A 72,089-nucleotide genomic window follows, 5' to 3' on the forward strand; every position below is an offset into this window, starting at 1 on the left:
TCTATGTGGGTGAGAGAGAATGTCTATCTAAGCCAATGTCAAGTAAGACCAAACTATCAGGTCCAATAAAGGAATCTCTCTCTCTCTCTCTCTCTCTCTCTCTCTCTCACACACACACACACACACACACACCAGCCAACATGTTCTTTAGTCACAGAATGTGTAACATGAGAGTAAGCTTTAACATAAACTGCTCTGAGTGATAATTAATTATCAATGTACATTCATCAGTTATAACAAGCCAACTGTTGTAGTGTTTGATGCTGTCAATAGGATGCTATACATGCGTGTATGGATGAATTATTTAAATTCTTTGGATACTTTATTCTTCACATAATATATATCACTTAAAATTATTTTGAAACCTAGTTTTGAGGTAATTTTTCTCAAAGTGATTGGTTATTGAGACATGGATTAGGTAACTTACACTGAAATATATTCAAATTTTAAAATTATCTGAATGGGGTGAGAGAGACAGAAAGAGAGGTGTTTCTGATATATGCTAGTTCATGTTTGCAATGCCCACAGCGACTGGAGCTGGGACAGGCCCATGCCATGTGCTAAGAAATCTATCTGGGTCCCCATTGGGAGAGGGTGTCAGGAAACTGAAACTGGAACCCAGCTACTCTTCCATAGGGTGCATACCTCCCAGATAGGATCTTCTCTTGTACACCAAATGGCTGCCCCTACACTTAAATCTTTACCCTTCAGCTATGCTGAACTCGTCTTGTTCAAAGAGATTTTAATTCTCTAGCTTTAGCTCAACTTAGTTCATTAGTATACCCGTGGTAAGTTGTCTGTGTGTGTGCATGTATGTGAACGGTCCTTGCTGATTGATGAAACACACTAACAGATACAACTTTGAGTGTTGAAAATTATCATAATAAACAGTAAATGATTTCCCAGGGTTATTTTTCCTCTAATCTCTTATATTATTTTCTTAAGTATTGCTTTTATGGGGAAAACCAACCAGCCAGCCAACTAATAAAAAAGCACTACCTGGATTCTTTCTAACAATCATGGCTCTCTCAACTTATCACAAACTATTTTAGATCTGCTCATACTTCTTGACTGTGCAAGGAAACTATTGCATGACTTTAAATGTGCTTAATTTTTCTAAAGCATATTATAAAGACAAATATTATTTAAAATATATTCTGTAAAGATTGCTTTTCTTTAGTATTGCATATGTAAGATTCAGACACAAATGTGCATAGCTCTGTTTTATTAACTTTCACAGTAATATGAAGTGATGCATGTTACTTATGTATTCTCTATTTGAGATGATGTAACATTTGTTTGTGAAGAGTTCTTTTATAAGCAGTGCTGCAAGGATTATGGCTGTTCATTTCTCTTGCCTCTTACACAGGAGAACTTTCCTAGTGCCTACACAGGGAAATTGAATTCCATGATTTGATCTATGTACATCTTCATCTAATTTCTAGTGGCAAATTTTTCCCAATTTGTGGTTATCTATGTTTTAACTTAAACATCGATGTTTTATTTGTGTATATCTTACTCAGCAAATGGTATTTTCATATCTTATAGTGTTCTTTACATCTGGTTATTGAGAAAATGTATCTTACTATCATATTTTCTTGGTGCATATATCTAGGTTTGTTAGAATTTTAATGCATACAATATAAAGATATACTGTGTATGCATTTATGTGTAGAATAGACAGAAAAAGTAAAACAAATGAATTGGAATAATAAATGCCAATAAAAGTGATTGTCTACCTATGATGGAGATGGAGGAGACAATTCTAAGGGTTGGTGCTTAGAATACATATACAGTTGATTCATAATAAGACATTATTCACACATACACAGTTGCATTCATATATAATGCTTTATTTCATGTTTGCTTATCCTCTAACAGTATTTATTAGCATTATTTATTAATGCAATATGTTTTGTTGTTTTCATATGGTTTAATAATCTGAAATATCTTAAATGTTGTTTTACAAAAATAATACATAATTATACAATCATTATGGCAGATCATCTCACTAGATCCTTTGTCCATTTCTAAATTCTAGAGGATTTCTTTCACAGCTTTCTTTCTACTGTAGATGTTCAAGAAGTTTGGTGACAGTGTGGCATAAGAACTCTGCTTAGTGTGTATGCCGTGTTTCCTTTATTTATTCATCAGCATATGTACACTTAGGTGGCTCACATACCTCAGTTACTGTAAATGACATGGCAATAAACATGACATATCAGTATCTCTTCGAAGGAATGAATTCAATTACTTTACATATAAACCCAGAAGTGGTATTGCTGGATCATACTGTAGATCTATTTTAGTTTTTTGAGGAACTCATACACCACTTTACAAAATGGCTGGGCACATTGCTATTCCCATCAACAGGTGCAAATACATAGAGTAGAATGCAGATTCGTAACATAGTTATAAACAGAGAACAGAATGCTAATTGAAATGTATCAGGTGCAAAATGATAAATACCGTATTATCTCACTTTTACGTGAATTTTTTTAAAGTGGATCTTCTAGAAACATAGTAGAATAGCAGGAACTGGAGGCTGGCCCCAGTGTTGCATAATGGCCATGGATAAAAATAAGTTGTTGATCCAAAGAAGGAAAACATCTCAATTCCACTGGAGGAATAACTTTTAGTGAAGAAGTTGAGGTAATATTTTTAGAATTCTGAACTGTCTCCATATCATCCTGCTCTGTTTTTGTCATGTATTTGTGTGCCATACATTCTAATTAAGTAAAGATAATTAACTTATGTTTCTGTTCTTATGGCTGAGTTATCAATGTTTAGTCAATGAAAATTTGGAATCATCACAATATGCTAAAATAATTATGCAATATAATATATCTATGTTTTCTGTATGTCTTATTAAATCATGTCATTCTTCTTTGGTTAAATTAAATCTGTATGGATGCATGCCTGGTTACTGAAAATAAATTTTTCAGAGAGCTGACCTGAATCTCTTTTAATATCAGTACAAAATCAACAAAGAAGCACAAGATGTGAAATGAAAGCATAGGAAATCCAAGTCCAAGAAAATGTCTGCATAGTGTTTGTATTTATAAACAAATATCAATAAAGCTTGAATATTAATTTAAGTGATCATTTTAGGTAGACAATATGTCTAAATTTTTCAACAGAGTACTAAAATAGGAATTGATTTTAGACAATTCTCCCAAATTACTACTGACCTTGGACTAAATACATTCAGAATTTGTCATCAATTACCTATTAAGTTGTATTCTATTGATCAATGTACAGTTGTTATTTTAATGTAAAAATATTCCCTTATACCCAGGGCTCTACAATAATATTTCTTTACTACTACATCAGGAAAATCCAATGAAATGTGTGCTTTTTCCCCCACTTTGGGTGTATATTATTTCCATATAGAAGGTAACCATGTATTCTCTTTAATAATGATCAATACATCAAATTAGTCATCTGAAACTGTATGTTAGAACAATTGCAATAGTTGTTGGTGACAATATGAATACTCAAGGTAGAAGGGGTCCCTTCGTTGTAAACCTTACATTACAGTTGAAAAGACAGGAAAGAACAGTAAAAATGTGTTCTGTGCTGTGGGGTCTCCCCTACAGATTCCTCTGTACATTGCCAGAGGGGGTGAGCCTGCTGCCCGTCATCTAGCCTCACCATGCGAGAGACACACAGATGTGACAGCGATTCCGTCTAAGAAGTTTCGGTGTATTTGGGAAGTACAAATTCTTATAAAGGTTAGCGAACAGCCTTAGGCCAGGATTTCCAGGAGAGGGGAACTAGGAGCCAACTGTCAGCAGCACCACTACAGAAACCACCTCCTATAGCCCAGAGGAGGTGAACGAAATGGCCCTTTCTTTGAAACAACGTGATCCCTGCCCTGGTTCATGTCCAGGGCTCTGTCCTTGGTCGCCATCTTGCTTGCCACGTGTAACCCAGTGACCTTGACTGTTCACCATCTTGTTGACTTAGTGACCTCTTCGTCCTTTGAGCCCCACACTGTGCCAATTTTTAATATAAAGAAATTAAACAACACACATTGACATAGCAACTGACTGAGTGTGTGAGCGAAGAATCCATTTCTGAGGTTCTGTTTGATACCGAAGTGATGAGAAGCTCCCAGACATATGCCATGTAGAGGAAAACTCTCGATTCAGAAGAACAGTACTGAATATCCTCAGAGGGGAAAATATTTGGTCAATGTGATCAGTACAGGGTTGGAGAAGCATGAAGATTAATATTGTGTAGTAACTGACATGTAGGATATTTAACTGGTAAAACAGACTCTAGGTGTGTCTGTGGGGGTGTTCCAGGAAGGAGTGAGCAGTATAATCTAGAGGGTGAATGAGAGAGCTGTCCTCATCAATCATTTCACAGTGAGGATGGGTGCATGTGAGCCAGGCTCCAGGATAAAGTTAGTAAGCATTTCAAGGTAGTTGAAGGAGTAATGCCAAAGTATTACCTCCATGTCCAGAAATCCTCTGTGCATCGGGTACCAGGCTAATGTATTTGTTCTTCATCCTTATGGTTGGTTTTATTTTCTGTAAAGAACAAAAAGTAAATTCTTGACTAAGCTGGCTGGGGTATGCTTGTGATTCCTGGGAGATGAGTATTTTGGATGAATTCTTAATTCATGTTCTTCAATTGATCACAACTTAATGACGCTGCAGACTGTATCTTTGGTCCTTAGCAGCTGAAAATCTGCTCACCTCCATGAATTTTGCTTATGTTGCTTCATACTGGGCACCATGAATTCTCACTAACTCTCTTATAATGTGAGGTGATACAAAAAAATGGATGTGTATTTACAACAGAAACCAGGTGTTTTCCCTGTATTTCGAATTCTGCACTATTTCCAGGTGCTTCGGTCAGTGTGGACTCCAAATCTTGTCTTCTCATGCCAATGAGCTTGTTTCCTTCAAGCCGTCCCACGATTGTCCTCAAGTGAGTGTTATCTGTCTCCTTTCTTTCCATAGATAAATCACTTGCAGCTAGAAACACCATTTGGTCGCAGTTTAGTGCCTTCAAATAGCCAATCTTTGTTTTTTGAAAGTTGGATATATGATCATTTGATTAATTAAATACAAATCATTCTCTCCTCAGTGCAGATGGTGGGACCACATAGCATATTTTGAATAATGCAATTCTAAAAGAAACTTATCCAAAAACATCTTGAATGTTTATTTTTTAATAAAAATAAAAAAAATAGTATTTGATTTACTGTCTCAATTTTGCCTAATTTTGTATAATGTTCTTGGAGCTGGTGTGGTCATTTGGTGACGGCACAGCAATCAGCATGTGTTCAATAGGACTAACAGCCTAAGGATGACAGGGAAGATTGAAAAAATGGCTTAGGATTTTGAGAGCTTTTTGACACTCTAAATTAGCACTTTAATGTTTAACTCTAGGCTTCCTGTTAGATCGAAAAAAAAAGTGCTAAAATGTTTTGAGCCTCAATTTTTTTTCTTGTATGTCGTTTGCCATTATGAATGGATTCAACTATTCTCTGACAAAGTGTCTTAGGATGCCAAACACACCAAGACTAGATAGGATATGTTGATAATTGCTTTTTAAATGGTGATTGTCTCTGATTGCATTCTCTGTGAATATGTGTTCTGGGTGATTAAGATGAAGTTAAATTATTGTTTTGAAAACAAAATCTATTAACTCTTCAGGAATTTTATCAGAGAGAGAGAGGATATTGCAGAAATTGATTTGTAGATTGTATAATTGTCTATAAATGTTTACGGGGTGGAAAAACGCACACTACCTTCATTTTCAGACATCGAAGACGCAACTGAAACAGTGAGATTGGTGACGGAGAAGGGTTTTTTTTTTCCTTGATAATGTCTACTGGGTCAGGATGATGGCTCAATTGACTAATTTTCCCATTGCAAGTGCCAGGATTCTATGTAGGCAGCAGTTCATGTCCTCATTATTCCAGTTTCTATCCAGCTCCCTGCTTATGGCCTGCAAAAGCAGAGGAGGATGGCCCCAAGCCTTGGAGCCCACACCCAGTACAAGGAGGTTAGGGACAAGCAAGGAACTCCTGTCTGTTGTCTTCAGATAAGCTTAGGTCTGACTGCTGCAGCAATCTGGGAAGCGAGACTGTGGATGGAAGCTTTTTCTCTCTGTCTCTCGGTAAATCAGAGTATCCAATAAAAATAAGCAAATGTACATTTTTAAATACCACCAAGATAAATGGTTTAAAGCAACACGATTTTACTTTTACAGCTCTGGGTGTCTGAAGTCTTAAATAGATCTCATTCATTGAAATTAATGTTTTCTGGATAGATTCCATTTGGAAGCTCTGGGAAAGAGCACTTATTTTTGCTTTTCCTAGGATTTGTTGACTTATACCTCTTCTACATTCAAACACAAAAATAAGATATTAAATTTATTTGCCTTGCTTTTCCAGGATATTGAGTCACCGGCCTTTCTGTTTAATTTACAAAACTCATTGGATTATATTGGGCCCAGTAAAATTTCTCAGGATAATCTCCTATAAAAATTAGCTATTTAGAGACCTCAATTTCTTTTTCAGCATAACTTCTTCCTCAGGACAACATAAAACATTCTCAGATTCCAGGATTAAGGAGTGTTCAGCTGGCCATTATTATTCTTAAAACAGGAATTTTGTATGTCAAGCACTTATATTAAGTACATCATAAATTGCAGTACTTCATGCTAAAAATGACAGCTAACCAGGTAGAGGAAAAATAAATTGACAGTGAAAGTGGGATGGAAGTATTAATTACTGGAGTATACAAAACTTACAAATCTATCTAGTAAGTCATATTACTTTATGTATGTGAATATAAACATACCTACTTACATGAAATTATATATATTTGTATATATATATATATGAATGAAGACATTTATTGATATTAGGTGGAAAAATACACTCAACAATTTTTAGGTAATTAGAATATAAATCCTTGAGATAATTTGAAACTCAGTTGTACATGAAAAACATGCACTTCAACATACAAATATACACTATTTCAAAGAAATAATCAATTTAAATATAACAATGCAAATAGACAAACATAAATAATTTTTAACCATTTTTTTCACTTAAAAGCGATCATATTTATAAAAGTTTAGCAAGCATTTTGAATGTTGCTTTTATAGAATATATTCAAATTATTTAATGCTGTTATTTTTCTGATTTTTAAATTATTTATTTATTTCAAAGAAGAAAATGATAAATAAAGAGAAAGAGAGAGGAGAGCAAAAGCTGTTCCATCTGCTGGGTCACTCTCAGATGGGCATATTAGCCATGTATGGGCCATTCTGAGGCCACAACATAGGCACATTATTAGCAGGAAGTTAGATTGGAGGCCAAGTAGCTTTGATTTGAATGGACATTTTGCTATGAGATGCTGGCATAATAAACTTAACTTACTGTATCGTAAATTTAACTGTCAGACACTTAAGAATAAGATGCTTCATCCAACTATGTTAGAAAGACTAAAAATATTCACTCATCATGTTTGCAGCCATTTTGATTTATACCACTACATAGAGCACAATTTCAAATTTCAAGGCTTAGACTTCTGGAATTAGAAGCATATATGTTTACTTTTGTGTACTGTGTGTTCCAACAGCATCATTTAAACACTAATTATGCATGGAATTACACTGCGTTTTTTGCTAAATGCAAAGGAAGACATGTTCTCATGATTCATTCCTTCTTTAGTAAACATTTCTGAAACTCTATTGCTGATGCAGCTCATCAAGTAAGCCTTCTGAGAAAAGAAATGTATGGGAGGAAAACACTAATTAGGGAACTTTTCTTTCCCAAATACACATGTGAGAATCCTGTTAACGTCAATCACAAGAAGATATCTGTCTGCCAAATACCCTCAGGTAACAATACACAACTTGCCTTGCCTTTCTGATTAGAGACTCAGCAGTTCCCTCTCCCAACATTGTTAACAAGGCACACTGTTTCCTAAATTGAAAACATTGATTTCCATCAAAAGGTATAGAAGGTAACTTCTCTATTGAAATGTATTCAATAAGATAAATTTATTTAATTTGATATCTTGAAGTACTTTCAAATTTATGTTTTTCTATGTCCTCAAATTACTTTGAATAATTTTTTTTTCAAAATTTGAACTGTTGAATTAATTTCTTATAAATACAATTTTCTTGACGCTTTACACATTTAAATGGTTATGTTAGAAAGTGGTAATTCAATTTTTATATAAATATGAACAATATGGACGACATAGGTGTTCTCAGTAAACTATAAACACTGAAATGCACTAATTCAATGCGACTTCCGAAATATTTGGATTTCAACATGTTGTGGTGGGTTACAAAGTCATTCTCAATACTACCAAGAATGTCAGTGAATGCTATTACCCAATGCTTTCAATATGGAAGAAGAGAGAACAAAGCATTAATGACATGTTGTACTGAAAATACATGTAGCTTTCAACATGCTTCAGTCTCCAGGAATGTCTGGTATTGTCATGTGTTTTCTTTTAGGAACTCCACAAGGAGTTCATGTTAAGCTTGAATAAAGGACATGTGGCCTCCTGATTAAGATGTTACACAGGGCACTTGCATCTCATAGAGTCCTGGGATTCAAATCATGGATCTGCTCACAGGTCCAGCTTCCTGTTAATGTGACCACTGGGCAGAAGGGGCGATCTGTGCTATGCCAGGAGCTCCTCCTACATTTCGCCCAGCCCAATCTGATTATAGTGAACACTTGTAAATAGCAGCTCTGTCTGTTTCTCTGTTTCCCTCCCTCAGAAAGAAGTTAACAGGAAGCAAAAGTTTAAAAAAAAAAACCCCACATTTAATATATGCAAAAATACTAATAAATATTTTGTGACATTGACAGAAAAAGAAGAGGAGCCATCTTCAGGACTCAATCCCTCAAATTACCACACAACAAATTCCAAATCTGCAGGAAAATCTTGTTCAGATCCTTCCAGCAAAGTGGAAATAAGATATTTCTTTCACCCTAGCACCTTCTCAGCTTTGCCACATCTAGAATTAGGAAATATATAATTAGATGAAAAGCTTGTAAATGTCACAAAGCAAGGGGCACAGGACAATGAAAGACTGATATTTTGGAATATCACAGATTCGTTTTTCTGTCTGTTACTACACCAACATGTATTTCATGGGATGATAGTGGATTGGAGCTACATCAGCTGCAAGACCCAGACTGTCACCAAAGGTGAGGCCTTTTGGGAAACTTACAATCGAGACAAAATAAAGATGCAAGATGAATTAGAAGCACTGGGAACAACATAAACTACAGCATGCACTAAACAGAATAAAACTGCTAGCAGCTTGACATATATCCTAATATTATCTGTGTGTTGGTTTCTGCTCACATTCCACAGTATGATGCCTAGATGTCAAAGAAAGAAAGAGAAAGAAAAGAAAAAGGAAATGAACAAAAAGAAAAGAAAAGAAAGCAACAACACAAATATGCTAAAAGGAAGAAAAATGAAAACAACTGTAAGATGACAGCCTGAAGAGGTGAAACATGTTTGAGCTAGCCTCAGATGGCATGGATGATGGCTTTTCAGATGGGGAATTTAAAACGGCTATGATTTGTGCGTTAAGGACTCCAATGGGAAATCAGAATTTGCTAGAATGGATGCCTTGTGTCAACAGACATAGCAATTCTAAGGAAGAATCAAAAGGAATTGCTAGAAATCAAAGCACTGCAACAGAAATGAAGTTTGTCTTTGATGGGTATGTTGGTAGATTTCAAACAACTGAGGAGTGAATTCATGTGTTTTAAAACAGCTCAATAAAAACTTCTAAAGTTGAAATGGAAAACAACAATAAGAGCATAATGCAGTACCAATCCACTGAGGAAATTTTAAAAGATGTAACATACATATTATTTTATTTTAACTTGAAAGGCTGAGTTAGAGAGAAAGGGAGAGACAAAAAGAGAGATCTTCCGTATGTTGATTCACTCTGGAGATGACTGCAGTGGCCAGAGCTGGGAGGACCCAAAGCCAGGAATCGGGAGTTTCTCCCAGATAACCCGAGTGGGTGTCACAAGATATCACCCACTTGGGCCATCCTTGACTGTTTTCCCAGGCACATTCACAGGGGACAGGATTTAAAGCAGAAATTTACTCCACAATGCCAGATTCCAGGCTTGTACACATAATGTTATTGCCAGAAGTTGAAGAAAGATAAAATAGAGATGAGAAAAATAGCATATGAGGAAACACTTGTGTAAATAATGAGCTAGAACTATTGAATTACCTTTGAGAAACAAAGTACAGATGGAGCAAGCTTAGAGGACACTCAACATGCACTTACAAGAGAAAGTTACGTCAAGACGTATCATATTCAAAACCGAGGAAAGCTGAAAGAAAAAGCCTTCAAGGAATCTAGGGAGAGTGGCAGGGAGAAGACATTCGCAATAATGGCACAAGGATGAGAATGAGTTATCATAGATCAGGCAAGCAAGCAAGAGTGAAGTGAAATATTTAGACTATAAACAAACTGTTCTTACAAGTCCAGTCTATGATTTCACATCTGGAGAACTTATGCTTCTAAACAGTCAAACAAAAGTAGTTAAAAATGCACTTGGAGGGAGAGCGGAGAGGGTGGAGTGAGGTGTTTCAGGCTAATGTTTGGCCTGTGGTGCCAGCATCCCTTGTGGGCCCTTCACTTCTAACCCAGCTCCCTGATAATTGTCTTGGAAAACAGGAGAGTATAATTTAAGACCTTAGTCCCTGCACCCATGTGGGAGACCTGAATAAGCTTCTGGCTCCTGGCTTCAGATCAGAGCAGCTCTGGCCATGTGGAGATCTGGGGAATGATAAATGCACATGGGTAGATGGTTAGCCCAGTGTTTGATGCCTGTATTGTAGATTGTCATCTCTGAGTTCAAACCCTGGTTTCTTATCTTGGCTTAAGCTCCTTGTTTCAGAGTTCTGCCAAAGTAGACTCTGAGAAGACACAAATGATAGCTCAGGTAATAGGCTTTCTGTTATCCACATTGATTACTGGAGTTTTTTTCCTGGTCCCTAAGGTCAGTCCGTGCCCGTCTCTCACTATTTTGGGCAGTGGTTGCATGGGAATTCTGTTTCTCCATCTCTTGCGTCTCTCTGGCTGCTAAATATATTTCTTTATCTTTTAAAGATGTCCATCTGTTAGCCATAAAGTAAGCACATTGAAAGATGGATTAAATTTATAGAAAAGAGGAAGAATAATGAACACATCTCAAGTGAAGAAAAAAAAATGCATGTTCTGGGCTGTGAATGTAGCAGTTTGACAATACCACCCAGAAATGATTGAGAATATAGCAATAAAAAGGCATTTATGTGTGAAATTAGGTGTTTTAAATTGTTTTTTTTTCTAAATTAGTAGTTTGTAAATGCTGACTAAAGATTAAGTATGTGGGAAAAATGTAGATGTCATTTTGCTTTTCTGAAAAGATGATAAGATTAAGTGAGCATATTAATAGCAAGAATGGGGAAGATGTGAAAAGAGAAAATAATGGGTATTGCTTAATGAGAAAATATATGGAGAAGCAGGGTGGGAATGATAGCAAAATTATGCATCTGTTTCTTTGTTATACTATTTCTTGAGAGAACTTCTACCTAGAAGTTATGCTGTGAATTTCAGCTTAGGCGTTTAAATGATGATATGCCTGAGACCTACTGAGATTAGATTGGTCCAGAGGGAAATTCAAGCAATGTTTATGTTGCAGTAAAGTGTTCATTAAACATGGTAATGGTGGATTTTAGAGACTATTTATTTTCTGTAAAAAGAACTGGATTTATATATTCCTTCACACACATATATATATGTGTGTGTGTGTAATTGGTTGCATTGATGTTCTAGTTTGACAATAATTACTACTTCAGTTGTGAAGGGAAATTGGTCTTTTGCGAACTATAATGACATATTTTAATCCTATAATAACAACAAACGTACACCCATTACCTATGTAATTAGTAGTAATTTAAATCCACACACTGATCTAGAAAGGCAACAGTTGAAGGACAAAATGCTTATTTTACAGGTGCTCTTGTTACTTGAAATAAATAACCAGATAATTCTAACTACTGAATTACAAATACTTTTAGGCAGTACTGCAATGCATTTTCTTCATAAGATTCACACCCAACTATTGGAAAGACTAGGCAGCTGACAACTAAATTTTATTCATTCATATCAAGATTAAAGATGGGCCCTGTTTCATATCTCAGGAAGATATAAAGTTCAACAGCTGTCTTCTATTGCCAGTGTTGCATCTCTAGATCGGTATAGTCTGATGAAGGCTGTAAAAATATTAAACTGATAACCCAACAAAAACAGCCTACTGATACATGAGCTGTTAGAGGTCAATGGTATGACTAATATCACTGAAACCTAAAGAAATTGTTACAGCAATGAGAAATAATCTTAGGGACAAAATTATTAATGAAAGATATTTTGGCACCACCTTTGACTTGTAATCTATCAACTGTATGTCTTTATTGGACTCTTGATGAATGTGACATGCTATGGAACACCACAACACTAAAATTTTGTTACAAGTGGCTTATGTACTCATTTTAGTTTGCAGATGCTAAAATATATTTTTACATCCAATTTTATGTTTTAAACTGTGAACCAAAGTAATTATTGTCGTGGAGGCTTGTACAATTACCTTAGGTAAAGCTACATTTTGCAACACCATCCTCAGATGTCCACCTGTGTGACTGTAGTGATTATCTATGGCAGCTCAGCTCAGAGCAAATCATCATTATTCTGTCTCCCACTGGAGAGAGAATCCAAGAAAATGTGAGAAAATTAATTTCTATGTTTCAATCACCATGTCTGTGTCTTATAGTTATGGCATCCCAAGTAGATGAATGCATTTCCTAACAGTGAGTAGAAAACCCAGTGGGGCGTGTTCTCAAATTTATGTATTGTGCAGGAAAAATCTAACTGCAAGGAAAATGTAGAAGAACAGTGGGGAAATCATACCCAGATTTTATCATCTATTTAGCATAATAACTACGCATAATATTTATCTCCAAGTTAATTTAGGCATTAAGTATTCCAGTTAAGGTTTTATGGCTTGTAGGAAGCTAAGGAGCTTTAGAAAAGTGAAATTAATGAAGTAGGCTGTTTTTCTCAGTCACCTTCATTTTTTTTTTGTTATATTTTTTCCCAAGAGCACTCAATAATCTATAACCCCTGAATCCTATCCAAGTTATACTGCAAATTTCTTTTCTTTGTTTTTAAGATTTATTTATTTTTTATTGGAAAGGCAGAAATACAGAGAGGAGAGGAAACAGAGGGGAAGATCTTCCGTCTGATGGTTCACTCCCCAAGTGACCTCAATGGCTGGAGCTGAGCCAATCCGAAGCCAGGATCCAGGAGCTTGTTCCAGGTCTCCCATGTGGATACAGGGTCCCAAAGCCTTGGGCCATTCTCGACTGCTTTCCCAGGCCACAAGCAAGGAGCTGGATGGGAAGTGGGACCACCAGGATTAGAACCAGTGCCTATATCGGATCCTGGTGCCTTCAAGGCAAGGACTTTAGCCGCAACATTATCGCAAAGGGCCCTATACTGCAAATTTCTAACACCAATTGTATCTAAAATTATTATTGATGACTTTTTTGAATTTAACTGATTTAAATTTTGATAATTTTAAATTCAAAGGGTGTAAAATTTTGTTGCAAAATATTTTGCTAAACTTCCTGAATCCTATGTCCATTTCATTCTCTAAAGGTTCAATACAGCTGCAAACTAGGAATAAAGTTCAAGTCTCCCACAGGGTTTGCAGTAGCCCAATTCCTTGGGCTGTTACTTCTGCCTTCCAGAGTCTGTGCTGGCTAAAAACTGAAGTTCAAACAGAGCTGAGCATTGAAGTAATTGAGATGCATATATCTTAACCCCTAGGTTAAACACTTGCTCTCGTAATAATATTTGTAATTGCATTTGTACTTGTGTATGTAACAGCAATATATGCGTGCCTTTCAAAGCAGATGCTCTTTATAATCAGAGTCACAGCTAATCACCTGAGAACCAGCTGCTTGAATTGTGTCTCAAAAGTGTTTGCTTCCTATATAAAACATGTCAGTTTTTATCTTGGTCTTTGCAGTATTTTTTTTTCTGTATAAGTAACAAAATAATCTGTATCCGTGTTATTCATAACTGCTAAATTTTGATGATCTTTCCAAAACTCTATTTGTCCAGGAATTCCTCTGAAAACTACTTCCACATGGTCTACTGTGATGTGTTTTGACACCAGAATCTTGGGATATATTCTACGTTAAAACTTCTATTTCCTGGGACCTTCCAAATCATTTGATTTCTCCTTAGCTATACTGGAGGTTTTTGTCAAGAAATTTTCATGAAAATGTATGGGAGTACAGATGCCTTAGTAATTGAATATTTTGAAGGCACATTTACTTATTTTCATTTATCAAAATAGTTTTGAATATGCAAATTAAAATGCTCCTCCAATATTTCCAGCATTAGTTGGATGCTTTTTGTTTATTTCCTTGTGAAAATTAGAAGTTTGTATCTGACTTCAGTCTTTGTGATAATATTTTACTTTTCCTCTTTATTTGCTGCAATTGTTTGAACTTAATCTTGAGGCACATATATTTCACATTCATGTTTCTAGCAGAAATGTATCATTGATGCAATGCAGTAGACTTTCTCAGTATGAAAATACGTACTTTTTTTACACTGAGTTAAAACTTTCTTAGAGATGTTAAAAAATGCTTATTGTGTTTTTGCAAGAAGTCCATGCAGTATTTCTAGCTCCTAGATTTGTAAATTCTGCTAAAATAACATTAGGTATTCAGGAACAATCTAATCCACTTCTGAAATCTTCTTGCTGCTATGATTCAGTGCTAAACTCAAAATCCAACTTATTATTTTCCTCTCTGTAGATGGCCCTGTTTGCTATTATAACGAATGCATTAAAGCAATAAAAATATGAAAATCTTCCACAAGTGCTTCTTTCAGGTAATCTCATCTTCTGATATGTATCATGGACTTCTTTCCCTTTACATTGCTGATGCAGTCATAACCAAAGCCATGAGCTTGTCATTGCATCTTTCACTCCAAAATGTTCAAGAACTGCAATTCACGTCACTGTTGCCCCAGTTTCCCCACCTTGAAGACTGCAGTGTTAGCTCCTCAATTTCTAGTCATTTTGATACCTGTTTTCCCTTTTCTGAGTGTCTGTCCAGGTTTTAGCCTTTGCCAGAGAGCTGCCTCACCTATTGCTATGTGCCTTTCCCAAGTTAGCCAACATTTCATGGTTGCACAATAAAGGGGGCAACATTTTGGCTACCTTGTTCTGTTTAATAACAATTGTGAAAGGTCACAATCAATCCGATGTTGCTGTAAAATTGGAATAAGCATCTGCCTATGATGTCTGTGTATCATACAGTCATGGTTTTGAGTACAGGCTATTCCATTTCTAGTACACCAGGGAAAGCAGCTGAGGATGGGCTAGTATTTTAGCTGGTGCATCCATGGGTGAGACCCAGAAGAAACGCTGGACCTTTAGCTTTGAACCAAGTCAGCTCTGCCCATTACAGCCGTTTGAGAAGTGAGTTAGCAGATGGAAGACATTTCTCTCCTCTCTTTGCCCACCTCACTATCAAATGCTGCCTTTCAAATGAATAAAAAAAAATCTTAAATGTGACAATTTTAACAACAGAGCATTAATTCAAGAGCGACAGCTTGGTAAATGTAGGTTGCTGTGAAATAGCACAGATCGCCCTGTTCATAGCCTATCCTGACCACAGACCCTATTCCTGAGACTACGGCCTGATAAACTTTCAGTTTGAAAATCCCTGTTTCAGTTTATCTCAAAGAAGTCAGCATACTGCACGAACATAGAGAGCTGCGGCATTCCTCGTCTAGTGAACATCAGAAAGTCTTTTCATTTTTTTCTGTGCTTTCTCATGAATCAGAATTAAGATGCACATTGTCTCATACAGAAAATAAACAAACTAAGCAACAGTCACAGAAAATATTAGCAATTTCCCTACAGAGACTCTTGCACAGCAGAGTGGGGACATGAACAAGCTCACAGGGGAGCAGGGGTCTGCTATCACAATGGCGCGAGGGAAGAGCTCAGCCCTGTTATCCTGGTGAACTTACATATCTCCACACTGGTTTGGGGTCAAGTTTCAACTGCAATGTGATTCGTGTCTTAGCAGGGTGCCCTCTGCTTTTCATACAGTGAGAATGGAACTTAAATGCATAGGTCTCATAAAAATTTTAAAAAATATATGCAAGAACAATGACAGCTTTTAACATACACAGACTCACACACACATATATGAATGAGAGAACAAATAGTGGAGTACAGTGGCAAATAAGTGGCATAAAAGAAAAGGCCAACGTGGACTCTGAGGATAATGTAGAAGCTTTGGAATTTGATTAACTCTGTACTCAATACCTGAGATTCATGAAATGAAAACACAGACAATTAAAGGCAAAATTACTATCCCTGATATCAAGGCCAACAGCATGGAAGAAACTGTTCATAGAACTGATTTTATCGTGTATTTTGGGGCGGGAGGGGGAGAACAAGAAAATATGTAATTTTCTATTTATCTACAACCTAGAAGGTTAAAATTCTTGGTAAGTAGGTAATTTAGTTTTTGAGTTCCAATACTGCCTCTCACATTACTAGACTGGTCCAGTGGAGCCATAGTGTCTCCTGTGGCTAATTACTCTGTAGATGGTGATCTCTTTTTCTGAAAACCTTGACATACAGGATAGCATCTTATTTCCATCCTTTTTTAGGCTAGTTGGATATCTTAAAGCCTTCCTAAGCAGAGCCAGTGTGGGAAGTTACATGATTAACACTTCTGAAGAAAAATTTATTTAGTGAAGTCCAGGAAAATTTTGCATTTTGGACTATGATGAATTAGCTGGTACTGCTACAATAGGGGAAAAAAAAATCAAATCCATGTAAACACATTCCATTTCTAAGGTAACCTGCTACGCACTCCAAGATCAGGAAAAAAAATTAATTTATTCATGTTTTATCTTGGGAAAGACTGACCTAAAAAGACTTTTAAGGAACTTCAGCAAGGCATTTTAATGCATGGAATGAAAGATGTGCTTTCAAAAGGCCAGGCTTATGTTCACAGGCTGACATTTACAAGTGGTTTGTATGAGTTTGAGGTTGAACAAGTAGATTTAACCTCTTCATCTTCAAAACGTTGAGAGAAGGTTAATAACATGTGACTAGTAGGGCTATTCTGAGTCATAAATGAGGAATTGCATGTTGCATATTTGGTTTTCATCAGTTGCAATGATTTTGACACAAATAGTGTGTATATATACAGACAGTCATAATGCATATGTGTGTGACTTTGTGTGTATTGTAGCAATAGACACCTTGAAAGTGAATAGTATTTCTTTATAATATAAATTTAAATAAGAATGAATATATAAAAAACAGGAAAAGTAGAATTTTTGCCTCGGAGTTACAAAATAAGAATGCCAAAATAGACATGAAATACATTTTTTGACTTCATGTTATCTTAAATTTTTGGAAAGACCTTTGAATTCAGCATTCCTTATCTTCTTCCATCGTGTTTCAAAGGAAGAATGTATGTGGGATTAAGTTACACGGTTACTTTCAACTAAATAAGCAATGTATTAAAGAAAAACATAGAGTCTAACCGAATCTTTCTGTGAAATGCATATGATATTAAGTTACTCATGCTATTAATTCAATCTTCCTCGGTTAAAAACGTGTAGTCCTTGAATGTGTTCCTGATGGAGACCATGGTCTCTTCCATTCTTGCCTAGTTGCTAAGAGCAAAGGTGTCTTTGTCCTTTCATGATTCACATCCAATGTTTCAATTTTTGCCAGGTAGGATCCAAGCTAACCTGTCATTTAATAGATCATGAAAGATCGCAGTATACATGCCATATAATGCATTTAAAAAGGCAAGCTTTCCGGGGGTAGATATAGTGTGTAAGTGCATGCGAGCATGTACTTGAAACACATATTATCTTTCTAGATTTCACCTGAACCACCTGGAAAAATATTGGCTCAGTCTTGAAGTCAGAACTTCCAAAATTATCTATGGGCAGAAACTTCTTTGAGGACAAGCATTTTTTTGTGGCATGTGGTGAATTATGACAATGTTATAATTCTGTAAAATGCATCTGAATTATGACTGTGTTATGTGTAAATGTTTCCTTTGTTATGATGTTAGAATTCCTTTATAAACGTATAAATTATTTTAAGAGTGACTCATACTAGCAACAATATTCCAGCTCAGATCTGCTGTGCTGTGGAGAAAGAATGTGAGCAGAGTGCAATTGAGTCGTTTATCTTCTTGAATAATTGTCTTTGTCTTGAGAAGTGAGACAAACAGAATCCATGGAAGGGGGAGACGCTTCCATTGATTTTTACGCAATATAACTTTCTTAACAGGGCCTTGGTGGCATGAAACCCTGTGTTGTGGGGGTGCATGACATTAAGCTTTCACAGAAGCTCTGTCGTTCTGATGGTATAAATTCTGGTGTCTCTGCAAATGGTATTCTTATAATGGATTATGGCAGAAATGAAGCTTCTTGAAGCAGTTGTCATTAGCAGATGTGACAAACAGGGATCCTGGTTAGGCAGCGCTCTGACTTAGAACACTTGAGCAGCTGCCTGAGAATACTCAGATGAGTTAGAAGCGAAGTTATTGGGGTGCATGTGTGGGAGCCAGCAACCCTGGAGTTGGACATAAGCTTTGTTTCCAGTTGACATTATAAGCATTATTACTGGTACACATTTTTTTTTCACAAAGTCTCATTTTTAAATAGAAAATATGACCATTTTTTATATTAGTAAAACAACATATAGTAAAAGAACACAGTAATTTATAACAGAGTGAGAGGCATTAAATTGCAAATTTTATTCCTTTACCAGTTTATAGGGTTTTTGTTTTTTTCCCTGTGAGCCTTATGTATATTTATAGTTCTTAAAAACATGGAAAAATTCTTTGTTCTGCAGGTTACTGAGTCAGCAGCAGCAAATACTCAAATCTTCCCGTTGCTAGAGGTGCTGTGTTTAGGTGACACACTGATTAACCTGCAGGTTGTATGCCCTTCTGAATCCAAGGCTTTGCTCCCGACATCTACAGTGGTGAGCAGATATGCCCTACTACATCTGTTCTTCTTCCTAAATATCAGTAGTCCCCCGTTTATCGCCAAAGATCTGCGTTCAGTTGCTCTCAGTCTGATCTGTGTTTATACCACAGTCATTTTCTGACAATTCTCTTCATTTTGTAATGTCATGTTAAAGGTAATTGACTTGAAGCTTACCTCAGCCTTTCACTAATAAATTGCCAGGAAGATTAGGTGAAATTATAATATAGTTTTGGGCTTTAGTATAGAGTTACTTTGTCACTGACTATAGGATAATACTCAAATGAATCATGACCATGAAACTGCTTCCACTTTTAGGTTCGGATTTTGTCCTGTATTCACGCTTGTTCTGCTGGGTTTTAACTAGCACTATTTTTGAAAGGACATCAAAAGACTTGTGAAAAATTAAATGAGTTCATTTTTTTAAAAGATTTATTTATTTTATTGGAAAGTCAGATATATAGAGAGGAGGAGAGACAGAGAGGAAGATCTTCCCTCCGATGATACACTCCCCAAGTGAGCGCAACGGCTGATGCTATGCCGATCCAAAGCCAGGATCCAGGAACCTCTTCCAGGTCTCCCACATGGATGCAGGGTCCCAAAGCCTTGGCCCGTCCTCGACTGCTTTCCCAGACCACAAGCAGGGAACTGGATGGGAAGTGGAGCTGCTGGGATTAGAAATGGCGCCCATATGGGATCCTGGCGTTCAAGGTGAGGACTTTAGCTGCTAGGCCACTTTGCCGCGCCCAAATGAACTCATTTTGATAGTTTTCAATTCATGCACAATGTTTTCATGGTTCTCATTTTCCTGGATGTTTTGGTGTGAATCTGATGATTGTGTAAACCCTTAAGAATATTTACTCGTGATGCACTTGCTGTTTTTATAGCCATCAGTGTAGACAAGAAAACTTTCTGTTCTAGTCGTGGAAAGATGAATGGAATACTGTGAAAAACATGAAACTCCTTCTCTCTTTTCTATGTAGTTATTTCACCACTTATTCTTTCACTCAGTGTACCCCTCAGATGACATCCCGCAAACTTCCATTCAGTTACATCTCTTTCCTCCAGCTCATTGTTTTCTTAGCTCTCCTTTATCCCTTGTGAATAGGGATTGCCCCTTGTACCATCTCAGAGCTTGCCCTCTGTGAGTTCCAAGATTGCACTGGATTTAAAGAGCTGACCTCCAGGTAACATTTTACAAAGAGCATTTGGTAAAGTTAATTCTGTGACACCAACCCAATGAATGAACATTGGGGTCAGATAATTTCATAACGTTCTGTCCTTAAAAAGGGGCCTGTGCACAGTAACACTGTGTCTAGGGAAGGATACACTAGTGATGTGGAAGCTGTGGGATGCAGGACAGCACAGGTGTAAAGCTTGGCTTACTTTCCAGTACTCAAACATGACTTGTGAGAGTCCTTGGGCCTCATCGAAATATATAGAGACTGGAAGGGAGGAAGGTTGATGCAGATTAACAATTCTTACTTGGGGTTCCTTCTTTTGAAGATTGTTGTCAAGTTTATATATTTTTTGATTTGAAGGCAGCAACACGTGAATATTGAGTGGAGGGAGAGAGAGAGAGAAAGAGAGAAAGCATGAGAGAGAGAGAGATCTTTCATCTACTGATTCCTAGTCTTCAAATGCTGACATCTGAGTTGGGCCACATGGAAGCAAGGAAAACAGACCCAGCTCAGATTTTCTGGATAAGGGGCAGGTCCCTGATTATTTGTACCATATTTCTGGCTCCTAGGGTGCACATTAGCAGAATGTTCAAGTTGGAAGCAAAGTCAGAATTCCCATTCAGGCAGTTCAATACAGAATACGGTAATTCACAGCATAAGCACTGTGATGAATACCAGCCCCTCATTCTACTTTACTAGTATTTTATTCAGCTTTTCTGAAAAGGTTGAGTAAATGCCAATTGAACTTTTAGGAGAGAATGCAACAGGAAGGAAATTCTGGATTATTTGATTATCTGATTATCCTAGATGATAAGATTTCTTTACCAAACTCACACTTAAAATTAGCACACACAAAAAAAAGCATATTCTGTTATATAAAAATAGATTATTCATGTACATACTGACAATACAGTATTGATGTTCATATTCTGTCCATAAATTTCATTTTTTCTTATTATATTAGATGTGATCCAAGAGTTCAGTTATAAAGATTACATTAAAACTGTCTAATTTGGGCCCAGCATGGTATCGCAGAGGCTAAGTACTTGCACAGCATGTGCTGGGAGCTCATATGGATGTGAATTTGTATTCCAGCTGCTCCAGTTCCCATCCAGCTCCCTGATTGTGGCCTAGGAATACAGTAGAGAAAGTGTTGGGAACAACACCTGTGCGGGAGACCTGGAAGAAGCTCCTGGTTCTTGCCTTCAGGTTATCTTAGCTATGGCTGTTGTAGCCACTTGGGGAGTGACCAGTGGAAATAAAAGTTAAATCTTAAAAAAAAAACTGTCTAAGTTTTTAAATTTAACATTCTCTAAGACAGATGTTTATGTTTGTATGGCGTCTTGTTTTACAAAATACTAACATTTAAATTCACTTTTTTTTCTTTTGAATTTTATAAAGCTTTATTTTCCTGCTTTTTATTTATTTAGAAGGCAGAGAGATAGAGACAAAGAGAGATAGGGGACAGAAATTTTCTATACACAATCTTGCACGATAACTTGGAACCTCATGCTTAAACTTGTAAGTTTGGTAACAAGAACCTTGAACTTGGAGGCAGAGCTTGGACTGCAACCTGACAATCTGATTAGGAAGGACAGTGTCCACAGTAGTTCCTGCAGAAAAGATCTACCCCTAGTTTAGTGATTTCTAAAAAAAAAAAAACAAAAGTTATGTATTGCGTACATGTTTATGCACATATTTGCAAAGCAGAGAAGGCAGAGTGATACAGAGAGTGGAAGTGTCAGAAAGAAAGAAGGGGAGAGAGAGACGGAGAAAAACGAGCCAGTTCTACTCAGGCTGGTCCTGGAACAGGCCAAAGCCAGCTGTCAGGAACTCCAGCCAGGTCTCCTCTGGGAATAAGAGGAACCCAAGTATCTGGGTTATTATTCGCTGCCCCCAGGCACATTAGCAAAAAGAAGAATCAAAAGCAAGGTCATTGAGACTTGAACTAGCATTGCAATATAGAATAACAGTTTCTCAAGTGTCAGGTTAAATAATCTGCCAAAATTGCTCTTCTGAATTTACTAGTTGTTTAGATGTGGGTTGGCATGCATATCCTTTAATGATATTTAAGCAATTCTAAGGTTCCCTGCAGAACGGTCCTTGCTATTAATTATTTTGATGGTTCTCGTTCAACTAACAAACATTTGTTTGGATACAAACATTAGTTTCCAAATAGGAACATAAAATGCAATTTTAGCAATTTATAATTTCTATCATTGATTATCTTTTTACAAATTTAAAAATTTATTATTGGAAAGTCAGATTTACACAGAGAAAGAGACAGAGAGAAAGATCTTCTGTCCTCTGGTTTGCCATCCAAGTGATTGCCATGACTGGCCAGAGCTAAGCCAACCAAAAGCCAGGAGCTTCTTCCAGGAGCTTCTTCCAGGTCTCCCACATGGGCGCAGCATTCCAAGGCTTTGGGTCATCCTCTACTGCCTTCCCAGGCACAAGAAGAGGGTTGGATGGGAAATAGAACAGCCAGGACATAAACTGGCACCCATATGGGATGCTTGTACATGCAAGGCAAAGACAATAGCCACTAGGCTCTGTGCCAGGCCCTATTGATTTTCAATATTATAGATAATGATAAGCAAATCACAAAGTAAGGAATTGAACGTACAGGTATGGGTCTTTGATTAATAATTGATGAAATAGTGAGTAAACATTTATATTTTTCATTATTCTCATGAGATTAATGGATTAAAATACAATTAATTTATACAAATCACTATTTTACATCTATAAAATATCTCCTAGCTACTCCTGATTAAGTCACCCTAAAACAAACAGGCACTTCTCTAGTAGCAAAATCTTATGCTCTGAAATACAGTGAACATAGATTTGGGGGAGAGCCGTGTTCAATAATGGCTGTCCTTTCTGAAACCTGCCTGCCCTCCCTGATAGATCCTATGCTGAACAAACTGTAAGAAAGATATTTAAGATATTTGCCGTAGTAAATTTTTTTTTCTTTCAGCCCCGTGACAATGTCAGAGCCTCTAATTGGCCCTACATGGCATGCTATATTCTCCCTACATAACTGTAATTACTACAAAAAACTACACACATGTGGCCCAACTGTGACCCAAGACTGTGTTTTAAATTCTTAGCTATTTTTAAAATATATTTTGGAAACATACAAAACAAAGCGATTGAATAAATGGAGTTAAATTGTTGTTGTTATTGTTGTTGAAAGGATAGTGGAATTGGATGCCCCTTTGATGGAGTAACTTAAGTGAATCTGATAAAAAGTACTGTAGCACAAAGTGCTTTTTAAAATTATTTTTTAAAAATTTTATTGTTGATGATGTTTATATAATTAGTTAGGTTGGAAATGGTCAGGGGTTAGGAGAACGTAGGTGAGACCATTTTTCCACACATTTTCTTTTCTTTTTTTCTTACTGTGACTGAGTCTTCTGTGTGTTTGAAAGTACGGGGTCTGGCTGTGCCCATCACTCACATCAGCCTATGCACATATTAGTAACTACAATTGTTGGATCGGTTCTGTCATCAACCATGTCTCCTACACAAACTAGTGTGTGCTTTACCCGAGCCCCATCCTGCCCACCACACACTTGGCCCTCATGTGAGAACCGCAGCCCAGTGGGAGAGACCACCAATAGCCCCCACCAGGCCTGCTGCCTCCAGCCCTGGTTCCTGTGCATGCCAGTATGTGCAGCAGACAAGTCCTGTCTGTCTCACATTCAATTCATTTCTTGTACTTAATGGTTGTTGACGCCGAGCTCAACTCCACAAACCCTACTGTCCAGCCCACACTCAAGCCAGTGTGTGCCAGCACCTGTTCAGTTTGGTCTGGCCCCCAGCCCTGGTTCTCATGCTCATCAGCAAGAGTTACAGCCCATCAGAGTGGTGCCCACAGTTTTCCTACTGGACCCACTCCCTGCAGCGGATCCTGCAGTGGATCTAGTCCAGCTGAGATCTCCCATGTTGGTTGGGGAATTTGACTTATGAGATTCCTGCAGCTTCCACCCTCTGCACGGCTATGTCCTAGCTCCTTCACTTACCTGCAAATATGGTGGCTTTGTCAATGAGAGTCCCTCAGAAGCCAGTCCTGGCCTATGCCATATTCCTTCAGCAGTCTTTCCTCACATACATCTCATAACCCCTCCCTGATAAATCCAGACCAGGCATTCAGATCACCCTGCTTACCTAGATGGGAATCCCGAGGCCTTTGAAGGCTCCTGCCAGCACCATCCTGCTGTCCTCCTACAAGCCTGCTCCCCCACACTCCCAGAAGTGGCTGCTCACCACAGAGTGAAGCCCCAAAGTGATTTCTTTTTTCTAGTGGTGGTGACCTCTATTTGTACTATTTCCTGTGGAGCATTTGAAGAGTAGCAAATGGAAAGAAGAAATTTGTAACAAATATATGAAATTTATTTCTTCACAATTGGAGCAAATGATGCTGGCTCAATGCCAGAAGGGAACAATTTCACAGGAAAGGGAGTGATGAGAAGAGTCACAGGGGAATTTCAGTTATCAGCACACTACCATTAAGTTCGTCGAACTGACTTTATGATCTTCCTATTTCCACTAGTTATGTATAACTGTCTGTACTGATTCTAATATTATGCAACCATTTTGATGCTAAGAGTATTGGCAATAAAAATTAGAATGATAAAGCTGCATGAAACAGCTTGAAAATTGGACTGTGCCATATTAGACTATAGCAGAGTGACACGAAATGAACAGCATCCAGAAGTTTTCAAAGAGCAAGATGGGATTAGTTGACATAACTGACCTATGGCTTCTAATTAATGTCCAACATTGCCTCAGAATTTAAAAAGATTGTCAATGCACTAATTATATTAGCATCCTGAATGTCAAAATGGGGAGTTATTACAAATTAAGGGATGCATTATTCTAAAGAAATATTTTAAATAGCTATTTTTAAAATCTCTACGAATGTTATACATGGAACCGCAACAGTGTCTCATATCTGTCTAACCCTTTAATTTTTTCGCGTCTTGTTTTTATTTCAATACACTTAAACCGGTGGTATGTTCAGTGTACTCTACATGATGGGAAAGTTTCCACAGGGAGTTTATTTTTCCTGTCTGCTGTGAACTTAAGGGATAATTAATGTACAGCTAAGTTGATAAATTTTAGCGCACAGTTTTCAAAGATTTAATAAGTTGATAGCATCACCAGGATAACAAATAGCACCAACCGTACGAAAAATTCCCTTATATATGTTCATTATCGAATTCCTCTGTTTCTAAACCCTAGAGCTGATTCACATGTTCTCAATTCCTCTGGCTCACCTCATCCAAATAGTCATACAAGCAGAATCACTTCATTCTTGCTTTTCAATTTGCTAAATTTCAACTTCAAAAGAAATCTAAATGAATATGAAAGTAGTACATGTTTATGGAGTAATTGATGACATTTTGATACATGTTACATTGTATCAATTATCAGTTAGGGCAAATATATCTCTCCTCAAACATTTGTCAATGGTTTGGGTGTTTCAGTAGCCTATTTATGTCCCTTAAAAGGTGTTTTTTTTAGTCACTGGAATCTGTGTATAGGCTACGTTAATTTGCTGTTTCATGGAAAATTAGCATACGTTGATGGGATTAGGGTTTCTGAGCTTTTGCCCTCAAAGCGGGAATACTACCTTGGACTATCTAGGTGTCCATGCAATAACCTGGGTTTTTAAAATGGAAAAAGGCAGAAGAGTTAGAAAGTTGCTAGAGTTGTATTGACAAATTTACATTGTTATGTTATCTCTTCCAATTCATGACCATCCTATACTCACACTAAACCCAGCCCTAACCCTTTTCTTAACCCTAGTGTTGCCATTGTTACTTGAGAGTTGATAATTTGAGGAAGTAAATCCCATAGACTCGAGAGAAAGATCACATCAATGATACACAGAAGAAATCTAAATTCCCAGAATTGGAAGATGGAACATTTGCAAGCTAAGTCCCTTGAACATTTATTGATAGTTCCCCCTCCCACAGGTGTTAGCTTTGTGTTTGTGAGGCTTGGGGACATTCTTTAAAGTTTAGAGATAAATCTGAGAACAAAAGTGTAGAGACACTGTGAAGGACCCTTGGAATGGAATGTGAGGTAGAGTGTTCAAAACTACATCAGAGCTGGGCTGGAGTTTTAGCAAGTTGGTGCATGAGATGCAGGTTTGAAAAAAAAAATAGCAGTTACAAATCTTAATGCCACCTACTACTGCGGAAACTTCAGGGTAGACACATAGTCAAACAGGACTTAACTTACAGAATATTTGGAAGTGCTTTTTCCAACAGCAGGTTAATGACATTCACCTGAGAGTGTACTGGGAGACCTAAGTAGAAAGGTGAGAAAACCAACAGTAAAACAGGTTAATAGGCTTTTCCAGAGGTTCTTTAATGACATATCAAGTTAGAGTAGCAGGGAAATGAGCAAACACTACTTGTTCCTGGAATGAAGCCATGTTTAAATACATAAGTAGGAAATACTTTGATCTTGTTGTTTTCAGGCTCTTCTCTGGAGTCCAAGACATACCAAATCATCTGGAAATACACATGATGCAAGTGTGTCTCCATCTTATGTTTTGCATCTTTGCAGCACAAAGGCAGTCTGAAATTTCAGGCAGTAAAAAGTTTCTTCCAGCAGTTCTGTGGGTTGTAGTTAATTCTTTGTGTGTGTGCTAGAGAAACAAAAATGGTGAGCTTACTTTAGAAAAACACCAACAATAAACAATTTGTGTTGGTGTGTGTTGGGGGTTACTTTTCATTTTTTCTCCCAGTCTCAATGAAATTCTTTCAAAAACATGAAAATAAAATAACCCAATAAAAATGTACAAAGAACCTGACTATTTTTTCCAAAGACATAAATCTTTATCCATTGTATGAAACATTACTAGCTAATGCAAATAAAAACAAAATGAGATATCTTACATAATGTCAAAAGATAATAATTTTTATTATTTTCTCTGATAGGTATAGGAATTCTGTCTTCCACCTACCCATCTCCATCTCCATTCCATTCATCACTCTGTTTTCCCTTCATTGTTACAAGTCACAAGTCCAACAGTCTGTTACATAAGTGTGTCGATTTATTGTAGGTACACACAGGTATAAAATCCTGCATCTTATTGTCAAGGTATATTTAACAGCTTCATTGGGAATCTTCCTTTTGTTCAGGAGTAGAGATGTATACTGTATCAGTTCTTGATATGCTGGTCTCCATTATGTAGTTCATCTATGTGAACATATGTATATATATATAGTTTACATATATGCATATCTATGCTTGTGTGTGTATTTTGCATTTTGTATTTGCACAAATGTGGCCTTATATCAGAAAAAACATAGATTTTTTTTCTTTTGGGATTGGCTTATTTCATAGAGCGTAATAGTTTCCAGTTAGGACCGTTTGGGCAGAATTTCATTCTTTTTAAGGGATAAGTAGTCTTCCATGGAGTAGATGCAAAAGGACTAAGTAGTATTTCGTGGAATAGATGCTCCACAGCTTCTTTATCAATTCCTTTTTGATACCATCTAGCTTGTTTCTGTGTCTTTGATAGTGTGGAATGTGCTGGTGTAAATATAGGATTGCAGGTCACAAGATGTAGAAACAATACAATCTTTCTACACTATTTTGGGGGGATGTAAATTGATAACACCAGCTTGGAAAATAATGAACTCATATATTCAAGTGAAAAAAGTCACTGTCTTGAAGAATTGTCTACAATTCTGTGAACATCAGAACACTATTCTGAAGAACAAAGGTCTTGCAGCCTTAACAAAAACTGGGTGATCTGTGACAGCATGCATAAATCTGAAGGACATTGTGTTAAGTGAAGTTAGCTAGACCTAGAAAGACAAATATGAAGTGATCTCACCTGTATGTGCACTTTTAAGAAAATTGAATTATTAGAAATAGGGGAAAGAAAAATACGGATCAGAGAAAAAGAGAGACATTGGTGAACAAGGCAAGCCTTTGATTTTGGATACCTGAAACATTATTCCGGTCACTATGTTTAGAAAGATATATTTTGCACATGCTGAAGTTTTCTAAGAGTAGACATTAAATGTTGTTACTACATTTGCAAAGTATAGTAGCTGTGCTACATTAGGGATGAATGCATGCTAATTAGCTCTAGCTTTATTATGTCAAATTACATCAAACATTGTTATATATCAAATATAGTCAAATTTTGTCAATTATGTCATAATAAACCGGAAATGAAATAAGGAAATTGCTGAACAAAGATAAAAGAGGCAATTTCAGAAACATTTGCTTGTATTAACTACAATGCAATGATCAGGAAACACTCGAGTATCAGTAATAAGAAAGACATAAATTTAAATCAGAGGGGGTCTGTTATGACTAGATATATCTTCTGAACTCAAAGATCTTTTGAAAATCATGTTTCTTTCATGAAGCATAGTGACTATTTTCCTTGTAACATAGGAGCTGAGTAAAGCATGAAGTATCTTGGGCCTGATGCAATAGCTCAAAGGCTACCATCCTCACCTTGCACACAACGGGGTTCCATATGGTGCTGGTTCATGTCCTGGCTGATCCACTTCCCATCCAGCTCCCTAGCTGGGGCTTGGGAAAGCAGTCAAAGATAGCTCAAAAACTTGCGTAAGAGACCTAGGGAAGGCTCCTGGCTCCTGCCTTCAGATTGGCTCAGCTCCGGCCATAGGGCTCACTTGGGGAGTGAATCAGTGGATGGAAGCTCTTTCTCTCTGTCCTTCCTCCTCCTTGTATATCTCCTTTTCCAAGAAAAAAAAAAAACAGGTTTATTAAACACGAATTATTATCCTGTAAATTGTCCTTATTTCAGAAAAATTTTGTTACTTCTAATTTTTGACAATTGAAAACATCTAAACCTCATTATCCCAAATGAAGAGATTTCCATTTTCTTTTATTTGAAGAATTTATCTTAGCTACTAGTTCAGACAATGAAAAATTTGAGATTCAAGACATTCATGAGAAGCAAATAACCTAATATTGTTGAGTACTAACTTGCTGATAATTGTTTTGATATCTATTGATACACTCTGGAAACATAAGAAGCCCTTAACCATTTCTGGTCAATTTTTTCTTTCCCCCTTCTCTCTTTCCTTCTCCCTCCCCTCTTTTTCTTCTTATTTATAAAGCAAACCAAATATACTCTTTGGGAAAGCCTTAACTTCTCCATTGTGTCTTCTTGGACCCTCTTCAAGATCAGAAATATAAGCTTCTTTTATTTAAATGTTCTGCATGAAGATTTTTAAATTCCTTTGAATGTTATGAATGTGTAGACAAGAATTTTTCAACCATTTTTTTCCCTGAAGTAACCCAATACACTTTTTATAAAACACTTTTAAAATAAATACAGAATTGAAAAGTATGAGCATTTGAATTTTTACAAAGTATTTCAATTTTGTCTGCCTATCTAATGAGTGGATGTAACAAGCTGATGATTGCCAGCTGACTAGGGAAAATGTTTAAAATTAAACACCAAAAAAAAAAAAAGGACTTGAAAAGGCATAAAAATATAAGTAAGTAAAAGGGGAGGGGAGCAGTGTTACTTTATAGCAGGTCATTGGCTGCCTGTGACACTCACATCCCATATGAGTAGTGATTGTTGTCCCGGCTTCTATGCCTATGATCTAGTTCCCTACTACTTACCTTAAAAAGCCTTTAGGTGATGAGCCAAGTGTTTGGGCCACAGCATCCCATGGAGGAGACACTCTGATTTTAAAAGAAAAAATGCATCTCCTAATAAACTTATTAAAATCTTAATATAATGAACTATTCTCCTAATACAAATTTTAAAGTTTAATTGAATAATGTATAATTTTTTAAAAGCTTAAAAGTATGAAAATCAAAGAAAATATAATAATTTCAAAATCAAAATTGTGAGATGTCAAGCACAATTCAGAGTGCCGTATCAATCTGTATATGCATTGACAGAGTGACGGATTGAAAGGGAAAGAGAAAGAGATGAATTCCCATCGCTTAGTTTACTCCCCCAAGGCTACACCAGCCAGTCAGAAATATGTCAGAGCCAGGAGCCAGGAACTCCATTTTGATTTCCCAACTGGGTTCCAGAGCCTAAATCACCTTTCACTGCCTTCTCAATTCCATTAACAAGAACCTGAACCTAAAACAGAGCAGAGGAGACTCAAACATTATTGTGTCATGCCATGCTGCTGTCACAAGTCTTAGCCTCACCTGCTACACAACAATTCATGTCATCAGTCTGTATATTTCTCAATTGCTGAATGCTGTTTATCTGAGGCATTGCTTCCAGTTCCTTAAAACAGATGCAATAATCAAATCATGTACAAAGTTGGCTCTTTGGCATGCTCCATTTGTATATTTGAAATTCTTGAAGAAGGCAAAGATAAATATGGATGCACACATTTGCAGATTGACATAGCTTCTGAGACTATGCAGTGACTTAACTGCTAATGTTCTGCTTTAGAGCATTTAATCAGCAAGCATCAGTTCCAGTTATAGAACAATGTGCGTTGATAGAAACATCAGAGCATCAGTAGGAAGCATGAAAGTACATTGACTTGCTAATGAAGCAGTCAGTTTCCAACTGCCTGAATAGATACTGCAGTACTTTGTAAGAAGGAAGGGTTTCTGGTGCATCATGCAATATGGGCCACCTGAATCCACAGTGTGTGTGTAATGTATAGTATGTCTATAACTATATCCTACATAGATTATATAGCCTGTAGTCCCACTTGTTCGTGCCGTTCTTCAAATAAGTTCAGTTAGCATTGGGAGAGACAATATGCTGGACAAACACAAAATGGTCTTTTGAGAAATGCTTACTCTACGATTTGCACTCTCAAAGAACCGGATGATTCTTGTCTAGCTACATACCCTCAAATCAACTTAACACCCTACTCTTATAAGGACATCAAGATGTGTTTCAAACATCATTGCTTAAGGACTTTTCCATAAGCAAGCTAGATTTTCCTACCCCAATTATAAAGACAATTCTGAGGCAGTGAGAAACTCAGGAGGACAAGAAAGATGTGCATTTGTCAAAGGAAAACTTGTACCACATTAAGCTAAACAGACAAGGAAGACTTCGTTCAGACTATCCCAACAGTGGGCAGAGACTGAACACAACACCCTGAATCAGAGATCTGTTTCTGTTTTATTTACTTTGTTTTAGAGCAAGGGTGATTGTGGCAGCATTCAGGTTGCTGTGCTTGCCAGCTGCCTTTATCTAACATAAAAGTGAGTTTTCTTCTTCATAAGACTCAGTTTTACAGCCAGGAATACAGCGCTCACTGAGGGTTGGCTCCCACTCGTCCACAAAAACTGAGAGACAGAAATCCCATGTTGTTTGTTTATATTTTAAACAAATAAATGTTTGCAATATATTAAAAAAAAAAGATCCTGCAACTTAGAGCTGACAAGAGACATTGAAGACACACACACGCCCATATGAATTTTGAAGGTGACGCTATTATATAAAAAGAAAATGGAAATGTAACTTTTTTGATGCAAGTGTACCAGGGAACAGGGCTATCATATGCCTATGTATAATCATGGGAAAATGTGTCTAAAATTTAGCCTTACTGAGGGGAACAGGAAAGGCCTGTTGGTCAGAGTACATTTGAAATGCTAGCTATCGCCACTTTAATTGCCATCATTTCTCCATAGGATTAGGATGGCCTTTTTCTGCCCTTATGCTTTCACCATGGGAGTCCAAAGTTCCTGCTATGGTCTATACAAAAATTCCCTGCTTCTTCTCATACAATTTGTCACAAATTGTAATAGGGTTCCAGAATATCTGTGATATTGTGGCCTGCATTCTCTTAGCTCTACTTCTGTGTATGGCTCAGATCTTGCTAATATAACATAAAAACTTTCAGCACAAGTGATTTAGGAGAAAAATATATCGCAGTGGTATGGGAGTTTAGAAATCTATCCACAACTTAAACTGCACTCCAAAACAACTGGGCAGAAATTCATATAATAAACCAATGTTGTATATTTTTAATCTGCTTGATATGGTCCTGTGGATCCATTTAGGGGAAGCATAATTCTCATATCACAGCAGGAAGTATATCGAATTAGGACAGCAGACATGGATATGCCATACTGTCCAGTATTATGTTATTGTGTTACAGCATGTAACATGTACATTTTGCTACTGAGTTCAATTTGATGTTAATTTGGTAAACCAGCTTGGAAGCACTATTTTAGCACAGATTTTTCCCTTTCAAGAAATGCACACACATAAGTGCTCGCTCAGAGAGAACACACTGAATATCTCATATGTATCATGTGCCATGCTAAATGGCCTAGTATGCAATTATTTTTCTTTGTAGCTGAATTCTAATTTGTACAGAACTGGCCTTCCAAATCCAAGGCTGCCCTTCTGGGGGTTCTTTCTCTATATGGAAAATAAAATATAAAAGAAATAGTGTTCAAACTGCATATGTGCACATATTTTTCTTAAATATTTATTTATCCATTTGAAATGTAGAGTTACAGAGAAAAAGAGAGAGATTGAGAGACAGTGATATCTTCTATCCACTGATTGACATCTCGAGTGATTGTAACAGCTGGAGGGGATCAGGCCTGGCTTCTGGCTTCTGGCTTCTGGCTCCTGGCTCCTGGCTCCTGGCTCCTGGCTCCTGGCTCCTGGCTCCTGGCTTCTGGCTCCTGGCTCCTGGTTCCTGGCTTCTGACTCCTGGGTTTGAATCAGCTCATCTCCTGCCACTGCAGCCATTTGGGGAGTGAACCTCTGTAAATTTGCTCTTCCAATAAAATAAACAAATATTTAAAAAGATGAAAATAAATTGCTGTTCGTTTTATAAGAAGGAATTGTACATGCGTGGGTTGTGGAATCTGTGCAGGTCCCAGAACTAATCCCCGTGGGTACGACAGGATAGTTCTCGGTATAATTATATCTAAACACTCATAGCACTGCATAAGAACATTTTCTCCACTTCATTTCCCTCAGGTCCCTTTCCAGGAAATCTCCACCTCCCAGAGGGGCAGCTGCTGTCTCTAGGAGAGTTTTCCTTCAGAGACTCGTATTGGTTGCACTGACAAAGCTCTCCCTTATGCACCTGGGTTTTTACCTCATTGTGATATTTTTGAGATACATTCAATGTACCTGTAGTCTGAAGGGATGCAAAACAATTTGCTTGCTCATCAGCCTGTTCACACACGTCTCTGTTGTCTCTAGTTTGTAGCTATTTTAAACGAAGTTGCTAAGAATATTGCCAGAAAGTTTATGGTGAAGCCATTCCTTTCTCTGTGGATCGTAACTATAAATAAAATTGCCAAACGGTGTAGTTGCATGTTTAGCTTTGTAGGAAATTCCCCCCACAGGTTTAAACAATGTTCATGCCATCATATGCATACACTAGTCACGAATGTTTCTGTCACTCTGCAATCCACACATTTGCGTGACTCCAGTAGTTTCAAATTCAGCTGTTCCTTTTATTGATTGTAGTACTGTCATGCTGTGGTTTGATTAGTTTTTTTTTTGCCTAATAGCTAATGTTTCATCCTCAAACCTTTTCCATGCACTCACTACCTGCTGCAGCTAGAATGGAACCAAGCTGAAGCCAGCAGGCAGGCTTCAGTCAGGGTCGCCTCTGTGAGTGGCACAGACTTAAGAACTCGCACATTCACCTTCAGGATGCACAAAGGTAAGACATAGAGTTACACATGGAGCCGAGGCTTGTGCCACAGCTCTGGTATGGGATGTGGTGGTGCCAAGCAGCATCCTAACCACTGCGTCAACCACCTGCCTTTCCACAATACATGTGAAACTACTGTTTATTGACCTTTGTGGGCAATTCAATCTCGGGTTAATCTTTGAGTCTTTTTCAGTTAAGGGTTTTTTTTTCTCTCTAATGTGTTTGATTTATTAATTTTGATCATTGGGCATTTTTGAAATAGGGAATGGAGAATATAATTTTATTCAGAGTTTACTTGCTGTTGGTTTTCTTTTAAGGATGTTGAGCTTTGTCAGGGTGTCAGTGGATTGTTGATTGGTGAGCTTTGTGTTGCTGAATCCTGAGTTTAGACTTTGTGGCTTCAAGTACCTTGTTGTTACTCTGTTGATACACTAAAATGCTTTTTTCCAGGTATCTCCTGAACACTCAAGGTTTACATCACACTGTCTCATGGGGATAGCTGGGGCTATAAGAACACTTCTGAAAGTTGTGGAAATTTTGTATTGAAAGAAATTTATGCAAGTGCACACAAATTTTGAATGCATAGATTTTTAAAAAATATACAATACATATTTCCTTGAGTATTTTAATAATTTTTTAAAAAATTGCTTGAGAGGCAGAGAATGCTACAGAGAGAGAGAGCGAGCTGCTCCCCGCTGTTTCGCACCCAAGTGCCTACAAGGCTGGGATAGGCTCGGCATGTGCCAGGAAATAAAAACACAGCCCTGTTCTCCCAGGAGGGGGAAGAGAGCCAGCTGTTGCCTCTGTGCCTTGCTCGATGAACATAAACAGGAAACTGGAATCTTGAGCAGAGCTGGGTAGAAGACTAATATAAATTATGAACGAAATTCACAATGTTATGTTTATTTGGTTTTGCTCACGGATCCCTTTTAAACAGCTGCTTGTGAAGGAAGTCATTCGAAAGGGTTAGTGACAAGGAAGCTTGAAAATCGGCCAGGTCCCAAGGTCCGCACAAACCAGGCTTGTTTAAAACCTGGTTTTATAATACTTCTTTTCCACTACTTTAGTCTGTGGAAAGTGTTTCAGATTTTGTAAGAAAGATCCATCTAAGAATTAACATATTGATATGTCCAGATTAAGTAGAAACGAAGCTATTTAAAGCATAGTGAGCTTTATGGTAATTATTTCCTTAACCTTTAGGAAATATTCCTCCAAACTAGAATGCAATAAAGGTGCCCTGTAAGCACAGACTTGTGCCGCGTTCAGTTGCTTATATGGCTGCTCTTGCAGTGGGATTATCCCTTAATTACAAGTTTAGCCTTGGCACCCAGGATGAATTGGAAATCATGTCAAAACTCCAACCTGCTATTTCTCTTGTTCTTCTGCCACTCCGGGTAGTTCTAATTGGAAAATAAATTTAAAATGCCTTCATGCGGATACCTTGTTGGAATAATTGCTGTAAATGAAAACTTTACAGAAAAGATAAGTGATGCCAAGCAGCTAAGAGAAAATAAAGCAATCCATGCTATGGGATTTCAGAATTAAAATGAGATGACTTTTTTTTTTTTAAAAACATTCATTATGCTGTGGTCATAACAGCATATAATAGCAGTGGGGATTTGATAAATACCAATATTTTGAAAAATTTTCAAAAGGTACACATCAATCTTTTAACAAACCAGAATTTCATTATGAATTCTATAGCCTAATTGCAAAAATTATTTGATGTTTGCACTTTTTTATAGTCTTTCAGTGAAAACATACACTTTCTGCCAACTCCTGTCCCTGCAACGCAGCATGCCTCTTAACGTGCCACTCAGGACACTTTGACATCTGGACTAGTCATTATGGGTGCATTTGATTAGCTGAAATATAATTTCTACATAATGAGGCTGAAAGCATGAAAGTGAAAGTAAAAATTTAATGCCATACTTAAGTCCATTATTAAAATAATGAGATGATTTTTGCATAGTCTTATTATCAGAAGATTTGCCTTATGGAGTGACCTTGCATGATTGTTACTTCAAGGTGTGACTTTCTTTTAATGTAGTCATTTTTTATTGGAAAGGCAGATTTACAGAGAGGAGAGAAAGCTCTTCCATCCACTGGCTCACTCCATGAATGATGGCAACAGTCGGAGCTGAGCCCAAGGAAAGCCAGGAGCCAGGAACTTCTTTGCATCTCTCAGATGGGTGCAGGGTCCCAAGGCTTTGGGTCGCCCTCTGCTGTTTTCCCAGGCCACAAGCAGGGAGCTAGAAGGAAGTGGAGCAGCCAGGACAGGAAACCATGCCCATATGGGATCCCTAGATTCAAGCGTGGAGGATTAGCCAGTTGAACCAACACACCAGCCCCAACGTGTGACTCTCTAATGTTTTCTTTTTCTTCCTTCCTTCCTTCCTTCCTTCCTTCCTTCCTTCCTTCCTTCCTTCCTTCCTTCCTTCCTTCTTCCCTTCCTTCATTCCTTCCTTCCTTCTTCCCTCCCTCCCTCTTCTTTCTTTCTTTCTTTCTTTCTTTCTTTCTTTCTTTCTTTCTTTCTTTCTTTCTTTCTTTCTTTCTTTCTTTCTTTCCTTCCTTCCTTCCTTCCTTCCTTCCTTCCTTCCTTCCTTCCTTCTTTCTTTCTTTCTTTCTTTCTTTCTTTCTTTCTTTCTTTCTTTCTTTCTTTCTTTCTTTCTTTCTTTCTTTCTTTCTTTCTTTCTTTCTTTCTCTTTATCTCTCTCTCTCCCTCTTCCTTCCTTTCTTCCTTCTTTCATTTGTTCCTTCATTCATTCTATTTTTTAAAAGATAGAGGTGTCGTTTGCTGCTTCATCCTGCAAATACTCACAGTGTTCAGAGTATGGCTGGGTAAGAAGTTGAAAGCAAGGAATAGAACCTATAAGGCCCATCTTGGCAGCACAACCATGGAGAATAAAAAGGATTCTTACCATTCCTTTGTACAGAATAGTAGTGAGTCACAGATATCAAGCAATTTGTAAAGCTGCATTTATGTAAACTTTAGATACACAGCTGTGAAAAGCATATTCTTTGCTTCTCAGAGTTAATTTTGATGTCTTTTGAAAGAAAATCAAGTAATAGAATTTAGGTTAGTAGAGAGGTTGTAAGAACTGCAAACTAATGCAATGTTCAATTACAAAATAAAATATAAGAAAAATAATGTGAATTAAATTGAAGTACTCCAATGCTGCGATCAGTTGTCTGAAACTGAAATTATGAATCGATAAGTAAAATAAATATATAGAGAAAAACTTATATTGTGAAATAAAATATTTTCAAATGGTTTGAACGCTATAAAGTTAACCAAATCTGATCAATAATTATAAATAAGATATACTTGAAATAATGAATGTCTTTATTCTATACCCTCCAAAAATTGCAATATGGGAATTATTAAAAAAAATTTGTAATATTGTGCTGATTTTGCTAAGCAGTTGCACCAATTCCCAAACAATGTAGTTTCCAAAAAACATGACATGTGCATGGATAAAAATAATGAACCATATAGAATTTAGAATCTGGTTATACGGCATTAATCATCATTATCTGACAAAAACACAAGAAGATAGACGTGATCGTTCACATGCGCTCCTTCCTTTTGAAAAGTTTTGTTTGCTAATTTTTGGTAACTCATCTTTGGGAAAAAATCAAGTGGATCTGAGCATGAATATGCAACAGCAAATTTTGTAGCACCATTTTTTTTCTATTCTGAAGTGTTTCGTTTCAGTTTGCAGTGAAATAAATTCTAAGACTATCCACAGTTTATTTCACTTAAGTTTGTGAATTTATAATTAAATAAAACCCTTCACACAACACTGCAAAATATTTTTGGCTTCATATAGTTGTTTAGACATCTGCTGTTCTTTTTTATGAAAAATCTTATTGGAAAAATTGAAAGTTAAAACCAGTTTGCCTTTACTTCAAACTAAGCCTATCAGATTCTTTACTCAACTATGTTTTACTCGTATTTCTTAAACAGAACTTTAAAATAGATATCTATAACATAAAGGAGGCTTATTTCCCCATAGGGATTTGTTTTACTTTCACAAAGAAATATGAATTCATTTTTTTTTCTATTTTATATATTATATGCACGTTATGTATTTGTTCTATTTATACATAGAAATGTGTGGAGATAGGTTAATGCAGAGAAAAAAGAGGATGGGAAAGATGAGGAGAGAAAGAAAAAAGAGAAGAAATTGGTAAGCCAATTATCTATTATATTTATAACTTATAAATTGTATTTCATTTCAGAAATGAAATAGCATCACAGAACCCAGCATGGTGGCCTAGTGGCTAAAGTCCCTGCCTGGCATTGCATGCCCATGGGATCCCATGTGGATGCCAGTTCCAATGCCAGTGCCCCGCTTCCCATCCAGCTCCCTGCTTGTGGCCCGGGAAAGCAGTCAAGGATGGCCAAAAGCCTTGGAATCCTGCTCCTGCATGGGAGATCCGGAGGAATAACAGAGACAATTTTGGATTTTTAATTATTCTTTTAAAGTTTATTTATTTAACTTGGAAGCGTTGAGGGGAGAGAGAGAGTGAGATCTTTCATCTGCTGAATATTACAGAAATGGCCAAAATGCACGAACTGTGCTGATCCACAGCCTGGAGCCAGAAGCTTCCTCTAGGCCTTTCACATAGGCGCAGGGGCCTGAGGACTTGCACTTCCTGCTTTGCTGTTATCCCAGGATATAAGCAAGAAGATGAATAGAGAGTTGGAGCAACCGGGACTTTAACCTGCACTCATATAGAATGTTGGGACTGTAGGAAGACGATTACCATCAGACAGCCACTGGGCCTGCTCCAAGATTTATTTTTATTGGAAAGGCAGATATTCAGAGAAGGGGAGAGACAGCGAGGAAGAGCTTCAGTTGGTCGATTCATTCCCCGAGCGGCTGCAATGGCTGGAGCTGCACGAATACGAAGCCAGGCGCTTTTTATCCTCTTCTGGGGCTACCATGCCGGTGAAGGGTCCCAGGCTTTGAGCCATCCTTGACTGCTTTCCCAGGCCACAAGCAGGGTGCTGAATGGAACGTGGGGCCACTGGAATTAGAACTAGCTCCCACTTGGGATCCTGGCACTTTCAAGGCGAGGACTTTAGCTGCTAGTCTACCGTGCCCGGCCCTACTATTTTTTTTTTTAATTTAACAAGTATTGTCATTCATTAATTTCCTTCTATTTTTATTTATTTAATTGTAGATGTTAATGTAATATATATGAATGACAAAGATACAGGGGAAGCAGCACTTTTTCCAGCTGAGAAGTTTTATGTTTTAGACCTTATATGAGACATTTAATAATGAATATACGTTATGTCCATCTGCCTGTACCCGTGCTTGTGGATTTGAGCAGCAGAGTTATTTACAGGCATGCTTATCTTTTATTTTGCCATAAAATAATTACCACAAGTGGCTTAAAAATACAGGTTTATTTTATTTTATTTTATTTTACTTCACAGTTCTGTAGGTCCAGGACAAGGTGCATATCATGCATATTAATATTAGATCTTATCATATATTCCATATGTGTATTATATATATGAAATTATGCAATATTTTTCTTTTTATGCCTAGCCTATTTTTTTTATAGCATGAAGTGTTTCAAGTACATTCAAGATGTCATAAAAGATGAAGTTTTCTTTTTTATTAAGGCAACATATATATCCTGTTAAATACAGCCAGACAAACGAGATCAGTTAGCGTGTTAGGAGATATTACGGGCTGAAATGTTGGCATGCAGAATGTGTTGAAAGTATATACCCAATGAAACTATGTTGGATGTAGACTTTTTTTTTCTTTTTACTTAAAGCATGCTACCCTGATCACACTTTGTTTATTCTAATTAAAAATACTAATTTTACTTTACTCTTTCTTCCAGAATTTCATTATTGGTGGTGAGATAGGGGTGTTTCTCAAGGAAATTGAAAGGGGTCTGAGCAAGCAGTGAGCCTAGCTGGTGTTCCAAGCATCACTATTGCACATCTCCATTAACATGTGGCATTGGCTTCTAATAACGCACTCTAGGATGGTTCCCAGTTCATAGAACATTAAATAACAAGCTCCTACATTTAAAATTTTTCTTTATTCTGAATGCCATGAAGGAAGCTCAGAAAGGTTATGTTTCTTGCTCAAGCTCCTAATATAATCCATGTAGGTTAAATTTGAAGCAGAATTTTAAAATAGTTAGGCATAGTTTTCAAACACACACTGATTAGTTCATTTTTCCTACATTCTCTCAAGAGTATACCTTTTCTTTTCCTAAGTGATTCCATTGTTTCCATTAGGATTAGCTTTGGGTTGTTAGGGATTTTCAGACTTTAAAACTTAGGGATTTTCTGTCTTGGAAACTTATTGATTCAGAGAGGCACCACATTGGATTAATATTTTTCTCTACTAAATTCTGGCTGATTCATGGAATTAGTAAAACTGAGTTTTGTTTTAATGTAAACTGGTAAAAATCACAACATCCAAATTTCTTTCTTGAACTACCACTGTCTGTAATCAAAATTGCCTGTACACTAAAATATGTTAATAATGTCTACAGAATCCACTTGAAATTGCACTGGGGAAAACAACTCAAGACTATATTCTGATGAAACCCAACAGGGTTCCGTAGATTAAAGGGATGACATTTTACAGATCAAACTGTGGTATAATAGTAACATCACTGATGGTTGTTCCCCATAGACATCCTTCAGGCATATTGTAATGTTGGTCTATTAATATTTACTGCTCTGTTCGTTTTACTATATAATGAATCAATCAACATAATTTTTAATTTAGTAAATGTTTCAATAAGTCTAAATTTTCATATGTGATCTTATTGCTTAATGCATTTCAGAAATTTTTCTTTTGTCCCACACAAAACTTGCTTTAAAGCTCTCATAGTTTAGCACCATGAAAGAATAGAAAATATTGATACTTGAGTTTACCAATCTCATCATGGGGAAATTCTGCTTACTATATAAAAATGCCTGGATCTCCAAAACTTTGATTAATGAAACTTTTTTTTTAACTTATTTTGGCTTTATATTAATATATTTGTGAGTTTTCAATCTTCCATTCCTCCAGACAATGCCTCAAGCTTTAATATATTACCTAGTGTTATGTCTTCAAGTATGAAATGCTGCCACCGCCATTTGCCTGATTGTGTAGTTAAGTCTCAAATACTCACTCAAATGTAAAGAGCAGTGAGGCATGCAAAGCGATACTGTAGTAGATGATATTAAAAGCCTGACACTGGAAATTTTTCCATTTATATTCAAATATGTATATTTTTCTACTACTGCATGTCACCAAAAACAAATAAAGCAATTGCAAATAAAGTTATCTAAAAGAGGGAAACAAATTACTGGATTCTGTTTAATTTCCCACTGTCATTCTTACTCATCTCCTGTTTAATTTAATTTTACAGAGAAAACCCACCAATTTCTGTGAATCCAAGGCAAATATTTTCTCCCTAAAACATTTCTAGAAATGGTTGAAAATATCTATAAATAGCGGTATGTCAAGAGGTGCTTATCACATTTAATAGCGCAGATACTCACAACTCAGTGTTTATGTGAAGCTGTTGTATCATCTTGAAAACAAATCATGTGTTCCATGTTCCAAATCATTTTTGAAGTTTGTTACACATTTCAGGGCTTTTCTACTAGCCATACTAAAAGAAATGTGTTATATAGCTCCCAAATCATAATGCATATCAAGACAAAGATAATGAGCTTGAGTTCTAGAACACAGAATATATAGAGACACGGAGGTATCAGTTGTATCACATGTTCATGTTTTCCTAAAATAGTTAAATTATTCGACCGCTTGCTGCATCAATAAAAGTATGCCAGCAGGGATCTCCCTTGCATTATAATTTTGGAACAAATGATCCAGTTTATTATTTGTTTCCATAGAAGGAAATGTTGGACCTAAATTTTTAAATCAAATACAAATCAAATGTAATGAATTTCCACAAGTAAATGTCTAATATGTAAGATCTTAGGCTGGACTATGCCGTTTTTTTATGATCATACTGGATTGTGCTATTTCTTCATGATCAAATTGTTATTTGCAGAGTCTCCCCCAAAGATTCCTCTAGTACCCTGTTGTCAAAGGGGGTGAGCCTGCTGTCCACCAACCAGCTGCCCACTGTGTGAGAGATGCACAGACGTGGCAGGAGTTCCATCTAAGCAGTTCCAATTTATTTGGGAAATACAATTTCTTATATAGAGCAGCGAACAGCCTCAGGCCAGGAATTTGAGAAATTCCAGGAGGGAAGAAGTAGGAGCCAGTTGTCACCAGCAGGACTGCAGAAGTCACCTCCCAGAGGTCAGGGGCAAGTGAGAAAAATGGCTCTGGTCAGTCTTTCTTTGCAAAAACTTGACTGCCACTCTGGTACACACCAAGGGCTCTGCCCTTGGCCGCCATCTTGCTTCCCATAGTGACCTTAACTGTTAGCCACCGTCTCGTTGAATCAGTGACCAATTCGCCCTTGAGTCCCATAGTTATTAATGTAGTAGTTTTATAAGTCTTTGTATTTTTTTAATATTTGAAATCTACCATTGTTTTTCAAAGCAAAATTAGAATTTAACTATGGGTGCTTACACATTTCATTATATGAGCATGGGGGAGAATACTCACAAGTTTGTTTTTCAGTGAATTAGTATTTTCATCATAACATCTGCAACTTTATATTCTCCACATTGTTGTCTTTATTGAAATCAACTAACTGGCTCAACAGTTTTGCTTATGATGAAATGATTCATCATTTTTAGAATTCTGGGACTGAATTGCTAGGACTAAGGAAACGGGGTTCATATGGCTAAAATGGCTGGTGCAATGTTTACTGTTCCAGAAAGTTCTGCACCAAGGAAAATTTCAAGCTGTTAGGACAGTGCATGGCAAATCTAAGAAAGAATCCTGCCTGTGTCTCTCCTCCACACACACACATCTTACCAGACCCGTGAGGCACTTTACACCTTCCCCAAAGAGATCCTTTAAAAGGAGAATCTGCTTGCTGCTCCAATAGAATGAAGTCAGATTTCTCTGTCCCTGCACTCCCTGCAGAGGATCTTCCCACAGTCTCTCTTTATCCCAAATTATGTCACTTCTACAATGAACTCTTCTCTACTTTAACTAGTTAAAACCTCTCCCTCTTTAAAAAGCAAATTCCTAAAACCTAACAGTCATGAATATAGATGGGCTGGTAATAGATGCATAATGCAAAATAAGTTGCAAGGGATGTAGAATTGAAATGTAAGATTAGGTTGGTAATACTGAATAAGAGTTGAAAAAAACACTGTTTATTCAGCAATTAAAATAAGTAATAATTTAGAACTATAGAAATGCAAAAAAGGAAATAGCATGTATTGAGTAGAGTTTGAAATCCAAGCTTTTTTTTTTTTAAGATTTATTTATTTTTATTGCAAGTCAGATATACAGAGAGGAGAGACAGAGAGGAAGATCTTTCGTCCAATGAGTCATTCCCCAAGTGACTGCAACGGCTGGTGCTGTACCATCCAAAGCCAGGAACCTGGAAATTCCTCCAGGTGATGCGGGTGCAGGGTCCCAAGGCTTTGGGCCGTCCTTGACTGCCTTCCCAGGCCACAAGCAGGGAGCCGGATGGGAAGGGGGGCCACCAGAATTAGAACCAGTGCCCATATGGGATCCCCGCACGTACAAGGCAGGGACTTTAGCCTTGAACATTACATTTACAGAGGACTTTATGCTATTGCACTGTGCCCTATACTGCAAATTTCTAACACCAATTGTATCTAAAATTATTATTGATGATTTTGAATTTATCTCATTAAAATTTTGATAATTTTAAAATTAAATGGTGTAAAATTTTATTGCAAAATATTTTGCTAGACTTCCTGAATCCTATGTCCATTTCATTCTCTACTATTTCTACTTTGTTATGAAATAAAATGATTTCTTGATCTACTTATTTTTAAAATGCAGATTGAATACCAAAACCGTATATCTTACTTTGGTTATTAATACTTTATTTTCCATAATTTCTTAAAAAAATTTATTGATTTTTAAAAACTTGTATTCATTTTAATATTAGAAGATTAGCATCTTATTTGGTGTCACCAAATACTCATCTAGCAAAAATAATTATTCAAAAATGTGTTTTTAAATAATTTTTGAAAGAATAAGCCTAGTTTCCAGGAGTAGATGCAACAAAGAAAAGAATAGCTAATCTTAAGAGAAGCCCTCTGAAATACCTCAAATAAAAAAGAAGAAAACGGGACACTGAGAAGAATTCTTGGGATTGTTGGGTTACTAACAAAGAAACTAGCATTCTGATTTCAGAATTATTCCTAGCTTTTGAATTACAGTTTTGCAGTATTTAAAATTCTTCTTTTTCCTCTTTTGATCCTTTAAATGGTCCCCTCTATTCTCTTTGTGCTCACATGGTTTCTAACAAACAGCAGCATGTTCATGGGAATGTCAAAATGTCTGGAAAAATGGCATTGAAATTATGTTGTTATTCTGCACAAAGAAGACTTTTTAGTAATATAAGCAGTAAACATAAAGCATAAGATATAGGTATGCATCTTGGGAATTACTTTGAAACAAATAGGCTCATACTTTTTGCTTGAGCTTTTTGTGGCATATTCATATTTCTTAACTTTGGCCATCTAAAAATCAGATATCTTTCTCCTGGTCACTTCTTTTAGGAAGTCTACACATTGTTGGCAAATATGCCTTGGCTACTGTTTTCGTGCCTGTATGTGTCAGCATTCTTGGTATCTATGTATATGTGTCACTTGCCATTCTTTCATTTCCTTGAACTATACTTTTGTATCTGGCAACAGTTTGTGATAACTCTCAATCACTATTGTGTTGATATGTATTTATATGTTTCTTTTTGTTTTTCTTCTTCCTTGGCTTTTCTCATTAGATACATAAGTTATTTTGTTTCTGTCCCATGGCTATGGGATATTCTATTGTTCCCTTATTCTTTTTCTCTTTGTTTTTATTGTCATTTCCTCAAGCTCAGAATCTCTTTACACAGCGATGCGTAGAATAATAATAAGCCCATTGAAAGCATTCTTATTGTTACAGCATTTTTGTCTTTAGTTTTACTTGTATAGTCTTTATCCATCTGTTTACATATGTTGTCCATCTTTCCATTACAGCTCTTAGCATAGTAATCACTTACATTAGATTATTTCTTACAAATCCAACATCCCTACAATAACAAGATATTGATGTTTATTCTGTCTCTTCAAAATATTCAAATTTGTTGTGTGTATGTGCGAGTGTGGTTGCATAAATGTGATTCTTTCGTTCAATTTCTAACATGATAGATTGGGTAAAAGTGTTGCAAACTACTGGGCTAGCAGTTAGACTTACCAAAATTTGTTCCCCCTATGCACAAGAGAATTCAACATTGTACAGAAACCAGAGTTTGCTTCGAGCAAGATAAGAACACACTCAAGAATTAAAGCCAGTTAGAGAGCAAGAAACAGGGCATGAACAAACAGCCTAAACTAAAAATGACCCCAACAAGAAAACCATCTCCAAGAAAAACCATTCAACCAAATAAGACACCTCAACAAAGTATAAAGCCCATTTAGCAAGTTTAGGCTTTCCCGAGACACATACGGGGCTGATGTCTTCCTTAACAAATATCAGAAGCATTCTAGTAGCAGGGGTGTGACAGGAGCATGGAAGACATACATGGCAATTTTATTATAAGACTTTTCTATGAACTAAATGTCATGAATTGCATGGGCAAGGGAGGAAACAGAATGTTGCTAGGTTGGATATTTTTTATGGTTAGCCAGTTCTCACAGTTGCAGCATTGTGGAACTTGTGGTTTCCCCAAAAAGAAATGTGTGTGGCTTGCTGGTGATGGGAAATGGCCTACACAGTGCAGAAAAAGGAACCAGAGCAGATGGCCCAGGGCTGGCAGACCTCAGCTTGTGTAGAGATGCACCTGGCAGGGAGTTCTTCAGCGGCAGTTCACCTGAATCTAGCCTCAAGCCCCTCCACTGCCCCTCCATCCTGACAACAAAAGAATTCAGTTCAATTAAATATGCCATTAGAGGTGCAGGCTATCTATCTATCTATCTATCTATCTATCTATCTATCTATCTATCTTTCTATCATCTATCATCTACTTACTTACACCCATGCCAATATCTCAGGATTTTGTTAATGTCTCAGGATCTTGTCACATATCTTTGGCTTGTGACATTCATCAATCTATCCTAAATCTCTAGGCCAGATATTTAAAACAAGCTGCCTAGGGGGTGATGAATTTCCATTCTTACAGGTAGGACAGGCTGTGATACAACCCCAGGCAAGCAGGCTCCAAGAAATCAACTTCTCCTGTGGTGGATTCTTGTTAGGAAGAGCAGGCTCCTCCAAGGTATTTCAAATGGGCTACTCTCCCTTTTCTCTCATGAAAGTACAAAGAGATTGCTCACTTACTTTATCTGTGAGGGCATGAAAGAGCTTGGAAAGCTAAAACTCACTAACGTTTTTGGGTGGATCTTTATGATAGTCACCTTTTTGTTTAATTGTCAGATTTGGGCACATAGATCCTTGTAATGTGTCAGTTATCCCTTACTGATTTTTTATGTCCCAGCAAGACTCTCAGAGATATTTCTGCTGTGAGTTCTACTTTAATAAGATGTGATTCTCTGTATTCAACACTCCTTTCTTTCCAGTTCTGTGAACAGCAATTTTCATGGTGGTTGCTCTTTATATTTGATACATAAGATGAGCTGTTGATTGCCTTAGTTTCTTCATGTCTTACTGTTAGCAGAAGTGGTAATGCCTGGGTTCTTTCATAGGTTAGACCGGAACTGAAACACTCCCTGATTCATTCTAAACATCCTGTGAGTTTTTGACACTGAAATGGAAAATATTAAGTGCCACTATCATATGTAGATTTAACATTCTAGTAATCACATTATTACTAATATTCAGCAAACAATTTTGGTTCTTAAAAATCATGCTATGTCAAGGTATTTCAAAATACAGATAAATTGAACAGAACATTGGCATTTGGAAGTTGGGGAAACCTTGTGAACTGTCCCTATTGGATTGGACTTACTCATCCAGTTTTTGTTGCATTTTTAGGTTCACTGGTGGGGAACTGTATTGGAAGGGATGCAACAGGACCTGTACGGAGTGCCCATATGGGATGGTAACACTGAAGGCTGTGGCTTAACCTGTTGTGATGCAGAAATGGCTTCAAGATTGGTTTTTTGATGTCATTTTCTTGTTTCCAAGATTTTGGTGATATATTTTCAATAAAAACAAATGTTTGGTTACATGTACCACGATCACAGACTGTAAAATATAGACTAATAAGCCTTGCTAACCACAATCTTCTAGAAACCAATGTAAGTTCATATTTTCATAAGACATAAGCTCATATTTGACAACTCTCACACACAGCAGTGTTATTTTTCTGTTTGTATTCAGTGAGGATAGTCAGACAACTGATCAGCCCCTATCAATGGTTGGAGGCAGTTGCCACAGTTTTATTTTAACATTTCAACTAGTTAGTTAATAATGAGTTGGTTTGCAAAGAGCTCCACTTGAATATAGCATTGAGAGTTTAGATGTTGCTGTGAAAAGGACACATTTTTAAATATAAAACATACATGAATGATTGAGACTCTCAAGATTATGAGTGTATTACCATGTTGCAACTAAGGGGTTGAGAGTGTAAGATTAGACGTTTATGTATCACCCACATATTCAGGGTAATGAAACCTTGGCCAGAGGATCTTGAAGGACCAGTAGTGCTTTTTCAGGACATATTGATAATGTTATTTAGGATACACATGATTAGGAGTGAGCTACTGTGATAGTTCATGAATGAGACTTTGTAAATTCTTATTATGATTCTTATATTCTCATTTTTTATATACCGCATGATAAATGCCAAACTGTGAATGAAATTACTGAATAGAACATATTTCATTATTAGAAAGTCAATTCATATTAAAGTTAATCATATGCAAAAACTTTAAAAGATTTTATGAAAAATATGTCTTAGTGATTTTAGCTATTATTTTAAAATTACTTAATCTAGTAATACTTGATATTTTTGTTTATCAAGGAAATAAGACTTTATAGAAAGTAAATGAACACATCTGTGTTTAAAATTATTTATGTATCATTGTAATAGATATGAAAATGAATACAAAACACATAAATTTAATAAAGCAATATAATAACGAAGTATGATAATGCCACTAGCAGCACTGTCATTCATTTTATGTTGCCTGAAAAACCACATCTGGAGGGAACCTAGAGAAACTAAATTTGAATTTCTATTGCCTGGCTGGAAGGCATATGGTCTGCATATATAAGTTGACTGACCTAAGCAGAGAGGCCTCACACTAGGCAGAGGAAAACATAAGCCCTACAAATACATATTTAGAGTGTAATGAAATAAAAATGATGTGTGGGAAAAGCAGCCTGTCTTTAGAGAGAGTGAAAAAGCAAGGTGTCTTGATGACAAGACTTAGAAGCTGCTTAAAAGATGAACAGGGAAAGATATTTGAATTTAGATTTTTAAAAAATAAACAGAACTGAATTTGAATCATTTATAGAAGGAAAATGCTGATCATAGAAACATGATTTCCTAGATATTTTTGGTGGAAAGGATGTGCATAAAATTATTTAGTGAGATGAGGCTTCATGTACACTTATAAAGTATGTGTCCTTTTGGTTGGGGTGCTGCCTGAGAAATATATATCAGTTGAAATGCATATTGCTATAATTGCAATGTACATATATACTTGCAAATGTATATATAATTGATATATGACTGGTGAAAGAACATTTTGAGCTCCTGCGTTTTGCTGCGTTTTACTGCATCCTGTCTGATACTTCTGCCATGTCACCAAGTCTGTCCATCAGCATTTGCACATGTTAAAATGCTTTATTCCCTTGCCTCACATGATTTTGTAAAATCTGTGTAAAATGAGGACAAATATGTAATTCTTATATCCATTCAAAAGGCTGGATTCACTTATCTCTGATAGAATTACATGGAATTGAAATTCATTAGGCGTGTCTAAAATTGTTAGCTTCAAATACAATTTTTGGACTTGAATTCATCATCTATTGATTCAACAGTGAAGAAAATTCTGGATATGAAAGGCACTGTCTGTCGTCTCACAAAGATAGGGCTATCATTTCTAAGGCAGACAATGTAGTAACCAAGCTTACTGTCTCCTTTTGTGCTGTGGACTCTTGGGAAATAGGTCACCGCTTACGATATCACGTTGGTATCTGGAATTCTTCAGTATTCTGCAATTTGTGATGAACTGGAGAACTCTGAAATGCCTGGAGCTGTGGTGGATTCATTTTCTGTTGCAAGCTCACCCGGCTTCTTCAGCATTAGTGACGGTCCTCCGGGTGAGGATGACAAGGCTTTTCTGCAGTCTCCCGAGTTCACTGTGAGTTCATAGAATAAGCAGCATTTCCCAGGGCCATTCCTGTCCATCCCGTGCACTGGCTCACAGGGAATGCGTGCTTCTGTGTCTACACTGCACCAACCAAAGGGTAGATATTTCTAAACACGCTGCCATTGTAAGAATTAGAGTGGCAAGGCGTATTATATTCTAACAGCAACAATCATCAAAGCCAGACATTTCTGAAGTAATTTTTGATGATTTCTGTTCTTCATCGACTAAGCAATGGAAAAGAATATAAAGAGTATTCTTCAGAAGCATATGCCATACGATTTTTTTTTTTAGATTCATTTATTTGTATTGGAAAGGCAGAAATATAGAGAGGAGATACAGAGAGAGCTTCCATCTGCTGGTTCACTCAACAGGAGGTCCCAAAGCTGATCCCAAGCCAGGAACCAAGAGCTCCTTCCAGGTCTCCCACATGGGTGCAGGTCCCAAGGGTTTTGGCCATCCTCTATTGGTTTTTGAGTCCCATATGGGGTTCCAGCACATGCAAGACAAGAATTTAGTCACTAGGGTATTACGCTCGGCCTGTTGCAGATGATTAATATGGTTAAATACTGAAATATATGTTATTGAAAGAAGTGTTTTCAGTAAGATTTCATTCAGTCCAATTAAATGACAGTTCTTGCCAGAATATAATATTGTGTTTTTTCCTTTTATCAACTAGTAATGGCAAATAAACTGTGCACTTATATATAAGATACCTAGTTATTCAAATTAAACTGTACACTTAGTATATAAGATATGTAATTTTTCAACTCAAAACTCTAGAGTTTTCTGAAAGCTTAAATTTATTCCATTGGTTTTAAGAATCAGTTGAAGAAAAATAAGACATAAATATGATGGGGGGGACAGGCACAGTGACCTAGTGGCTAAAGTACTCACCTTGAATCCACTGGGATCCCATATGGGCACTGGTCCTAATCCCAGCAGCCCTGCTTCCCATCCAGCTCCCTGCTTGTGGTATGGGAAAGCAGTCCAGGACGGCCCAAAGCCTTGGGAGCCTACACTCCCATAAGAGACCTGGAAGAAGCTTCTGGTTCCTGGCTTCAGATTGACTCAGCTCCAGCCGTTGTGGCAGCTTAGGGAATAAAGCAACGGACCAAGGATCTTCCTCTCGGTCTCTTTCTCTCTATATCTCTCTCTGCCTTTCCAATAAAAATAAAAAAAATAATAAACTAAAAAAAATGTGATGGGCAATTCGTGTATTATTTTTCTACACACTAAAAGAAATCCCAGGGAGGATTCTTTATTTACAGTGATATGCAATATTGTTCACTTCTCTGCTATCTGCTGGCACAGATCACAAGCTAAATTTAATATAAAAAATGGCATATTATAAACAGCTTGGGATTTTCAGGCTCTGTGCAGTAGTCTGGTGGCTGAAATTCTCACTTTGCATGTGCCAGGATCCCATATAGACAACAGTTCGTGTCCCGATGACCCTGCTTCCCATCCAGCTCCCTGCTTGTGGCCTGGGAAAGCAGTTGATGATGGCCCAAAGCCTTGGGACCCTGCACCCATGTAGGATACCCGAAAGAGCTCCTGGCTTCGGATCAGCTTCGCTTGGCCATTGTGATCACTTGGAGAGTGAATCATTGGACAGGAGAGCTTTCTCTGTGTCTCTCCTCTGTATATTTGACTTTCCAAATTTAAAAAAAAAAAAAAAAACAGTTCATCGTTGTCAAGAAATTGATTTTTTTTTTTTAAAGATTTATTTTTATTATTTTTTCATTGGAAAGGCGGATGTACAGAGAGAGGAGAGAGAGAGAGGAAGATCTTCCGTCCGATGATTCACTCCCCAAGTGAGCGCAACGGGCCGATACTATGCCGATCCGAAGCCAGGAGCCTCTTCCGGGTCTCCCGCACGGGTGCAGGTTCCCAAAGCTTTTGGGCCGTCCTCCACTGCCTTCCCAGGCCACGAGCAGGGAGCTGGAAGGGAAGCGGGGCTGCCGGGATTAGAACCGGTGCCCATATGGGATCCCGGGGTTGCAAGGCGAGGACTTAACCACTTGCGCCACCGCGCCGGGCCCAAAGAAATTGATTTTTTAAAACTGCCAAGTATGACTTTGATCAGTGGGGTATTCTAAAGAAATCCATTGATTAATATTTCTTCAGATGACATCCATTTTTGTGTATATTGACTTGAATTTAGGGAAATCTATTTACTTATGTTTTTATTGGAGTGTTTTCTAGTTGATTGAATATGAATATGGTTTAAACTTCAATTATTTACCATGCTGTACACTTTTTATGTGCCGTATGAATTACGCTGTATCTTCCTGGGGCACCTTGCATTTTGGTTTCTTTTGATATTTTGAGTTTAGTGTTATTTCTGTGAGTTCTTTAGTATGTTTGTGAAATTACAGAGTAAACTTGTAGAATCTAGAGTTTTTCTGAGTAAGCTCATTTACTTTATATTTTTTACTTTTTAAAATTTTGAGATAACATTTTCAAATTTACATTATAATCAATGACTTTATGTCTAGAGATACAGGCCAACTTTTCTCTCTCTCTCTTTTTTTTTTTTGGCATTTTTTTTTTAACATAGCAGTAATTACTACATTTGTGAAGAGTTATTTTTTTCTCCCCTTCTCCAGCCCTCCAGGATTTGTTCATTTCTTTTGGCAAGGCAGATCAGATTTACAAACAGAAGGAGAGAGCAAAGGAAAATGTTCATTTCACATTTTAAATATCATGACTCACCAATATAAGCCCAAGTTAAGTAATAACCATACTTTACAGCGATCATAAAAACACAACATATTTTCTGTCTTCTAGTTTCCTAAAACCTATTGAAAACTATTATCAATGAAATAACGCTCGTGTAGTGTTGTGCTAAACCATCAGCTGTGTTTAACAAAATTTCTAAGAAGTGATGATTAACTCTTTTCTGCGCATGTGACCCTCTGGGTCTTTGCCTGTCAGCTGTGTTGTGATCCCTGCGCACTGCCAAACATTCGGCACCCCATGCTAGGCTTTCTCAGCAACTGCATTCCACCTGCTTTCCATACATTTTCATGCATAGGAAATGCTGTTCTTTAGACGCTGATTTTGTATTGAAACATGCAGAACATTAACTAAAATGTTCACATTATTTTCATTTCTACTCCTTCTCTTGAGACTGAGAGAAGGAAGCCATTTTTTTCACATTATGATCTATTACACTTGCAAATGCCATTGGAACTCTCAAGAGAAAAAGCCGGATCATTCATTCTGCTGGGTTTTTGCATGAGTCATCTCTGCCATTTCATTTTAAAAAGCAAATGTACTGACCTACTCTAATATTTCTATTTATATATAAACATAACAAAATACACTGTTAATAGGTTTTTTTTCCTTTTTACACTCACAATGATTTAAATCACACTGTCTTCAATCAAAACTCCAAGAGCTTTCACATTACAATGAAGCTGTATAATTTAGAAACTTCAGGGCCCGGCGCGGTGGCGCAAGTGGTTAAAGGTCCTCGCCTTGCACACCCCGGGATCCCATATGGGCACCGGTTCTAATCCCGGCAGCCCGCTTCCCTTCCAGCTCCCTGCCTGTGGCCTGGGAAAGCAGTCGAGGACGGCCCTAAGCTTTGGGAACCTGCACCCGCGTGGGAGACCCGGAAGAGGCTCCTGGCTTCGGATCGGCATAGTATCGGCCCGTTGTGCTCACTTGGGGAGTGAATCATCGGACGGAAGATCTTCCTCTCTGTCTCTCCTCTCTGTATATCCGCCTTTCTAATGAAAAAATAATAAAAATAAATCTTTAAAAAAAAATAATTTAGAAACTTCAGAGAAGTTTAACTACAATTTGATCTTATCTAACAGGGTAGAATTGAGGTCAGATCTGGAGGTTGGCAAGTAGGAAGCAGATTAGGGAAAAAAAATTAACTGTATCCTCACCCAATGCTGTTATTATTTTTAAAGAAAAATTAAAAATGTTTCTACTCAAATTTATGATTTTTAATAGAAGTGATGTTTCTGCTTCAGATAGGATTTAAATTACTATAAGCTCTTGATCTTGTATGTAAACAATAAGTATTAAATGATTTGGATTGTCATTTTGATATTTGAGGGGATTTATTATGTCATTTACTATTAAATCAACTTATTTGTTGTAATAGGGTTTTTGGAATAAACAAATAAGGAGTCTGTTCTTGAAATGATGCTTCTTTTCAGGCTTTTCTTTCATACTATATCGTCTCTCCAGACATACTTAATTGATTTTTATTTAGAAAACTGAAGGTGGATGTATTTCCCAACTTTAGATAACTTCATTTTTTATCTAGTGCCTTGTTGATGGGTTGGGAAAGGCTGTGGAAGTTTGCCTAAATGTTTGGGACTCTATCTTCCATGTCAGAGACCTGGATGAAGCTCCTGGCTCCTGGCTTTGGGCCTATTCAGAGCACAGAATCACAGAGAGATTTTCCTTTCGTGTATTCCATTTGTTCATTCATACTCACATTGTGGCAGGGGCCCAAACACGTGGGTAATTTCCTGCAGCATTTTCTAATCATTAGCTGTGAGCTGGGTAGGAAGTGGAGCATCGCGAGCAAGAACCAGCTCCCATTTGGGATATCCACACTACAGCTGGGGACTTGACTCACTAAACTGCATCTCCGGCTTCCTGGGATGTGTGTCTGTAAAGTTCCTTTCCAGTTTAGTGATTCGCTTAAATATTTTATTTTCTACAAACATCTCCATTTGTATTTCATTCTAGGAAATAACAAGGAAGAAAGAGGAGGAAATCTCACATCATTAATCCTGATTACGCTTTAACAACAAGTAAAAGGGAAAAAAATAACAGACTTACACTGTGGCAGAAAGAAAGGAGGGAAAAAAGAAAAAAAAACCCACCAACAGTCTTTGAACATTTAACCATCGACTTCCTGTTTTATTTTAAGACAACACCAATAGCACCTTGCTTTGAAATGCCGTAGTGAGGTAACTCTTACAGTTTTCTACTTTTCCACGCAGCTGGGGATCACAGAGAAGAGATTTATTTGGATGAAGTTAATTTGACACCTATGGTAACACCTGCTGCCTGTGCAATGCGTTTTCCTCCTCCTAAGATGGCTGAGATGTCATCCTACTGTTGCCGGGTATGCAGGGACTAAATTGTCCCCCACTCCTTCACCAGTCCTCCTCTCTTCTTTGAAAACCACAGCATCATTAAAACCAAAATTTGCAGAATTAGAATGAATATCAGAATGTTATTTTTTATTATGATGTTCACGACATGCCTGCCAGACAGGACAGCCTCCTACTAATATTCGTCGTGTAGCCAGACGCCAGCCAGTATGCCAGCCTCCCTCTCAGTCCTGCCCTGCACACTCATCACTCATTTCTGCCTCCTTCTTCCCACTCCTCAAACTCACAGGCAAATCCAATCACGTAATTCGGCTGTTCACTTGCAAAAAGTAACCTCAACTGCTGCTTGATGATGTTGAAAATCCCTGATCCTCTCTCAAGGCGGTGGAGAGGTATTTTCAGCTAAGAACATGGATTCCTCTGTTTTACCTTCAGATCTCCCTCAGCAGCTTGCAGAAACCAGCTTGCTTTGCTACTGGGGAGTAATGCACTTTTCTTGATTTGCCTTGATCCCTTGGTTTCAAAGACTGGGGGGAGGGATTAAATCTGTGAAGCCAGAGGAACTCAGAGACTCTCTGATTGGCTATCTAGCTGTTGCTATAGGAGCAGGAGCGAACTCCTCCACCTGAGCAGAAAGGGTCTTTTTGACCTCTGCTTTCCCTGAAGCCTGCAGGTGCTAAGAAGTGTGGAAAGTGCTGGCACATAACCCCATTTCACTTGTCACCCTGTGGTAAAGCCGGACACTAGAACCGCTGAGAATCCTCTTCTGCTCAGTGAACACTGCTGCCTTGGCTTCCCCGTCCTCCCACCAGATTCTCAGCTGGGCCAAGGAGATGATATTCGCTCTTTGTTTTATGATATGAAATGTTATCACCATGATGGAGTCTGGAGCAGCGCATACAGTGTTTGTCTGTGGGCAGTCACAAAAACAAAACAAAGCCAACACTCAAGAAACTGCTTTTCAGAGTTCACAGGAAATGGGCTGTGTCTGACATTCCCAGTGTTCCCATTGACCGCTTCTGGGGGCTCCAGCACCGATTTTGATTGAGTTCCCCTCCCTCACAAACGCGTGGCTGTGCACACTGCATTAGTACCGCCTCCTTTCTGACACTCACCTGCGCTCACTGGCACCTTGGGCTCTGAACTCCTGGAGTTGCCTTGAGACTGTCTGGCCACCTCATCCTCCGCTCTGTGCCTGTGCTGTCAGGCCAGCCCTGCCTTGCAGCCCCAAGGCGCCTCTGCCTTCTCCTGTTTGGTTCCTAGGTGTTTCCCTCAAGAAATCCCCGGCACATTTCACAGTGCTTTAGCATCAGTTTCTTAGGGAATCCAAACAGATGAGATTCCCTAATCCTAAATAGCATTTGCTATTGCTTATTTTAAAAAAAAAAGCAACACAAAAAACAGACACAAGTAAAATCGGGTATACAAAAGGGGAGACAGATTTGAAAATCCCAGGACCAAATGCTTTGGCTAATAAGCAATTACACAAGAAGCAACATTTCTGTAGAAAATACACGGACAAAAATGGTAGTGAATATATTCAGTAAGAAAAAAATAATGATTAACTCTGGGAGCCTGCTGGCTAATGTCCTTCCCTTGCATTTTCTGAGATCCCATATGTGCACTGGTTCGTGTCCCAGCTTCCCTCCTTCCCATCCAGCTCTCTGCCTGTGGCCTGGGAAAGCAGTCGAGGACAGCCCAAAGCCTTGGGACACTGCACCCGCGTGGGAGACCCCTGAGGAGGCTCCTGGCTTCACATTGGTTTAGCCCTGCTTGTGTGGCCTATTTAGGGAAATTGAATCAGCAGATGGAAGATTTTTCTGTTTCTTCTCTTTGCAAATCTGACTTTCCAATAAAAATAAAATATACCTAAAAAAAACCCTGAGATTACTGATATCTAGGAGTACGTGATACTTGTTAGCTGTTCACATTCCATGCTGTAAACAATGCTTACCTTGACTATCTGGTTCTAAACTTATTTTTCTTAAGTATTTATTTATTTGCTTGAAAGCCAGTATTAGAGAGAGAGAGAGAAATCTTGCATATGCTGGCTCATTCCCAAAATGGCGAAAGTAGCTGGAGCAGGGCCAGTGTAAAGCCAGGCACCGAAAGATTCTTCTAAGTTTCCCAAGTGGGTACAGAGACTGAAAAGATGTGGGCCATACCATATCCCACTGTTTTTCCAGGCTTGTTAGCTAGGAGCTATGTCAGAAGTGGTTCAGCTTGAGTTTGAATCAAAGTTGATACAGCATGTCTCTATTGCAGGGAGCTGTGCCACAGTCCTGACACCTGATTCTAAACTCTTCCCTAATACAGTTTGCAACTACCACTTGCTTCCCTTGGGAAACTACTCATCTCTTTATCTTCCTCCTTCCATCTCAGACATGATGTTTGATAGAAAATACCTTCTTTTTCATGGCTTTACTTACCTAACTGCAATGACAGATATTTTCATAACCAACGCGTGCACAGTGAGTGATTTTGCTAGATGTAGAATCAGATACGTGCCAACAAGCGATTTTGTTATATAAGTTAAGTCCTTCAATTTTATTATTGCAACTCTGCAGTTATGTGCATGAAATACCAACAATTGTAGTACATGATTGCCATGAGGCCAATATTATGAAATAATAGGAGTAAGAAATTGAACACAGACACTGAAATCAATGATAGCAACTCCCCAAACCAGCTCCATACAGGCTTTTGTTGTGGTTTGACCATGCCAAACAATTAAGTCAGCATATGACTTAAGGTGTCTTTTTTTTTAAAAGATTTATTTTTTATTATTTTTTTATTGGAAAGGCACACAGAGAGGAGAGAGAGAGAGGAAGATGATTCACTCCCTAAGTGAGCGCAACGGCTGATGCTATGCCGATCCAAAGCCAGGAGCCTCTTCCGGGTCTCCCACGTGGGTGCAGGGTCCCAAAGCTTTGGGCCGTCTTTGACTGCTTTCCCGGGCCACAGGCAGGGAGCTGGAAAGGAAGTGGGGCTGCCGGGATAGAACCGGCGCCCACATGGGATCCTGGGCGTGCAAGGTGAGGACTTTAACCACTTGCGCCACCGCGCTGGGCCCGACTTAAGGTGTCTTGAGTTAAAGCTTTGCTATTTTTAAGTCGTAAGCCTTTACCAGTGTAGCTGTTGTTCAGGTTCTTAGATTGTTTTTGCTTCAGAAGTCGAAATTCATTGTGTGCATTATATGATAATAAGCACAGTGTCCCTTGCACTTTATCAAATAATACGTATATATTTTTCCCATTGATTTAAACAAATTTGCCTTTTAAGCATTTCATTTTTTTTTGGAGTTAGTTTTTTTTAAATTTTATTTTATGACACAGTTTAATAGGTATTTGAGTTTCCTCTCTCTCTGCCCACTCTCCAATAGGTTTCTTTGAAGTACCCTCGGAAGTTTGTCATACTGCCATTGAGGTGTCTCCCAATAACTAAGGGACTTATCTGTCGTTTTGCTGTGAGACCATCCTTGTATTGCAAGTACAGGGATATACTTCTCTCTGTTTCTGCCTATGGACATATTTATTTCCACTGCACTTCCATTACTCCTCTGCTTAGGTACAATCCCCCATGGGTTGAGAGAGGGGGAAAAAAAAGAAAAAAAAAATGAAATAAAATGAAATAGTGAGTCTTCATTGCCATGGTGTTGTCAAACTCATTGCAGGGCTATCAATGTGATGGTAGGGTGGTGCAGAAAAGTATCCATTATCTTCCTGCAGAAATTAATGCTAGAGAGTTACTTTTAACTTTGCAAAACATTGCAAAGATTTTGGAATTCTGTCTGCTTCCTCAAGGTTGTCCTACTCTGAACATTTATGCTACGCATTTGTTACAATTAATAAATGGACATTGACTCACTATTAATAACTAGTCAATAATTACATCACACTGTCTCAGTTTCTTCTTGATTCTCTGAATCCAACCGAGGTTATTCCAAGCTAATTATAAATCATGGGTCCTTAGATTCTTTATTCCAGCACTTTCTTAAATTGGTCTTTTTTTGACAACTTTGGTTGTTTTTAAAGTATTTTGTAGAGTGGTCAGTATTGCATGGAGTGCCTTCATCTGGGGCGTTTCTGGGTGTCTATATGTTCAGACTGTCGTTTTGGGTTTAGGGATTCACTTTACCTCTGACAGTGTTCCCCAAGTTCACTGAGGGAAGTGTCATTCTCCTAGCTTCACATCAAGGTGATGCATCAGCATGCTTTATGTGGGGGGAGCCTTGAATTTCAGGGTGCGAGTATTTGTCATTTGTCTTTACCATAAAGTTGATATCTCTTCTTCCTTTGGGAAGTTATGCACTACTTTCTTTAAAAATTCTTTTTATTTTTTTAAAATTTTTATTTTTTATGATGTTTGCATAGTTGATCAGGGTGGGAAAGAGTTATGGGAAAGTAGGTGAGGCTATCATTTCCAATTTTTCTTTTCCTTCTTTCTGCGTCTGGGGGAAGGGGAAGATAAGGGGAAAGGTCACACCCAGCGTCCCAAGAACCCAATTACCCAGCAATGCAGACCAGCGACTGATACCAACCCAGGGTTCCTGCTGTGGAGCATGTTCTGAGGGTTCTGCTTAAGTGGTTTCCATAGTTCTAAAATGCCGTCAAACTCACTGATCAAAGGATGAGGGAAATCCTTCCAAGATCCGTTGGCTTAGAGTCTCCATTCACTTACATATTTGCTGTCATTGCTTGGTTAGGGTAATTGTCCATTTGTTCTGCCCTGTTTCCTCTGCTATGGTACCAGATGTCCTCTGCTAGCCCCAGTGGGCTGCCATATCCTCTGTGTGCATCTGGGTCTGGCATCTACTGCTCCATCTTTTCCACTGCGGAGTCCCAGTTCTGACATATGCACTCTAGGGTCAGGCCACCAACCCTGAACATGAGTCCTCATGTTCCTACATGCCCCCACCAGTGCCATCCCCCCCAGAACCCCTGAAACCCCACACACCAGTGTGCCACTGGGCAACCAGTGGGCTTCACTTGGTTCCATTGGTGCCCCGGCCTAAGGACCTGGGTCAGGTAACCTGTGTCCTGTTGGATTCCCCACCCCAGGGCTCAAGACCTGGTATTCCTTCTCTGTGCTACATATCTTTAGAAAAAAAAAAAAACCAGAATAATCTATGTGATTATGCTGGCACACTGGTATGGTTAACACAGATTTGGCATTAACCAGGCGCAACATGCCCACCAACTATTAACTGGCTTTCTCCCAGCAGATTAATGCTTGCCTAGGTACAATGCAACCTAGGCCATTGCTCACAGCTAGGGTCACTGTTTTTTATTTATTAATTTTTTTGTTTCAGTAATTTATTGATATCACTATAGACTCATTAGTATTTATTTTATATAATGCATTATTATTCAATGCTAGACTAATGTTTTAAATTATCCCCTGTGCTATTATACATGCTACCCCTCATTTTACTTATATATTTATTTGCATTTTTGGAACTTTTTTGCTTTGTTTTGTATTGTTTTTACTTTCTGGCACTGCAGATGATCTAAGCCAAGTTTATATGCTTTTGTTCTAGGTTTTAAGTCAGCCATTTTTTCCCCATACGATTTATTTATTTATTTATTCATGTAGTAAATGATGTGCAAAACTGAACCAAAGTCTGTGCTGGGGTGTTCTCATCCATCTTATCTTAATTGTTTGAAAGTTGGCATTGCTGAGAGATCTGGAGAAGTCTTCAATCTGTCAATCTGCTCCTGAAGTGCCCGTAAAGATGGGGACTCTGCAGCTCCCGCTGGTTTGTGTGAGGGCCAGGTATGAAGTGGGCATGATCGGGTTGGACTGTAACACCCATGGGTTCACGTGGAAGACAGGGCTGGAAACAGAACTGACTCAGCAATTGCAACCACAAGCTGATTGGGATGATGGACTGTGCCAGACCCTGTACTAGAAAGCACACATAAGAATCAGGTCTGGGATCACTTCAGATGAAGTTTCTCTGGGGATCCCTCCAACTAAACTGCTGATCTCAGAACCCCAGCCCTGAAGAGACTATGTCAGCCAGTGGATTCTGGATAGGTTTCATCACGCTTGGAGTGGTGAAATTGGCAGCAATTCCGAACAGTTAAACTATCAAAACTGCATGAATAGGACCCTTAGAGCATGCCCCACGTTGAGGATCTGGGATGGGAGGGTGGGACTTTTCCCTTTATCTCTTGCCTTACCCTGCATACAGAAAACAAAACAAAACAAACAAAAAATAATACTAATGTTGAAACAATGGTTTTACCCACTTTCCTGTAGCCCTTGACCCTTTATGCCTTAATCAGCTATGTAAAGATTACCAAAATAAAAAAAAAAATTTAAAGATTTATTTATGATTTGCATTGGAAAGTCAGATTTATACACAGAGAGAAGGAAAGACAGAGAAAAATATCTTCTATTAGCTGGTTCGCTCCCCAAGTGGCCTCCAAGGCCAGAGCTGAATGCATCTAAAGCTAGGAGCCAGGATATTCTTCTGCATCTCCCACACGGATGCTGGATCCCAAGGTTTGGGCCATCCTTGATTGCCTTCGCCAGCCACAAGTAGGGAGCTGGAAGGGAAGTGGAGCATCCGGAACATGAACTGGTGACCATATGGGATCTTGGCACATGCAAGGGAAAGATTCAGCCACTAAGCTATTGCACCAGCCCCCACTGTCCGTAACTTATAAAGAATATTTGTTTTTGTTTTTTGTGGTTTTTTCCAATACCTCAACACTTGGTCTACTCTATGATTGTTTGTATTAGTAACTCATTGTGCACTTATGCTTTGGTTGTTTTGTCTACGCTTGGTCTCGTTATTAGGCTTTGTTTTCTTTGTAGCTAGACTGACTCAATCTATAGTAGGAGAATGTTTTGTGAGGGTGAGTAGTCCTGGCTACACACCAAGCCTTTCCCCGGGATGAATGTGTGAGTGGAAGCAGCTGCACTTTCACAGTTCATTACCTGCGTGTAGTTCTTCCCCTCTGCTGTTTCCTTCTCCTTTATTTATTTATTTTGATTTTTGAAATTTGACTGTGCTCTTCGCTTATTTCATGACTCCTCATTGCATTTGATGGCTTTTAAGTCACTTTGATGTTACTACATTTGTTTACTACAAATATAAAATCAAGCCAAATTTGTTCTTTCTCAGGCTTTAGTTATTATAATAAGTATCAGAAGCTCTAAACTTAGGACCTTCCATTCTTATTGTATTCTCCATGGATGACAAGTTCCAGATAATTTATATAGGCATTAAACATCAACACAAAGTGTTCGATCTAGTTTTAATTCCCACCTATCATTCAATGAGAACTGCATTATCACAGGATATTGGAAATCCTATTTGCTTTTAATACTGGCATGACAAATATATTTAATCCAAATCTATGGCCATGCTCTTATGTTGATAAGCCCTTCGTTTGACATTTATTCAATTTATTTCTCACCAACTATGCCATGATAAGATTTTTAAAATTTGAAATGCATATTATACGTCATCTACATCTCATTTTCAGATAGTTTTCATATATTTAATGTGAGCACAGTTTGCAAAAATTCTATCATTGCATATAACTTTTAATATTCCTTAAATATCCTTTATGTCTAGTTTTATGTTTCATATCTCGGTTGTTATAAGGTCATGTTGAACTCTTTTGTAGCAGTCCCACTGTCTCTTTGCTTAAAGGAGAGTAAGCACTGGTTTGGAAGGGTCATGCAGCAGAGTGTAAGAATGAAAGTAGTAGGTCAGCTGTTGATATATCAGTTTAGTACAAAACTGGCCTTGAATCTCATATTTCTTTTTCTCTAGGTACTTGTAGAGTTCTGCTCTTGGTGAATCATCTTATAATTAGGCTCTGAGTGTCTACTCATTCTTGAAAATTTTAGCACTTTTTTCCACTTTGTTAGGAATTGTAGGTTCACAAAACTATGTGAGTTTTCACTGTGGTTTTGGTCATGCCATTACGGGAAATCAGCAAGACACGTCTGAAATCTGGTAGAGCAAATTTTGACTGTATACCATTTATTCTAGATACATAAATCATTTAAAGGGTTTGAAGGCAAAGAATTAACTCTCATTCTGTGACAGCTTAGTTCTTATAGATTTTATCTCCCATCTACAGAATTGGAATTATTGAAGCTTTCCTGGAAAGAAAAGCACATTTGGTTTATGACTCTACTGCTACCATTATAGATACCCAGCTTTACCACAAATGAGGGGGAATATGCATTTATTGGAAGCAATTCATTTATTTTTACTTTTGTTAGTACTAATATTCCTGAAGCATGTTTGCCAGCATTCAAAGATACCAGCTTATTTATCATTTTCATTGGCATCCACCTGCTCAAACCTTCTCCTGTTACTTTAATTAAACTAATTTATCATTTAACTTTCCTTTGATATTCCAGAGATTGATATCACTGAATTTAAGTATTATATCCTTCATGATTTTTTTTTCTCTTACATTTAGTATCAGTATTATAATCTCTGTTGGTTTTGATCTAACTAGATTCTGTATTTTAAATTCAATTTTCAGTTATTTCTAAGAGAATTGAGATTTCACACTGATCAGCACTGCTGAGAGTGAAATCAAAGTAAAGCAAGTTCCCTGAAAAGAGTGTTACATTAAAAAGTATTTTATTATTGTTCTTCAAAGGCAGGCCTGCATCTTTAATGAAGTGCAGTAGAATCCCTTTTTTCTGTTACATAGGACAACTCATCTATATGTTGAGCTTGGCTAATGGTATCATAAAGACACTGTTGGGGCAACCATTCTGAAACTGTGGGAAGAAATTCTAGGAGTTTGTTAAAAGCTCAGGTGGCAATGGTTACTTATGTTTGGAGAGCAAAGTATACCATAACAAAGGATCCAATGCTTTATAAGATATAACTTTATAAAACTGTTCAACATCAGAGAATAAAGAGATATAATTTCAGGAAAGCTATCATTTGTCACTTACTTTGCTTCTTACAGATAACTACAGGCTAGTTTCTGAGTGTTGACCTTAATTTCCAGAGAATGAACTAGAAAAATACAGGTAACATGTTCTGGGATAGCACTGGAGTCCTAGAAAAAACTGATGAAATGAAAAGTCAGAATCAGGACAGCAGTGTGAAGCAGTATGAAAAGCAGACTTTTCATTGTAACACAGGCACAAAGTATAATGCATGTGAAATAATGTGTAATTACCTTTATAACCATAGTTGTAACAGATGTGATGGATTAATACAGAAACTAATCCTTTGAGTTGGCCGTGTGCATTCTTATCAAGAGCTTTGACAAGGATACTATTAGATCCAAGCACAGGATTCTGTACTTAGCCTCAGGATATGGATTTGTTAATGAGCTCCATTTTCTTTCATAGTGAAAAAATTCAGCAGGTATTGAAATTGGATTATATAGTTTCAAACTGTTGGAATAGACAATATTAAAGATGAGTCCATGATTTCCTATTTTTATTGTTTGAGCATTTAGTTTGTTTCAACTCTTCACTGTGTGGGATAATAGTCTACTAAATATTTCACACATTGAACCATTTGCGTTTTTTTTTTTCTAGTTGCTTGAAATACACGCTTACAGGTGTGTAGGCTGGATGCCAGCACTTTAAGCTATTGATATTGACTTTCAAATGGCCTTGTAGAATTGATGACCCAACCTGAGCTCTTAGCACTGGCTGTGAAATATTATCACTCTACACCCAGACATGCAGGCTTTATTTATTTATTTACTTGTTTTTTTAAAGTAATTACTCTTTTATTATTTTATAATGTAGTTTCATAGGCTCAAGGATTTCTCCTCTAGCATCTCCAAATTATCTCCCTGCATTGCTTTTCACCATATTAACATAGTGGTATAATCCTTCATAAATAGTCGCATGGCTATCTCAGTGCTATCTCAGTGTATCCTTACATTGTACGTATGCACAATGGCAGCACGTCCAGCATCCTATTGTTAAGACATATTTAACAGTTTCTTTGGGAGTTCATCTTTTCATTTGGAAGTGAAGATGCATACACATTGCATCTTCACAACTATTATGCTAGTTTTTATTATACAGCTATTATACATTCCCTTAAATGAAGGCCATGAAACAAAATCAACAATAGGAAGAGCAATAGAAAAGTTACAACAACATGAAGTTATATGACATAGTACTGAATGACCAATATGTCACTAAAGAGGTGAAAAAGAAAATTAAAAATCCTTGAAGAAAGAGATGTTACTATATGGCCTATTGTCACTGAAGAAATTATAAGAAAAACAACACCTTTTTGGAAGAAATGAAAATAAAACAAAAGTATCAGAACCCATGATATGTAGCAAAAATAGTACTAAAAAGGACATTTATACTATCTCGCCTCTATTGTCCCCTGTGCTGGTGGTGGAATAGTCTATCAAGTGTAGGCCTGACTCCAACTTTCTGCTCCATTTATGGATCATGATACTGTTGACACAGGCAGTGGTGCAAAGTTTAATATTGTATTGTCTATGTATATTTAAAAGTTTCATGGGGGGAATCTACTTTTATTTAGTTGTTGAAATGCATTCTGTTGATTTTCTTTGATTCCTGATACTCTAATTCCCATTTCCTCTGTGGGATTACAAGTGTATGTGTATTTACCATAGTTTTTGTTTTTCATTCTTAATTGAGGTTGTTTTATATTAGAGTAAACATATATCTTTCTTTTTGTGACTGGCTCATTTCACTGAGCATAATGGTTTCCAATTTGGTCCATTTGATTGGAAATGGTGGAATATTCTTTTTAATAGCTGAGCAGTATTCCGTAGATTCTTTATCCAGTTTTCCTTTGATGGACATCTAGGTTGCCTCCATGTTATTGTGTTTACTGATTTTATATCTTTGTCAAATGAGTGATTAAAAATGCTCTACTACTACACCTCTGGCCATCCATGGGTATTTAAAAAAATAATGCATTTAATGTATTTGTTTGAAATGTCTATACTTCCATTCAATTATTCTTTATAGTCATCACCTACATTCCCACTACTTTATAATCTTTTTTTGTTGCTAATCATATTATTTAGTGAAAGATTAATCCTTTTTTCTGTAATGTAAACTTAGACTATGCTATCTGGAAAACTGAATAACAGAAATGGAAAAGGAATGTGGGTGGCAGCAAGCAAGAGTGCAAGGAAGAGGGAGGAGGACAGGGATGCCGTTATGTTCTTAGAATTATATCCACAAATCACGATGACCCCATTATAAACTAATAAAAATTTAAAATAAAATACAAAAAAAGAGGAGAATTAAAGCAGATAGGAAGACATGAGTAAAAGAAGGAAATTTATTTTCTAATAAAAATTTTAATATTTTCATATGAAAAATATTGAGATTGGAACTTAGAATTCTAACAACTGTTTTTTTTCCTTTAAGCTGTAATTAAAAATGTATACATAAAAATGAAAAATGATAGCATTTTTTCTCTCTAATTCCTATGTAGGAATTAATTCCTTTGTCAGGTCAAAATACTGACAACCTAAAACATCAGAGTAAAATAAATGTCCTTTTGTTCAGTGCTTAAAGTTTTTTCTGAGTTTTCTTCTCACTCTGAGAGTGCATCGGAAAAGTCACGCCTTACGTCTTTCTCCATAGCATGTTCAGGAAAGCCTGTGGCACTGTAGTGTTTCTAATTTTCTAAAATGAATGACAGAACTCATTGTAAGCAATACAGTCATGGCAATGATATTAGGGTGCAGATTTAGATCAAAGGCAGTCAAAATGAGTGATAATTATTGATGTGACTACTGTTTCAAATAGTAGCCCTGGGGGTTGGAGGGGCATGTACTAAGTTTGATCTTTTTTTAAAATGAGTTTTGGGACTGGCATTATAGCCTTGTGACTAAAGTCCTCACCTTACATGTGCCAGGATCCCATATGGGCATTGGCTCCTATCATGGCTGCTCCACTTCCCATTCTGTCTCCTGCTGTGGCCTGGGGAAGCAGTAGAGGATGCCACAAAATCTTGGGACTCTGCACCCAAGTGGAAGACACAGAAGCAGCTCCTGGTTCCTGGCTTCAGATCGGCTCAGCTTTGGCTGTTGTGGCCCTGTAGGGAGTGAACCAGCAGGTGGAAGATCTTTCTCTCTGTCTCTTCTTATCTCTGGAAATCTGGCTTTGAAACAAAAATAAATAAATCTTTGAAATGATTCTGAAATTTTATTTAGATTTCTTTTTATATCTGTCTATTTTTATTTGAAAGAAAGAGTTACATATATAGACACACACATCTGTATGTAAATACATCTAGATGTATATATATACCTCTATAAATATAGAAATGCATATACATATGTTCATATATGCTTATAATGCATATATATGTAAAGAGAGAGAATAAAAAAAACAGAGACAGAATGTCTTCGGTCTGCTGAAATGGCCCCATTGGCCCAAGCTAGTTTGTTCCAAATCCAGGATCCAGGATCTTCTCCCAGTCTCCCACATAGGGGCAGGTGCCCAAGCGCTTGTGCCATCTTCTCCTTTTGCAGGAGCATCAGCAGGCAGATGGATCAGAAGCGGAGAAGCCGAGATGCCAACTGTTGTCCTCATGGGACACTAGCACTACAGGCAGAATTTGCCCACCTATGCCATGGTGCCTGCTCAAATTTTGATTTTTAATTTCAAAACACAATAAATAAGATTACAGTGGCTGAGCAAAGATAGACTTTGAGCTAAAATTTGTTACTGTGAATATTGGCTAAAAGAGAAAAAAAGACATTTCAAAACCATTGAGAACAATAGCAAATCAATTTGACAAAAAGAGGTCCTAAAAGGGGGCTTGGTCGTTATGTGTTTGCTGGGGAGGAAAGGCATTGCTTTCAGCTTACATGTTAACTGCAGCACAGCCTGTTCACGTGGCAGCATGTACCATTTGCTGCAGCTGTGGTTGCGTTCAAGTACTGGATTCTCCCAAGTTTACCATACCAAATTCATGACACCTACTTTGAAGCTGATACCAAAAGGAAAAACATCGTATGCTCTCTCTGAATTAAGGCAAATGTTCCTCAATATACAACACACACACACACACACACACACACACACACACACACAAACACAAATGTACATACATATATTCCTCTAGAGGAACTGCATAATGGAGACTAGCATACTGGGAAGAGACGATGTTAAAATATGTGCCTCTTCTCCCAAAGAAAAGAAGGACTCAATGAAACTCTTAAATGTATCTTGACAATAGGATGCTGGGTTTTCTATCATCTTCCTGTAATGCCATGAATGTTAGAATATTGGTCTTGTGACTGTATAGTCACTGAATAGTATCATGCTGAAGAATTACACTGTTGTAATAATATAGGAGGAAACAGTGGACGAAGGGTAAATGGGGAGAGGGAAAAAGGGGAATCCCTGTGCCTATGGAACCAGATCATTGAAAATAAAAATAATTGAATAAATAATAAAATTAAAGAAAGATTGATCCGAGTGCTCCTGCTTCTAGAGGGCTACTTCTACTGCGCGAATGTGCCTTCATTAACTGATAGCTGCTCCCATCTCAGTCTTCCTCCATTTTCTGTAGAAATTAGAATTTGCAGTTCTTTGTGGCTAAATGAGCACAACTGGAAACTATAATGCTAAGGGAAATGAGCGAATCCCAAAAGATTAGATACCACATGTTTGCCTTGATTTAACCTGTAATTTTTTGTTTGGTTGTTTGTTATTTTTTGAACCTGTCATTGATACTGTCTCAACCCAGATGTTTCGAAGAATGGAACTTGCATTATTTTTAACATATTGTTTACCCAATACTATGTCAATTAATTCCATAATGTTGTATATTGATACTGAGGCCTTGTTGGGGCTTTTAACTGACCGGATCTTTACTCTGTTAGACCTATCTTCAGACCATAGAAGGTCTCCCCAAGAGGCCACTGAACTTATCTGGACAATAAGACGCTGAACTTTATGCTAGGCATGTGTTTGCAAGCAATGAATCTCAACTGAACTTGAACTATGGTTACGCAACAAGGTGGAGGAATCCACCATGGGGGGAGGGGTATGGGAGGGGTGGGGGGAATCCCCAGCGCCTATAAAACTGTTCTACATAATACAATGTAAGCAACAATAAATAAAAAAAAAAAAGAAATTAGAATTTGCCTACACCTTTCCTTAGCTTCCTCATTCCTAGTAATGAGAGTTTCTTGTTACATCTCCTACTTATCTTTTAGGAAGTTATGTTTTCCTTTAGATAGTACGGTTTACATCAAATTCTCTCTTTTGGGGGCTTAGCCTTTGACTGTGGTGCCAGCATCATGTGCGGTGTCAGTTGAAATTCCTGCTGTTTTGCTCCCAATCTAGCTGCTTGTTGGAGCCCTGGCAAAGCGGTGGGAGCTGGCCCAAGTCCTCGGACCCCTCCACCCACTTGAGATACCCCAAAGAAGCTCTTGGCTCCTAGTCTTGGGTCAGGCCAGCTCTGGCAGGTGCAGCAATTTGGGGGATGGACAAGAGTACGGAGGGTCTCTCTGTTTTTCTCTGTCTCACCCTCTCTTTCTCTGTAACTTGACTTTGGAGTGAAATAACTAAATCCTTAAACAAAATCTCTCTTATAGCTAGATAATTTGGTTGTCTGGACTGTAATCAGAAAAGAGAAATCTTACTGAGTAAATAAGTACAGACTGAACATAATTCGATAAAAGTGATTTGGCAGTAAGGAGAAGAGAGACAGATGTGTTTTAAAAGAAGCGGAGTGAGGCGTGTGGAAGATCTGAAGGTATTTGTGGGACAGAGAAGAAAATGTAGTGGAATGAGCAAGCTTGAGAACTGATTACACAGAGCGAATGAATGAGACTAACAGCCCTAGAGGCAGTTAAAGTCATTTATTCTAATGGGTAAGGGAGATGTGATTAGTTTGAACACACATAGTGTTCAGTAGGATAGAGAACTTCCCTGGAAGCAGAAGAAAGCGAACAGGCACAAGGCAATGTAATGATCCTAAGATTTTTCAAGGGAAAAAAGAAAAACACAGGTGTATAGAGAAAAATTGACGAAGATTTTGAACATCTGCCGAGATGAATGCACGCAAGCACTGTGCAAGGACAGGAAACATGCTGGCCGCTGGCTAGGTAGCTTTTGATCGTCATCATCAGTAAACACATTTACAATATTTTGCTTGAATTTATGAGCCAAAGCATTTTTGATTTCAAGTAAGAAGGACCTAAATGATCCAGAACAATGGTACCGAGAAGAGATTTAATGATTAAGTTTGTCTATCAGCACTGCTTATGAAACTGATAGACTATGCGCAAACTGGGAACTTACAGTTCAGGAACCACATGGCCAACAAGGGTTTGAATAGTAACTCGGATATCATCATCCTGCATACAGAATATGGTTACACATGTATGAGACTTTCGGCTATTGGCTCCATTACTCTGAGAATGTCACTCCTGCAGGAAGCAGCGTCACAGAAAGCTCAAGGTCACATGACTCTTTTCCAGAGACAGAGGAGACATCTGTTCCCATGCAAGAAGCCCCGGTCAGCGATGTCATTTGTGCTATCCTGGGAAAATGGCGACCCTCAGCAATTGCTGTGCCTCCTCGGGAGACTGCAGGACCACACAGCACAAGTCAACGCTGCAAAGTGACTTGAGCGACTTGACAATTCCCACGCTCAAAATCGATTGATGGAGCATTAGTTTTCTGTTTCTATTTAACAAATTGCTACTCTTGGTTTTAAAAACAGCAGATTCATTCTTCGCAGTTGGTATAAGTTTAAAGTCCAGGCTTGATACTTTTGAACCAGGTTCTCTGCTCAGTCTCTGCAAATGGAAAGCCAAATGCACCCAAAGGTGAATTTTCCACTGACACTCTGTCTTGTTCTAATCCCTGGTCCTTCTTCTCCCTTTGCTAAGGATAGAGGAAGGAGGTTCCTGTATTTCTGTAGGTTGTCATCCAGAGTTTGCTTTCCACTTTTTCATGCCAACATCAGGTGCAGGCAATGTGTTCCCTTCACAGGCTATACAGAATATGGCTGACTTCGGGCTCCATTCAAACTTTCTTTCTCATTTGAAGCCTGGGGTTTGTATCTAATCTTATTGAAATTGTAGACAGAATATGATTCTTATGTCTGTAAGACCAAAATCTATTTTACTGGATTTTTTGACCCGTGGTCATCCCATAGCCTTCTGTTGGATTCCTGCAGGTCTTGGTTCATGTGTAAGTTATGCATTATATAAGTATGTATTTAAGATATGCATGTATGTACCTTGATTATTTTCTTTCATGCCTCCCAGGAAGAATCTTTGTAATACAACACTTCTTTTGAGGATTCCACACAGCTAACTCACAGTCAACCTTAAAATTAGCAGTTAGGAAACTGTCATACTCAATGGACTTGCCAGCACTCAAGAGGAAGGAATTACATAGGATAGATATACTAGGGGACATGTGAGGATGTATTGTTTAAAGACTGACTTATTCATTGGAGAGGTAGAGTTACAGAGAGAGAAGGATAGACAGAGATAGGCATTGACAGCCTGTGATCTTCCATCTGCTGAGTCACTCTCCAAATGGCAGCAGCTAGGTCAGGATAAAGCTAGAAGCCAGGAACTCCAAGTCTCCCATATAGTTGCAGAGATCCAAGAAATTGGGTCATCTTTTGCTTCTTTCCAAGACCATTATCAGGGAGCAACCTGAGTTTGAGTTGGTGCCCACATACATTGCTTGTATTCTGGCTGTGGCTATTTTGTAAAACTTAGCCTACTATGCCATAATGGTGGCCCTTTCATATGATTGCTTTCATTTTTCTTTTGCAGGTGGTGAGATGTTTAATTGTAGTTATGCAAGATGAACATTGTCAATTCAATAGTATTTCTGTGTTCCTATCTTGTTAAGCAGGAAGCTTAAGCTGTTACATAATGTCCATAAGATTCTCTATGTCTCTGAATTCTTGATTTTTAAAAAGTAAGTTTACACTTCTTTTCCGTAATCAGTTATGTAGAGGCAGTCACTTGAGAGTAGTTGATATATACTAAGTAATGTGCAATATATTACTTGTCAGTTTTATATGAGAATTCGTACATACACCCAAGCACTTTCATATACGCCAATAAACATATCTATTTAGGTTTTATGTGTATTCACATCTATCCATCATCAAATTAACATTCAGCTCTAACAATACTGTGATTTTAACGTTGCAAAATTAACATTTCTCTTTTTTTAGGACATAATTGAAGAAAAGTTCACAATTCTATTTATCATTCTCTTTTCTTCTCTAGTTCCAGATTTTGAAACACATATTTGTCTCAAATAAATTTTTATATCAGAAATATCTTCCCTGATAAAGCTAAGTATTCAATGCTTCTCCATTTTCCTGTGAATTTGTGTGTACTGATAATTTGCTTTGCATCATATAGACTTGTGCTTCAATTTTATTTTGCACAAACTTTTTGAAGTACCACATGGTGCTAAGAAAGTTGGGTGTTCAGTATGTATTCCTTAGTCTGAATTTTTTGAGCTCTGACTATGTAGTTTTAGGCAAGTATTTTCTCCACAACCTCTTTTCATCTAGAATCTAAAATATGGATGTGTCTCATTTTCAGTGTTGATGATAATGCCTGTCACACTTGCCTTTGACCTCAGAGGAACAATT

This window comes from Ochotona curzoniae, unplaced genomic scaffold, assembly GCF_017591425.1.
Source record: "Ochotona curzoniae isolate NIBS_2020 unplaced genomic scaffold, NIBS_Ocur_1.0 contig_64, whole genome shotgun sequence".
Taxonomy (NCBI): domain Eukaryota; kingdom Metazoa; phylum Chordata; class Mammalia; order Lagomorpha; family Ochotonidae; genus Ochotona; species Ochotona curzoniae.